Consider the following 71,923-nt stretch of genomic DNA (forward strand, 5'->3'; position numbering starts at 1 on the left):
TCTGGTTGCCAAATTAAAGGCGTACTACAACCCGGAACCCAATGTAACCGCAGAACGCCACCGATTCAGTAGACGCCACCAGCAGGCTGGCGAGTCTGTCGCTGATTACGTCGCAGCGCTACGACATCTAACTCGATTCTGCCTGTTTGGAGCTCAGATAGATGATTATCTACGCGATCAATTCATGGCGGGAATCCGGGAGCAGGCCGTTTTGAAGAAGTTGTTATCAGTCAAGACCTTGACTTTTGCTGGAGCCATATCCATAGCGCAGTCCATGGAGCTCGCTTGCAAGGATGCTGATGAACTCAAGTCAGGCGGGAGTCCTGTTCCTGTGCAACCGGTGAGGACGAAAGGAGTTGTCCGTCTTGACGAGCGTTCCACTACAACTCGAGATCCATGTTTCCGTTGTGGTCGACAGAATCACCGTGCGGACGATTGCTTCGCTAAAAATTAGGAGTGCAGTAATTGCGGCAAGAGTGGACACTATGCAAGTGTGTGCCGATCTTCTACCTCTTCACAAGGGTCTAAGCAACCACGATCCAAGCGTGGTCAAAAATCCAAATCAGTCACGACGGTGGAGACAACTGATGACAACGGGATACCGATGTTTCGTTTCGGACATGACACCGATCCGCCTATCCTGTTGCGTATCAAGACCAACAACGTTGAAATGGAGATGGAGTTGGATACCGGAGCAGGAGTCATCAAAAGATATCCACTGGCACTTCAAATAACAGTTGCAGCCAACCAGTGTGACCTTACATCCTTACAAATCTAAGGTCAACATACGTCCACTGGGAACATTCACCACTCGACTAACGTATTTATCGGTTTCCCGCGATTATGAATTTTTCGTGGTCAAGGAAGACGAGCGATCACTGTTGGGACGTACGCCAGTTTAATATCAAATTCGAAGACGTACTTACCTTGACCCAAGTGGTCGGTTCCGATAAACTTACGTTACAGCAAGTACTAGACAAGCATGCAGCGCTATTCACGGACGAATTGGGATGCGTCAAAGGCAAGATCGCTAAATTAACCCTACGTCTGGAGGCAAAACCGGTTTTCAAGAAACCGCGACCAATGGCTTTTGCGCTGATGGGTCCAGTTGAACGAGAACTTAAGAGGCTACAGAAAGAAGGTACTTTGGTTCCAGTCACAATATCCTACTGGGCCACACCCATTGTTCCAGTCCTGAAGCCGGATGGTGAAGTCCGGATCTGTGCGGATGCAGCGTTGGGTATTGTTCCTGACTGGGTATCAATATACCATCGCATTTGTCAAATCGACGGATAATGTCATTGCGGATATGTTGTCTCGTCTGCCTTGCAGCGACAATAAGCAAACTTCCAATAATGTCGATTTCCACCAGGTAAAGATCTTTAATACCCTGCCAGTAACATCCGAAACCATTGCTCAAAGTACCAGAAGCTGCCTTGGCTAGGGCGGAAGACTACGCTACCACAAAAACGTCGAAAAACGCGCAAATGTGCAGTTTCTATTATTCCTTGGACCCAATTGTTTCCTGTCACTAAGCATTGGTTTCTAATCTTTTTAGATCAAAACGTAGTCATCCAAAACGGTAAGTCGCTAGTCCAAGTCACAGCTTGAAGAGAGTATCAGTGCCGAAAAAAGGTTCGGTTAGAAAATTAGCATAAAAGCAATAGGAAGTGTCATACTTATTGTTATTCTGTTACTTATGGTTTTAACAATAACAAGGTGACTACACATATTAAACAAGACGTACGACGGTCAGAATACAGACAGTCCTTCTAATGTGTTAAGTTTGTTTGAGCTATTCACAGCAACCTGCAACGCCGGTATCACAACCAAAATATATCCACGGTCACACATATATACAAATTTACACTTATTTGTTACTTCTAGTCATACTTTGAAAGCATCGAAGATTCCTTCGATCAGTGTCACTCTTATTTTTAACTTCTGATAGCACTTATTTGTTACTACTAGTCAGCCGTTCAGGGTCACAATTATTTCTTCTGCTTATACGACAAAGACTAGTTCGATCAGTTTCATACTTATTTGTTACTTCTGGTCACACTTATTTGTTACTTCTGATCACACTTATTTGTTACTTCTGATCACACTTATTTGTTACTTCGGATCACACTTATTTGTTACTTCGGATCACACTTATTTGTTACTTCGGATCACACTTATTTGTTACTTATGAACACACTTATTTGTTACATCTGATCACACTTATTTGTTACTTCTGAACACACTTATTTGTTACTTCCGATCACACTTATTTGTTACTTCTGATCACACTTATTTGTTACTTCTGAACACACTTATTTGTTACTTCTGAACACACTTATTTGTTACTTCTGATCACACTTATTTGTTACTTCTGATCACACTTATTTGTTACTTCCGATCACACTTATTTGTTACTTCTGAACACACTTATTTGTTACTTCTGATCACACTTATTTGTTACTTCTGATCACACTTATTTGTTACTTCTGATCACACTTATTTGTTACTTCTGATCACACTTATTTGTTACTTCTGATCACACTTATTTGTTACTTCTGATCACACTTATTTGTTACTTCTGATCACACTTATTTGTTACTTCCGATCACACTTATTTGTTACTTCCGATCACACTTATTTGTTACTTCTGATCACTTATTTGTTACTTCTGATCACTTATTTGTTACTTCTGAACACACTTATTTGTTACTTCTGATCACACTTATTTGTTACTTCTGATCACACTTATTTGTTACTTCGGATCACACTTATTTGTTACGTTGAGTGTCACACTTATTCGTTACGTTGTGAGTCACACTTATTACTTCTGGTCATACGCCGAAGACTAGGTAGATCAGTGTCATACTTAATTGTTAGTTCTGTTCATACGTTGAAAGCGCGACCCACTCTGAACGGCCTTGAAAAACGCCAGAGGGAAACGGGCGCGTAGACCTCTATAAGTATAAACACGCGGATTTACAATGTTGGAAATTGCGGGGGTCCGTATACGCCGCTCGGTATACGCTGCCCAAAAAACCTTACTTAGAAATAAATTTAAGGAACGTTTTTGCAATTCTAGGTTATATGTAAACCACAGCTATTCAAAAATATAACTTTCATGAAAATCGGACTTAAAATAACGAACTGTATGTAGATTTTTAGGCGAAAATATAAAAACATGAAAATTGGGGTCCCGTAAATTACCCTGAAAACTATACTTAAATTTAATATTTACTGATATAACCGAAGTTGTAGGTCCGCTGAATCCTAACCTATCCAATAAATTTTTTTTAACGTTATCGGACTTAATTTTAATGAAAATATCTACCACATAAAGCAAAATCACCGAAAATAGTAAATTGGGCAAATACCCAAATTCTTGGGCTCCGATTTGAACGTATGAGCAGAAGTAACAATTAAGTATGACACTGATCGGCCTAGTCTTCGGCGTATGACCAGAAGTAACAATTAAGTATGACACTGATCGGCCTAGTCTTCGGCGTATGACCAGAAGTAACAAATAAGTGTGATCAGAAGTATTTAATAAGTGTGATCAGAAGTAACTAATAATTATCCTAGAAGAAATAAGTGTGACACTCAACGGCTGACTAGTAGTAACAAATAAGTGTGATCAGAAGTAAAAAATAAAAGTGACACTGATCGAAGGAATCTTCGATGCTTTCAAAGTATGACTAGAAGTAACAAATAAGTGTAAATATGTATATATGTGTGACCGTGGATATATTTTGGTTGCGATACCGGCGTTGCAGGTTGCTGTGAATAGCTCAAACAAACTTAACACATTAACATTAAAAGGATTGTGTGTATTCTGACCGCCGTACGTCTTGTTTTATTCTTCATAAATTTAACACCTTGTGAGGCGTTTTGGAACGTATCTGATCTACGTGTTTTTTTTCCCGAATGCTAGTACACTAACAATGTAGTTAGCTTGTGTAATTAGGGGTCTCATTTAATTGATAGGCCTCAATAATTAAATTCACATTTCGTATTTTAAACCTGCTATGCTATGGCGTATTTGCAGAATGTTCCGATATGCATCTTATCAAAAGGAGCATAAGTCTTATGCTCCTTTTGATCTTATGTATGGACTCGCTCAGGGAAATTGTGATGGAAGCACTTTCCCCAAAGACAGATTAAAAATCGACAAACGTTCACGGCATTTGACAGATGCTTAAGAGAAACAGGAAAAATACAACCCACGGGACCTGCTACTACAAAAGGAGACGTTCTAGAAGACGGGGAGGAACAATTAAGTACTTACTATCTTCGAAGATAATCCTACGACAAGTACGAGGCAAGTTGGACGTCAATTGCGAGTCACCCATGTACTTGTCTGGCTTATCCTTCAAGGACACCAGTACCACCCATTCCATTTACAAAAGTTTCAATCTTTAAATGAGGCCGATTATCCAAGACGAGTCCAATTTGGTCAGTGGTTTCAGGAGCAGACTAACGACGTCAATTGGTCAATGAAGGGCAGGAAGAAAATCCGCACGCGACTACCGTTAGGTCTAATCAAGTGCAGCTTAGTATCAACGTCTGGTGCGGAATTGTTAGCGACCATTTAATTGGACCTTATTTTCTACCACCAAGACTCACTGGTGAATCGTACTTAACCTTTCTACAAGACACTTTACCAGGGGTACTTGAAGACGTACTGCTAGCAGTAAGACAACGAATGTGGTTTATGCACGATGCAGCACCCCCCTCATTTTAGCCTTCGGGTTAGAGGCGGAACTGTTGCATGGCTAGTCAGATCTCCTGATTTGAACCCATGTGATTTTTATCTTTGGGGCCATATCAAGACTGAAGTTCGAGACGTCAAAGACCTACGTCAACGCATAATTGGCACCTGCGACACAATCCAAAACACGCCAGAAATCTTTCGTCGGGTTCGATAATCTTTCCGAAGACGCATCCAAGCTTGCCTACACGCCAATGGGAGCCATTTCGAACAACTTTGGTAAATACAATGATCAATGTAATGTTGTTAGGTAACAGTACATGTAACCTCTGAGAAACCATAAAACAATTAAAGAAATGATTTTTTACTGTGTCTCTTGGTAATTTAAATTACCTTGTCAAGTTGTCATTATTTTAAATCGTAATGATATCATACTTCTAGATGCGAACGCTTAATAAGCTTTTGCTAGTAGAATTTTTTTTCACTTATCTCATAAGACGTTTTTACTGCGAATTTCTACCCATACCCAACTTTTAGTTCTGAGGACATCTTGAAAAATTGGTACAAAAGACTGAAGTCTGCAACATTGGCGACCTACGACAACGCATTATTGATCGCTGTGAAACTATTCGCGACTGAAACGTGTCTAGAAGACGCAACGGTGCCGAACCGTATAAGGGGTCTAATTACATCAAGCGTCTGCTTAAGTTTCTAACTTGCTAGCTTCCACAGTGCATTAAATTTGACCTCCGACGAGTAGTTCCGACTGCATCCGTTATGGCATTGTAACCCGGCCACCTGTTTAAGGCATTAAAAAGTCGCTAGATGACTTGGGCCACGGCCCACTGCGCATGCGCTCGCGTTCTCTCGCCGCGAGCGCATGCGCAGTGGGCCGTGCTTGGGCCTAAGGTGGTGCTTTGGGTATTAGCCTAGCTGATTATTACGGTAATAATTTTCGGTCACGAATTCGTAACACGCCTCGAATCTTCGAACGGGTTCAAGAATGATTTGCGTGTGCCTCAGGTGATAATTTTGTAAATTTTTTGTAATTCAGTTAAATTTGTATTTATGGCATTTGAAGAAAAAAAAACGAAATTCAATAAGTAACTTTCTTTCAATTGACGTGGTCACTATGAAACACCTTGTTATTGTTAATTTCTACACGTAGAATACTTCGTTCAATTTCTAACGAACTTTTGATACTAGTGATCGTTTTTGTATCTTTTTCGATAAATAACCAAATGCTTAGTCACGGCCAACTTCGAACAAAGCATTTTAGAACCCATGATCATAAGGCATTTTTGACTCAGTAGGACCAGAAGTTTATAATAAACCCCTTCGGGGGAAGTATTCAACTTCACTTTATTTGTGATACATCATTCCGCGGCACTTCAGGGGTTTTGCTTAAACGTGGCGGAATACAAACAGAGCCTACTCGCGGTTGGTTATAATCCTACGCCACGAGCGTTTGCCGCCGTTATCCATTCCGTCGTCCGCTTTAATAAACTACACTTATGTAAGGAACGTTTACAGTACAGTGAGGGTTGGCGGGGTTTTTTTGGTTGCAGTAAACTTTTTAAGGAATGTTATAGCGATTTTGTAGAATTATTTTAATACTAAATAAGATATTTTTTTTTATTCAAGATTATGGAGGAACTAAAAAATATAGAGAACTTTATGGAATGTTTAGATGATATATTATTTAGCTGTAAAAGCCAAACGTTTATGTTTAATATTGATGTTCAAGGAACTACTATTCTGGAATTGCATAAAAAAGTTATTGATACTCTGGGTTTCAAAGCTCTTTTACAAGCTTTAAAGCGCCCGGTGCAGAGACGTTTTGCGACGCCTGTTAATTTTAACAGGATCGCAATTTAGCGATTCAGATTTAGCGAGCTGTTTATTTTGCAATCCTCGCAATCGAAATCACAGTGCATAGACGTTTTAGCGATTCCTGTTAATCGGCGACGCTGTTATTTTTACAAATTTTTATACCCAAGTCACGGACCAATAGAAGAGCTCGAGTTTTGACGCAAAAAGCAATCACGTAGTTATGGTTGGCTTGCATTTTGATAATGGAAGATTGGCTCTTCTATTTAATAATTTTCTTACTCTAATTTTATTATTAGTTATAATTTTTATAGTTAAATCCGTTATTTTATTAAAATATATTTATATAATATAGCCACGAAGGGGAAGCAAATCAGTTTCTGAAGAATGAGAGGTTATCCAAAATCTTTTTTAAAGCCATAAAATAGTGCATGAAAATGTTTTTTCTGATTATATAATTTTCTTACTCTTATTATTGCATTTATTACACAGTTTAATGGTTTTGTTATTTTAAAAATATATTTTTATAATATGGTTTGGGCACCAATAAAATAACGAATGAAAATAAGATTAATTACTATTATAAGTCAACATTTTCCGAAAAGAATTCTCTGTTAGAAAATGAGCCATATCATATGGTTTTTGGGAAAATATTTATTTAAAAACTTAGCTGATAGCAATTAAAGTAAATCTAGTTATAAAATAAATAAATAAATAAAAAAACAGCAATTTCACGAGTGTACAAAAATTGGTAATTGTCTAAAACAATTTATAGCTAAATATATTGATCACACGTAAAACATTAAAAACAATGGTCCTGCTTTTTGATATAAGTTGTTGTTCTACCTAATTATCTGGCATTTACATAGCCTAGTCAAGGTATAAATTGTAACAAATGATATAAGCGTGGAAAATTAACTGACAAACACTTTTACGGCACTACATCAAATTGGCTCGGTAAGCTCTTGATGCATGCCAAATAAACTTGACTATTTCTATACATATTTTATCGCAACTCCTAGTCTACCTGAGGAAAGGTTTCTTCTTAGTAGATGAATTGGTATAAACGCTGGTTGATAGTTAAAACCAAGTGCATACACTACCAGCAAATAAGGATCTATAAATAAACCAAGCATTAGAATTACACCCTAAGAAGTAATGCATAAGATTCCCTATTATAATTTATTCTTACCTGTAAAGTTACTGCTAAGAGTGGCTGGCTTATTTTAGTGTTTCGTAAATCGTGATTGTGGTTAGGCCTTGGCTCTGACAATAATTAATAATTTTTGGTTGATGTATAGGTTCTTCTATATTTTTAGTTCGCTTGCCACTAACTGATTTCTTTATTGTTGATTCACGAGTCTGAAGTGACTTATTTAAATTATCTTTTATATAAAAATTACATTGTGTTTCCTTGTTAACACCACTGCCAACTCGGTAGATTCCCGCCATTTTATTTTTAATAAAAAAAATCCTCCGATGTCGACCTCTGGTACTACCATGGAGGAAGCACGTGACTGATACTGCGTTCAGAACGCAGTATCAGTCACGTGCTTCCTCCATGGTACTACTTTTATTTTAAAAAACGTCATGATTTTAAGAACGAATGAATAGCGACCGTAGTGACGCGCGGTTTTTGAACTGTCGCGGAATGATGTATCATTAAAATAACATGGGCGCAATGGGAAGTTGAATACTTCCCCCGAAGGGGTTTATTATAAACTTCTGGTAGGACCCATAGAACACCTCCAAAAATTCATGATAAACTTATCCTTTAGTTCGTAGCATCCTGTATATCCGAAATATGTATTTGTCTACCCTGCTTTCTATATAGTAGTTTAATAAGCTGATCTACCCTAGGTTGGTAAAAATATACCAAAGATTTTTATTTCTAATTTTTAGGCGTTTGGTATAATTGTCTACAATTAGATCTTTATAGTTTACTTCAGCTGAAAATAATGTCTACAAGTAAATGGCAAATCTATTGTTTTTTTCGTTTGCTTTAATTGTTATTTTCAACAGAAGCGTTTTATGAGGGTGTTCTTGAAGACACGTATTGCGATATGCTCCTAAACAATCATAAAATAATAAACGTGGTTATCTTGGCATAACCCTGTACTCGTTACACTGATTTTTTTTTTGGATATGCCTCAATTGTAATACTAAAAATAAATTATTACAACCGTTCTTAAATATTAAAATATCTAATTAGTTATCACTTCGAAATATAACGCAATAAAAGATATTTTTCAAAATTATATAACTTAGAAATTCAACCGTATACAGGCCAAATTCTAAATTTCCACCGCCGATTTACCGGAAATTCGTGCTAGTATCTTTCCGCCAAATGTACTAGATATTTTGTGTGTAATACTGATTTATGCCCACTCGAAAGTTTTACATATTTTCCGGAATGGGAAAAACGAAATCTTGTAACTTTTCAATCAAAAACTTGATTACAGAACAGGTCCCCTATCAACACTGCCCAACCCCTTTAAACCTAAAAAGAAAAATCAAAACATTAAATAATTTTCATATTTTATTGTTCCCGTGACTAAAGGGGACACCACACTGAATTAAATAAGACCCCAACAAGTGGGAGGTGCACAAACGATCCTTTTTTTTGTCTACTTTACAGTATAATCAAAATGAAAACGGTGACACCTTAATGTCACACCTCCATACAACAGCAATTACACAATTACTGAATGTGACATTGAAATGGCAATGATCAAAGCAGTTATGATGGATCAGCACCATGATTACGTTCTTTTTATGTTCACGATAAAAGCTTTTTTTTTCATAATTTTAAATTAACTACTGTACAAATGGCACACGGAAGCTGCTAGGGAGTCAGGATTTCACCTTTAATATTATTTGACACAATTTAAACACCCCTAAATGCGGAAAACACCAAAAAAATTGCAATAAATTAAAAACTATGGTATAATTCCTGATTCCCTTTTCAAATACTTCCCAGAGTTTTAAGCTTTTTTATGGCTGATTCCTATCACGTTAGGATAAAATTCCTTTTTTCATGGTTTATCACCAATTACAAAAATCAATTAACTAGTAGGAGTATCTTTAATATTATTCTTTCCAGCTCTCTGGCAGCGCTGGTGGAATTATGATTGAATTAATAGTACAACGTCATTACAATTTCCTATATAAATTAACATAATTTATTCTTTGCAATTTTTTTTGCAAAGATTTACCCTAAAATATTAATACTTTTGTAGAAACTATGGAACAGCGCTTATATTCCATGTTTTCTAAAACATAAAAAATAAATAAAAATGAGTAAAAAGCGCGATTAAACTCGTTATAATTTGTCCCGGAAAAAATATTGTAACTAAGCAAAAAAAGATTCATTTCTTGTTAACCCGATTGAAAAAATATAAAAATTTAGTTCAAAATTAAAAATTGTAAAACGTTAGCATTTTTCTTCACTCGTAAGGAAAGTGAGACTTCAAATTTTTTACCAAGAATGAAGGGCACTGGGAAGACGGGTTATTTTTAAATAAATGTTAAAAGAAAAAACTGATTAAGAAACAAGTGTACACAGATTAAATGCTCAAATCTTGCTCGATACAAATGAAAGCGAATGAAAAGGATGTAGTTGAGAAAAATCTTAAATAGAAGCATAAACATTGCAATTAACTACAAAGGTGGGTTTGGGGGGGCTCGTGGCTCATTTACAAAAGATATTAAGGTTCTAGCACACGCTCTTCACACTCCTAGAGCTATATCATCATTGCATTTTTTTCAACTTATGGGCTTTTAAAAAATTGAGAGCTAAGAAACAAAATTGGGGAGGGTAGAATGGACGCTACCTCAAAAAAGGAAATTACACCTTCAAATTCATGTATTATCAGAAGAGAGATTTGTAGTAGAGAGAGAGAGCAAAGACTACAAAGGTTCGTTTAACAATGAAGAAAGACAAACAGAATGACTAGATGCTACACATGGTGCAGTTGTTGGTATGGCGGACCATCTTTTTTGTTAAACCTGTTATATAATTTTTAATATATAACCTGGGGTCTATTCAACCCTTTTTTGTTACTATGTCGCTGGACCATCCCAGTCACTAGTGAACCTGGCAGGATTAAAGTCTTCATTTACAAAGGAGAACCCTCTGAATTCTTCCTGATTTATATTGCGCACTATTTCCAAATTGACGGGGGTCAATATTGGCTCTTCTTTCGTGAAATCTTGATCAAAATTATTGACATCTCTTTTGGTTTTCTAAAAATGGTAAATTCAATTTTTTCCCATTAGAAATGTTCATTTCACACAAAAGAAGCTCCACCTAACAATGTTGGCCAATATTTAGGCATGTGCGAGTACTCAATTTCATTCGAGCTCTCGATCAAGCTTCAAGCCGAGTACAGCCTTAGTTGAAAAGCTCCAAAATGATTTAAGCCTCAAATCGCGGTCTAGGCTTAACTTTCGCGTACTCGAAACTATTGTTCTTAGCAAGGTACTACTCGCTAGCTTTTTTTAAAATTGGCGGGAAAAGCTACTAAAAAAATTCCCTTTGGTCCGCCTTAAGATATCTTATTTAGTGAGGTTAGTTGTTTCTGATTGGTCACTGATTTTAAATGTAGAAAATGAAACCAAAACCAAAAGTTAATTAACATAGGGTGTCCTAGCTGTTTACTGTCAGTTGTTTGGCGGTTCATCAGTCTACTATTATCTTGTTGTAATCCCTTGTATGACCAGTCATTAATTTAGACTTCAAAAATATGGCTTCAAATAAACATAAAAGCTCTGGCAATAAATATTCTTCTAATGAAGAAATAGTAGAACCTAGTGATGAAAGTGAAGATTCTAGTTTAAATGATTCCTCATCTGATGAAATACAGTTAAGCCTAATTATTCGAGTACTGGAAACCCTCTTTTTAAGCTAAGTCTAAAAGCTCAAAAGCTCAAAAAATTTTTAACACTCGGCTCGTTACTCGAAAAGTTAAATTGTTCATACTCAAAGCTCGGCTCGCACATGCCTAGCAATATTAAAATTTAACTCATTTCAATAACACATTTGGATGATCAATTTCTAAACCCATTTTAAACATATTATTATCCTATAGTCTCTCCCTCCCCCCCTGGTTTGAGACCATAGGACATTAAAATTTGGTAAAAATCAGTCGTGGAGATTTTACCATACTATCATCATATTGGCAACTGATAGGTGATTTTATATCAGCTTGTATCCTTCACTACTTACAATTTTAGGTCTAAATGGAGGTTTGACTTTCCTGGCTTCTAAAGCTTCCCAGTCCATTTCTTTGAAAAATGAGTGATTGAGAATCGCTTGCTCTCCTCCTTGAGAGACAACACAACCTAGACGTTTTGCCGGATTCTTGGTCATGAACTGAAAAATATGAAAATAGTAGAAAAAAAACCTTTAAAATCACTGAATTTTTTTTTTACCCCTTTAAGTATAGATACAGCTTCTTTACTAAGCCAGACTGGGTAAAGTACATCATCGTGTAGAATTGACTCGAAGAGATCATCTTCATTATCAGCTTCGAATGGAGGCTGTCCAGCCATCATTTCATACATAAGAACCCCAAGAGCCCACCAATCTACTGATGGGCCATATTCCAATTCTTGTAAGATCTAAGAAAATCAAAGAAATTAGAGAAGAAGATACGAAAAATAATAAATAAAGTAATAAATTTTACTTCTGGAGCAATGTAATCCGGAGTTCCACAGAAAGTCGTAGTAAGCTTCCCATTTTGAATACCTTCTTTGCACATACCAAAATCGGCAATTTTACAATGCCCTTCGCAATCCAATAGAATATTGTCCAATTTAAGATCCCTTAAGACGTAATTTACAGGTTTTAGAAATTGTAGAAGCGAAAAAAAACAATATAGGAAGAAAAAGAAAACACCTGTATATAACTCCGTTACGATGTAGGAACATTAGAGCTAAAGTGACTTCAGCGGCGTAAAACCTGGCTCTAGGTTCATCAAACTTTCTTGCTTTTTGTATTTGAAACATCAAGTCACCTCCATTAATGTATTCCATGACAAAAAATAATCGGTCCTGTGAAAAGGATAAATTTAAAGCTTAGGTGATAATCATAAATAAAATAAGATAAAAAAACTACTTCAGTTTGAAAACACGAATGCAATGCGGTTAAGAATGGGTGATTGGCCGACAGAGTAAGAATACGCTTCTCTGTCATTGTGCAGTCTACATCATCATCTTGCAGAATAACATCCTTCTTCAGGACTTTCACAGCGTACACTTCATCCGATCCTTTCTTCTCAGCTAGCATGACCTGTTAAATGTTCTTGTGAGCTTAGTTTGTGCAACTTTAATTGAAGCTAAATTTAATGATTTAATTCTTTACAAATGGTAAAATAGTTTTTATATTATTAACTATTGTGTCAAGAAAAGATGTTATTACCAAATCAATTTGAACTGCGATTTTCAGTCAGGCATAGTTATTATTTCTCTTAAGTGGGCTTACTAATTAACTCTTTGAAGGTCAAAGTATGACTTTCAGTAGAAAACACTCAAGAGTCTACTAATTTCGTTATTATTAGATCAATTTTTGTGATTTAGCTAAAATTTCACAAAAGTATGATCCCTTTTGGAAATGTTTAATACCTTTCCGAAACTCCCTTTTCCCAAAACTTTAATGAAGTTGAAGTCATCAACACCAATCCTTTTGGGTCTCTTCTCTCGTTCAGTGACACTGAGGTTTCTGTGTAGTTCTCCGGTTCCGTCACTTCCCAGTCCAGAATCAGGACCTTCTGAGGGCACACAGAGAGAGAGTTGGCTGAGTTCATCAGCAGTGGTTTCAATTTGCAATTGACCTGGTATTTAAAATTTAGCTCCAGATGAAAGAAATTAAAAACAGGCAGCAGCAAAAAAAAACACATGCCCAAAAAAATTATAATCATCCCAAAACTTAATTTATTAATAAAAACCGGTCTCTAAATGTAAGAAATTAAAAAAATAACATTCAGAATAAACATAATACATGCCTAAAATATACAAATATCAATTATTTTTTAATAAATTTTTTATTTCAAGTCTTCAAAAGACAAAAAATTTTAAATGTCATTCTTAATAGCTAACTTAAAAATGAACTCAAATTATAGTTTATTTTTTGGAAGATAAAGACTGGAGTGTCCATTATTCACAAATCATTAACAACGTTCTTAAAATATAAAAACTTATGTAATCTCTTTTTTAAAATGAAACAAAGTAAATAACCCAAATAACAAGTCAAGATAATCAATATCCTTCAATTATAAAAAACTGAATAAAACTACAGTTATATGGAAAAAAAGACAGCCAATTTCTAATTTACTACATTAGCAGCGTAAACTTCCAAAATTTTAAATATTTTTGCATTTCAATGAAATCTTACCATACATCCTACTATACCTGGTTTTAGTATTTTATTATGGGAGAAGAACGCTTACGGAGAAAATGTTAGTACCCTTCCCCTATTAGTAAAACTAGCGTTGAACCCCCCAAGAACAACCATTTTCCCATACAACGATAAATGCAAAAAACTTGCCTGTATCATCATTATCCTTATCACCCAATGGAAGTGGAGAAGTACGTGACCGGTCAGACGCTGGCTGACCAAGTTTGTTGGGAGATTCGCTAATCGAAGTCTGAAAATTTAAACCAGTGAAGAAAAAAGAAAAGAGAAACAGTGGTCAAGCCAGCATGCACTACCGAGCAACTACTTTGTATCATTTCAAAGAGAAATTACCACCTTCTTCTTTCTTCTAGAAAGTTTATCGCCGGAAATACCCATATCACTGAGAATTTCCGCCATTTGCTTAGAATTAATGCCGCAGTTATTTGCCACGTTCTTTTGGCATCTCTTATGCACATTCATATTGCACGCTGAATAAAATACAAATGCAGTTTAACGAGAAAAAAGGAGGAAGAGATACTGAAGGACAGATCATTGACCTTCAAAAAATGTGGTCAAATTTAATAGCGAAAACTATTTTTTAGGTGTACCGAAAATTATTTATGTTCACCGCACCAAAAACTTTTTTTTTAGCCACACCGAAAACTTTTTTTTTAGCCACACCGAAAACTATTTTATTAGCCACACCGAAAACTATTTTATTAGCCACACCGAAAACTATTTTATTAGCCACACCGAAAACTATTTTATTAGCCACACCGAAAACTATTTTTTCAGCCACACCGAAAACTATTTTTTTCAGCCGCACCTGAAACTATTTCAGCAGCAGTTAAATTGATTAAATTCTGATTAAAATGATTTAATCACAATTTTCAATCCTATAAACACTATTTTAATTAAATGTTTAGTGATCTGCCCCCCAGGAGTAAGAGACAAAACATATAAAGCAGCGGACCTTCACATTGGAGACCTTGACGGAAGAGACCATAGAGCATAGAACCACAATGGTCGCAGAATGTGGGCCTTTTGTAGTTGTGAACCGTAAACCGATGGGGAATATTTATGTTGAACCTGCCAGCTGTGAGCTGCAAAACAGCACAATTACCCGGTACCTGCCAAGATTTAACACTATTAAAATAATGCTTGTTGATTTTGTTAAGATCATAAATATACCTCCTCCGCAGTACCATCCTTCATGCCAGGACATTTTGTAACGACTAACTCATGGCACCTTTTGTGGACCACACATGTGCAGACTAATAATAAAATGAAGATGGATTAAACCAAAATTGATGCAAGCGGAAACTTTTAACTCTAGGCAATACCTTGGCACTGGTAGCCTTGTTTTCCAAGACCCCTAAAATCCAGAAAACGAGTTTTAAAATTAATTTTCTCAAAAAACAAGAGTTTATCTCACCATATGAAATCCCTACAATGGGAGCAAAAAGTTGGCTGCCGTAGGATAGTTGCCATAAACTTGTGGCCGTTGATTTGGTGTACTCTTCGGCGCATGGCACCACGCCGTCTATTAAGACCTTGCCTTTCTTTGAACTCTCTCTTCTTCTTTGGGGCTGCATTTTCTGCACAAATAGACAAGCTTTCAGTCTCAAGCTCCTTGCGTGCAAAATGAACACGGGTATAAAGAAGAAAAACGGCACTCTACCTTGTGCACGAAGTTCAATGACCACATGAATCTTTCCACTAGGTTCCAAGTCGATCTATAGAGTAAATAAAAATGAAAATTTTCAAAATAAGCCAAGAGTATAAGGTGGAAAAAAATTGATTCCCTAGCTAGCAATTAAGTAATAAATCCACACTAATTAATTTTTATCCATATATAGTTTTTAAAAGGAAAATTTCTACATAATCTAAATTAATAAATAATAACTATAAGAATCGACACTAATAAAGTAATAATTTTCAAAATTTATATTACATTTTTCAAATGGAAAATTCCTACATAACTTGCCTTAAGTATAATCTTAGCTGAATATTTTTATTATTATTATTCACTAAATCTAACCTATAAATGAATAAATGAGAAGGAAAATATGAACAAAATATATATATAAACAAAATAAAAAGTAATAACATCTTAAAATTTGGTCCATTATTAAATTAAATAGGAGCATACAATATATCTCTTACGAGAGAAGTATCGTTTTATTCTATAAAAATTTAAATGTGTCCATTCGAGGCTAGAGGCAGTTTTCAACTAGCATTTTTCAGCCTACAAAAGGTACCTCTTTCATGCAAATAACATTAGCAATACATTATATATTAATACTTTTGGTAAAGAAATTCACCAAAATATTGCAAAACAAATGTTCATTTAGTGGGGATAATTAAATATTTTCCAACTTGCGAAACAAATTCCAGGAAATGTTACATAATCTAATCCAGTCAAATATATTCAAACATTTCCAAAACAGCATTCCTCTAAATTTACATATATTTGCTAACACCTATTGAAGTGTTTTGAATTTCCTATAAATATTTATGTGTTAAACTTAATTTTTAATCACCAATAGTAATGAAAGGTCATTCTGCTGATTATGTGAATAAGGGTTTTTTTTTCAGTAAAGGTTCAGATTTCTGCTATCCTATTAGAAAAAGCTTTAATTCTATTAAATCCAACAAATAATTTCTTTCAAAACATTATTAACATGTTCTTTAATAACAAATTTTAAGCCAAGGGGTCAGATAGGCTAATATATAAGGCAGCTAGCGACATTTATTGCCTTTAAATCAGGTGGACGGGTTACAGTGCGTAGGATGGTGGTGGCAAGCCCTTCATGCCACGTGAACAAACACCTCTCTACACTATTACCCCATTTTACAATGAAAAAAGATTTTAGAAATATTGAGACCAACAAATCCCAAAATCTGAGCAAAAATGATTCCTTGAACCTCAAAATCAAAAAGCATACTTTAAAATCTCAATATCAGTTTAGATTTTATATCTCGTACAAAAAGCATTTGCAAGTGTCATTTGCTCTGTTTTAAAGCCAAGCTTATATCTCGAAAAATTAAAATAGATTCATATGTTAGTTTTCTTCCATAATAAGTTAATCTAATTTCCACCATTTATAACTACATGCATGAGTGCATCTTTCAAAGGAAATATTTTGAAAGCATAAATAGAATTATAAAAGGTATAGCCACTCAAAAAATCTTACAATTACAATATTATATCTGTCATATATATACCACTTAACAGAAGGCAAACATTTATTTCCTTGAGAAACCAATAAAGTTTATGATATAATTGCTGTAATCAGAGTTTTCTCTAAAAAATGTGCACTTGAGAAGATTTGTAAAGGAGGGTTAGGGGCATGATATTGGGAAGGGCAAGTAGATCATGGACAGGAAGATAAGTTTATCTTGACCCAATAGTAGACTGGCTTGTTTTGGTAGTTTCCTGGGAGTTCAGACAGTACTCTTGTCGGCAGATTTGGAAAAGGAGGGACATTTTAAATAAAGAATCTTGACATATTTCAAAGTATCTCAGTATACACAAAGGCCTAAAGATACTAGCTCATCCGCGACTCTGTTTTAAGCCTAACATGTCTCCTCTTCCCAAAGATAGCCCTCTCAGGCTAGGCCGGGTGCCTACCCTACAGTGTTAGCCTATTTAAAAAAAGGGGCCACCCTAGACATTTTCGATGGAAAAAGCGTAAAATCTTTCAATAAACACTGCAGAATATCTCTCACCCAAACGTCGTTTTCCGTGACGCCGGATTCTTTGGCTGAATTTGCAAGTTCATCAAAGGACACTGTGCAATTGGCAATGAAATCGTCCGGCGGTATAGCCGCGTCGTGAAATAAAGTGAGACCTAAATTTTGCGCATTGGTAACTTCGGTAGTGAAATGTTCGTTCCACACGGGCTTGATCGTTTTTTGTTTCGTTGACGTACGATCAATGTGAATTTCATCCACGTCAATTGAAACGTAAGGGTCTATGAGCCTTTGCTGTTGCTTACCGACAACATTCGCGTGCCTCGTCGCGTAATCGGTAGGCCGAAGATTAATGGCTTCGCAAATTTTAACTTTCACCGTTCCTGTAAACGTCGGCATCGCGTATTTCCACCTTTGTAACGACTACAAACGATAAATAAATAACAATAATTCACCCTCAATAATTAGCGATCATCTCGCGAATTTTAAAAACGCCATTCTTCCGAAGACTCAGTCCCCTGCAATGCATTCGTCCCAGACTCCACACTCTTTCTCTCTCCGCGTTTTAGAAGAGCGAGGAAGAACTTTCGTCCCCCCTCCTTTACCACCTACTACGCCAAAAACCCTCTACGGCCAATTTCCCTAGCGCTCTCAAAGTTATAGCGCATCTCGCGAAAGTCGGCGAATATCTTTCCTCCTTTCAGAGGCGCATTGAAAAGAGACTATTTTATGAAGTATAGGCCTCAACCTCAACCCAGTTAAAAGGATAGGCAACTCGAAACAAGGAAGATATAGGCAGCTAACAAACAGTAGAGGTTCAATGTATCTCCTATTCTCCCGGACGTTTGATTCAACGTTTTGTTACCAAAAACGTTTTCACTCAGTGCCGGATTAAGAATTAGGCACACTAAGCACGTGCCTAGGGGCCCCCGAGGGTCAGCGGGCCCCGAAAGATCCCACGTCAATACGCTAGTTCAAAGAATAAGTTATTTGAAAAAAAACATTAAGCTTATTTAAATTTAATAACAGTTTTACGGCATGTTTTTTCAAAATTAAAACAATCAATAACTTTGAAACTATATTGATTCTTTTTTTAATATTTATAATATAAATGAAATATGAAATACTATTCCGAAAAACACTAAAAAACGAATTCGAGTAAGTCGAGATAAGGTACCGCGTAGCAGTGGCCGACTGGCCATAGACTGGGCCTAACCGATGGCAGGTGGGCCCCATGATAAATTTGGTCAGTGGGACACCTTAAACCTTCAACAATATGTCAACATTATAGTAGCTTCAAAATATAATAGAAGTTCCAAAACTTTCAATATTAAATTATATTTTTACTGAATAAATTAATATTTTATTTATAAAAAAAGTTCCAATGACATCGTCGGGGTGCCGAGGCGCTGGCGGTTCAGCGTGGATTCATTTTCAAAACAATTTTAACCATTTTTAACACATTTTTAAAAGTTTGGCTAAGCCCAAGTACCCGACGAAAGAAACTACGTAGTTGAACAGTACTAAGTTACGTCTTATATTTGGCAGGGTCCCGCTGATTTAAGAGTAAATGTGTTTAACCTAATAATGGACCGCATTGTCCAGTCACTAGATTCACGTTTTTTACAACACAAAAAGTTGTATAAAGATTTATCTTGCTTGGACACAGCAAATTTTAAAAATATTACAGAGAAGGGCCTAGAAGATGACGCCTTGGATGGTGTTAAGCTTTCTCCACGAATCAGTAAAGATGAAGTTATGTTGGAATTGCTTTCTTTTGCTTCGAACTTCGACGTATTAAAATTATTGCTTAATTGAAAAGGAATTGTTAGATGAATTGGATGTAGAAGCAATTATTGACAGATTCGCACAGTCATCTAGTGTATTCCAACGATTACTCAAATCTGTAATTATTAAAAACATTATATAGCTAAAACATTTCTTTTATAAATGGCGACGAACCAGCGACCTATGAGTTTCCGTTTCAAAGAGCATTCCAATTGAAAGGAACTGTTACAACTAGGTGATATATAAAATGCTATGGCTTAATAAAAAATCGGGATATATTTTACGCGAGACAAGGGAACACCTATATTGTGGGCTTAGTAGTCCAAAAGGAAGAGGCGTTGGGACCGCAACCCACAGGTCGCTGGTTTGATTCCAGCCTGAGGCATGCCCAGTGGTATTCCTTTATTTAATTAAAAATATTATAGCATTTATCCTTCTAGTTTTCGGCAGTAGCGTAGTTCGCACACAATTGAGTAAAAATAATTAAAGCGAATGTTCCTTTTTCGGAGGGTGTCTCCCCCTGTCTACGCCTCTGGTTTTGGGTGGGCCCCCTTTGACCCCTGGCAGTCCACATTTTTAGACCCAGTCCGCCACTGCCGCGTAGCCTCTATTTCGTTTTACGGTGATCTATAGAGGTAGAACCGTACCAAAACGACTACCTTGTAACCTTGCATAACCAATCTCTTGTCCACTCTGTGACTCCGTGTCAGGCCGCTCAGCATAGAGGGGGTTGCCCCACCCTTGTTCATTTTGTTTGGCCCCAGCATAGTTTTTTATATAAACATCGTTAGGATTTGAATTGACAACATTTTCCCAGCATTAAACAAATATGAATAGTCTAACTATAATTTGGATAATCATGGTCCAGTTATTACTTCCTTTAAGTGGGTGCTATGACATTTTTATTTATTTTTTGGTTTAAGTTACGTTGTGAAGTGTCACTTATGGAATTCAGGAACGTATGTAATTAAGTGCTTCGTCTTAGAGGGGTAGGGCGAAAAGTTAGGGTTTTGCCTAGTCAAATAGAAAAAGGTTGGTTTTTGGGTTCAAACAAAGTTCAAATAGAGAGGAGCATGCAGTGGCATAGCCAGATGGGTGGACCAAGGGGCAAGTCCACCCCCTACGCTACTGAGAGCATGGACGCCGGCAGAAATTATTTCAAGTCATATAGCGAACTCGCCCGATGAAATATACAACCTTTACACATACAACGATCCGATAAATGAACGAGCTATAGCTAAAGCTTAGAAGGAATAGGGATATAAGTTTCCCGAAATTGATGTAACACACATTTCAAGTAACTGGATCACTCTTCTTCGTCACTGCACTCCCCAAAAAGTTCGACAGAAAAAAGAGGTATGGCTAAAGAAAGGGGTGGTGGAGCAATTTCCCCGTTTGCCCACCTCTGCGGGCGCCCATGGAAAAAAACCATTTCCCATTTTCAAAATGGTCATTGTGTCAACTCTAGAAAAAGTTGGTTTGCTTAGCTACCCTCTTACTCCATCCTTGAGTCCTCTACTTGTATTAAAGGGACCCCCGATAGCCTAGTGCCTAGAGGCCCCCAAGGGTCTTAATCCGGCACTGTTTTCACTTTTTAAAAGGAGTAGAAACTTTGTTGCCGAAATGTGAAATTTATTAATATACCAGGGCTACGTTCAGTGAAGCTCAACGGTCTCAACGTTGACAACTTTTTTCACTGAACGGTTTTTGTAATTTCCGGTTTTGACGTCACGTTGGCAACGTTACTCAACGATTGAAAGAGCAGGGCCGCCTATTTTGTTGATAAACGCAATCGTGACGTTGCAGCATGGCGACTTCTTATCTGCCTAGTAGTTTTAAACAAATTGATTTGTCCGATAATGAAGGAAATATTTATAGCATAGCAGCGCCTTCGGACGATTATGACAGAATACGAATTGGTAAGTGTTGTTTCATTAATTTTTCAGCTATTAAGTTACCAAATTTATTCAAAATACTTAAATTAGCATAAGCCTCGGAGCTTTTAAGATACAGAAAAAAATAGCAGACGACTTGGCTACGTTCAGTCACGGGCTGCGTTCAACAACTCTAAAAAAGCGCTTTTTTACTGAACGGGTTTTTTGACTTCCGGTTTTGACGACATGTTGATCATCGGAGACTCAGCGGAAACATCGGCTGAGCGAGATGGTTTTTCCGTTGCTCATCGGTGTCGTGACGTCATTCGACAAAGTTAAAGGAGGGGTAGCAGACGATATTTTGTTCGTTAAGTCAGCGAACTATAAGTCGTACAACAACTTTTAGATTTTTGTGACGTAGCGTTGATTAAAAGAACTCAACGATAACTCAACGGTTTCTCTCCATTGATAGTTGTTGAACGCAGCCACGGCCTACTTTGATGTCTCGCGCATCTCTCGCGCTACAGCGGCCATAGAAATCTCATAGGTAACTAGAATGCTGCCGTGTAACTGGCAAATGGGCCAAACGCCGTGGCAGACGATAGCCAGATCTCAGCCAATCAGAGCTCAAAGAGTGGTTCTGCCAAGAATTTAATGTCACCAGAGAGAATGACGTCACCTATCTACCGCTATAGTAGCGGATCCAAGGAGGATTATAATCCTCCTTGGCGGAACCACTCTACGGCCTCTCATTGGCTGAAGGTTCAAGGCGAACTGGCGTCAAGCTCGGCCGTAGGCGGCAGCATTCTAGTTACCTATGAGATTTCTATGACAGCGGCCATCTCATTCGTTGACGTTTCTGTGTTAACCTATGAGCAAAAGATGTGTATGACGTCAGCGCCCCTAGCGGATTATTATTTTTAGTATAGTTTTTACATTGAAGACAATATAACAACCGAGCGTGGCGCTGACCTCCTACACATTATAGTACAGTTTATAGGGGGAAAATCCTTGCTCGCGGAATTTGACGAATGTGTTGGCTGCTGTAGCGCGAACAGCACGTGATCAAAGTTGGCCGTGGTTCAGTGAAGCTTAACGGTCTTATACCGTTTTACGTTTGCGTTGATTCCGTTGAGACTTTATCCTTTCTTGTTGAACGCTTTTATACGATTGTTGTAATTTTTATAAATTATCGTCTGCTGTGTCGTCCGCAGCTAGCCTACCCGCGTGCTGTGACGTCACGATTCCGTTTAACAACGAAGAAACCGGCTGGAAGAGCAGGTTCAAATGTTTCAGCAACGCTACGTCACACCGGAAATGGAAAAAAGCGTACAGTAGAAAACCGGTTCCGAAATACTGCAACGTTTAATTTGTTGCAAGCTACTGAACGTAGCCAACGTAAAATTCAGTCAATTTGCCTGGAGCCGTTCAGTAGTATACTACGTCACGTTAGCAATCGCAACTCAACGGTTGATAAACTGTTTACTCTCCGATTACGGTTACTGAACGCGGCCCAGGTTTCTTCGTTATTAAACGGAATCCTGACGTCACAGCACACGGGAAGGCTAGCTGCGGACGACTCAGCAGACGATATTTAAAAAAAATTACAACAATCGTAAAAAAGCGTTCAGCTAAAGTCTCAATGGAATTTACGCAAACGTAAGACCTTTAAGCTTCACTGAACGTAGCCCATACTCCCTTTAACGTCTGGCGAAGTGAAATACGGCGCCATCTGTGTTTCTTTTATTATGTAAGGAAATCGTAATGATGAGTTAAAATCTTTAAATTAAATTAGTTTACAAATTTTCATGAATGTATTCATTTCAACGATGAATATCGAACTATATCTTCCTTGATATCATTATCCTTTCTACCATCTGGGCTAAGATGGGTGGTGCCTTTCTGCGTTTTACGTAATCATTTAAGCCAATCGGGAGACAGGCGTTTGTCGTTGACTCTATCCACAAAACGTTTCCGAGATTTCGCGCTTTAACCGGCGAAGAAAATGACTTGTGATCAGTAGCGGATACAAAAGAGGGCTTAAGCTTAGCATGTGACTTGATGATTTGTTATTACACCCATAGCTCAAGATGTCTTTTAGCGCCCCCCCCCCAGAGTTTTTTCTGTATACGCCACTGCTTGTGATTTACAACTTTACTTAATAACCATAAATAAACGAATTTATAATTAATATTCTTACTTATTTTTGTTCAATCAAAAAGATGTGTATTAAAGTTATAGAAAGTAAATTTCGTACTAAGCCTTGCCACTGAAAGCTAGTCAAGTTTCAAAACGTTGCCCTTGTGTTCCTTTATGCTTAAATCGTTTTGAGTGGAAGCGCGTGACCAACGTCATAATAACTTAAGCCTTCCCATCCTAGCGATTGAGGCTTTACTACCAAATGCAGTTCGATATTCATGGTTGAAATGAATACATTAATGTTTCAATCTAGTCGGTTTCATTCGTCGTCTGCTTTTCCAAATGCCTTAATCCCTATTTCCCGAAATATTTGAAATCCAGTGCGTTTACGCATTTTCCTGAACTGCTGGAACTGTCTAATCTCAAACCACTTTTAACTAACGAGGACTAGACTTAATGTTATTATATGTTGCCATCTCGTAGCAACAAACACAGCTCCTAGCTTCCATCTAGGAGCAACAAACACAAGGAGAACGCAAGTAGCTTTTAAACACGCTGACGAAGGGTTGTGTTGTGTACAAATTTCATTGTACGAGCCTTTACACTGAACGTTTTATGGAAAGGGCGGAAGACAATTTCCGAATTTTCCCTTCCGACTGCAGCAGGTGCTAAAGCGTCTAACCAATGAAAATTGTACACGAGAAAATCCACGACTTTTGAAGGGTTGCGTTCTCCTTGTGTGGGGTGCGGTGTTTGTTGCTCCTAGCTGCCATAGACAAATTCTAAATGTATAGACCTCGGCTGTTGTTTTAAAAAAGTCGAGTGTTGGGACATTTCTATTGAATTAGAAGTTACTAAAAATATTAAGTAGTTTAATTAAGGAATTATTTTTAATAAAATTTCGAAGGTCTTCATTAAATTAATATTTTACGAATTATTATGATTAATTATATTTAAAAGCACCTCATTAGTTAATATTAAGGAACAATTGATGACGTCATGCGCTGTCACAAGGAAGTTGACGAATATTTTTAGTGTGACGTTACCGAGTCCTGTGGCATATAATGGTCTAAGGTCTAATAAAGACTGCCCTGTTAAACATGAAAGTTTATATTCCCTGGATGGTGGATCAAGGAATCTCACATTTCGGCCACCAGGTTTAACAGAAGCTTGAACTAGTCGTAGCGCGTTTTAGCAGACGATTTTTCGATTTAGTTCATACTCCCTTTAAGATAGCAGACGATAGCTTAGACCATTTAAACAATCAAAAAATGAATACTTTTAATAACATAATAATTAATATAAATGTTTAAAAGTGTTAATTGAAATTTTCTATTCATTTAAAAATTATATTATAATACATTACTAATTGTATGTGCGGACTATCTTGTACAGGTATTACTAAATTAAAACCATGGAAACCACTGTTGTACAATAAAAAATTATTTTATTAAAAATAAATAAAAGCTACGCTACGGCCGTTTCGACGCAGAGTCTCGACGAAATTTAATAATACATTATGTTCCAATCCGGCGCTGGCACTCAAACATGCGACATTTTAATTTCGCACTGGTAGAAATTCAAATTTAATTCCTAGCACCAGCGTTCGCAAGATGGCGCTAACATAACAGCCAGAAATTGCGGTCTGCCGATTTGTTTTTAGAGTTGCCTATCCTTAAGAATGGATTTAGCTTCCTCAAAAGAGCCAAGGCGCAAGGCTAGCGAATCTTCAAATCCTTTGGAAGACTCAATTCTAAACAACACTTTATTTCACCTCGCAAAAACCGAAACAACAAGGCAATTTTCGAGGATGATATTTGAAAAATTACACGCTTATAAGAATAAGAAAAAAATATTTTCACACACAAACGACATGGCAAAAGATACAAATGTATTGGCACAAAACATTACATACGTATTTACAAAAATCATTCCTCCCATTGACAGATAATATATAACCACTACTAAACTTCGATGCCGTCGTCGGAAGGAACAGGAAGCTTTTTTTCTTGACTTAATTTCGTTTGTTCCGCTCGTGTGTGCCACACCAACACCTGTTACATAAATCAACTTTATTATCCGATCTAACAATCGTAACACTGACAAGCGCGGCTAAACGGCGGGAACAAAGATCTATCTATTATTATTACTTTATTTCACAATTAAAGGGTGTATAAAGTAGGGCGTTTTATGGTTGATTAACGCATTTCGCGTTTTTGACACAAGGAGCGCTGTCAATTGAGTTATTGGTAAAAGATATGTAGGATCCTATATTTACGCGTGATTTCCTAAAATAAAACACAGTGTCTGCTTATCAGGCGAAAAGCCAACACTGTAGGACCTTCTCTCAATAGACGCTACGTGGCTTTACGTTATCTGAAAAGGCTAATTGCAACCCGAAATATATTAAAAACACTTTTAATTCCCTTTAACGCGCGGGTAAACCGAAACTTACTTTGGTGCAATTTTTCGCTTTTGGTTCCAGTTCATTGAGAGTAACCAAATGTTTGAGAATGTAGCTTTCCTGGAAACCTCTGGGAACTTTGTAGGTGAAGTGGGCATTGGGGTTGCTCAATAAGAGAGAAAGGTTGATGGCAAAACCAGCCATGTCAATTGGGAATGGACGCTCAGGTTTGAACACTGTGTTGAAGCTAACAACTCTTCCAAACTCAATAATAGGGCGTTCCACCATCAGTCCCCCGACTAAACCTACTGGCCATACTGACACTTTCTTTGTAAATCTCATCTATAAAAAAACAAATACATAGCATTAATAACAAACGGCCGACTTTGATCACGCGCTGTTCGCGCTACAGCGGCCAACACATTCGTTGAAGTTTCTATGTTACCCTATGAGCAAAAGATATGTGTATGGTTTGAGCGCCCCTAGCGGAATATTATTTTTAGAACAGTTTTTGCATAAAAACGAGCGTGGCGCTGAACTCCTACAGTTTCTAGTACAGTTTATAGGGGGAAAATCCTTGCTCACGGAATTTCGACGAATGGGTTGGCCGCTGTAGCGCGAGAGATCAAAGTTGGCCGTGAATAACATAATCGTCGGCTTCAACTTCTATCGTAATTTATCTGGTTTAGCAGGCGAAACTCATGGTTATTAGCAGGAAACTATAGAGTGTTGTCGTCTGATACGATTTTGAAAACTTGTAACGTCACAGCTTTAGTGTTAATAGTGGCCGCCATTTTTTATCAATAGGCAAATTACAATGGTAACGTCGCAGGGTTTCAGACGACAACACTATAGAGGTATACACTTGGAATGTCAAAGGTTCCATTGGGACGGTGATACGAAAGCACGTCGAGAAAAAGGCGGGGCTTAACTGCGTCAAGTGTAAGACGTAACACGACATTTCAAATTCATTGGCTCCAGGTTTGACGCGAAAAGAATGCATCGTCATGGTAATAAATAGGTGATCTTCCCGCGCAAAAAAAGCCTATAAAACCATGGATTTAAAAACCTCAATTTGTTATCGAACTTAATATTTTGAAGTAATTATAATGTTCTTCGCGAAAGAAGTGTAGTGATACCTAATTTCAGGTATTTGTATGGTTATAAAAGAGATAACCAGGTAAGCTAATAATATAATAACCATGACTAGGGTTAATGACGACTTTTCGAGAGTTTTTCTCGTGAGTTTTCCCGCGGCGCTTTAAGACACGCCCGTTTCTACGAGCTACATCACGGCCGTAAAAATCTTCCTTAGACATTCCAAGTGTATACCTATATAGTTTCCTGTTATTAGTTATAGCAAAATCGTTATTATTTTCCTTTTTTTGATCAGTAAAAAATGGTTATCGGTTTTCCAAATAACCAGTAATTTAGTATTATCGATAATAATAGTCAATTTACACGAAAATCGATTAGTCAATAATAATTGGAAATTACACGCGAGACGGGAACCGATTAATCGATAAAATGCAATTTAGTCACGAACCGATAAATCCAAAAAAGGCAATTGAAACACGAACCGATTAATCAAAAAAAGGCAATTTACACGAGAATCGATTAGTCGATAATAATCGGCAATTACACGCGAGATGCGAACCGATTAGTCGATAATAATCGGAAATTACACGCGAACTGATTGATCGATAAAATGTAATATTATCGCGAACCGATTAGTCGAAAAAAGGCAATTGCAACACGAACCGATTAATAAAAAAAAAGGCCATTTAAACGCAATCAGAATAAGCGATAAAATAATAATAATCAGCTGGCTAATAACTCAAGCTAGTATCGATTAATCAGTAAAATGGTAAAAATTCCGAATTAGTTTTGCACCCATCACTTGAAACAAACAAAAACGTTTCACTAACTTCTTCAAACAAATCAAGATCGTACGTATTGTCATCATCAGCAAAATACACAACTCCTTGCATTGATCCTGGTCTATAATTTTCTCTCAGCCAAGTGATACCCAGATTTCGCTGTAGAACTCCCTTTGGCTTCAACCAGCTTAGGTTAATACATGAATTACATTGTTTAACATGTGAAAAATTAGAATGAGGCGTGCCACATTTTCCTTTACCTTGGATCGTGCATTCTCAATTTGTATTGAGATGGAGTTGAAACGTGTAAATGGGTGAAAGTCAAACGAGATTTTAACAAAACATTTTCTACTAAATCGCTTTTCTCCTCAGCATCTTCCACAACTATCCAATGGATGTTAGGAACTAGCTTGAGTGTATGGCTCAGTCTGACTAATTCAGCTTTTTGAACTGGTCTTGAATAAGTGGGGGTAATTAAAAAGACCGTCGGTATATCTAGAGATACTCCAATAACAGATGCTGATTCTCTTGATGGTTTGGAACACCACTGAGTTTGTTTTATTTGATCTCTCATAGCATCCAGCGCAGAATGCTATATGGTATCAAAGACGACTGTATGTTTGACTTAATGTTATTTTCCAAAATCTTACAATTTTTTGTCTGCATATCAATCCGATACCCATTGATTTGGGTTCATCCCATATTTTGATATTGTATAGTAAAGCTGGAATTTAAGAATGTAACAGGTTGTTTGTTTATGATTTTGTACATGCAATTTTGCATCCGGTAAAAGGGAAAATAATTCAAAATATAATTACTTATATGCATAATGAACCAGACAAGGCTTCCAGCAACAAGGAACCATCCAAATTTTCGTTTCCATTTTCGAAAAAAAATAATTTTGAAATATTTACCAAACATTTCAGGTTATTCATGCTGCATTTATAAAGAGCGCGTTTCCGAAATTTTTTGTTTTTGACATTTAGGCTTAAGCAGAAAACGTGGCAGACTACAGCCTTGGAAATAACGGTGGTCAGGTGGTCAAAGACCAGTTAATTAATTGTTCAGACCAGTTTATTTATTCAAAATTTGGGGGGTCACTGGTCACCGTGTCCAGTTTATTAATTCGAAATAATATCAAAAAAACAGAAGGTGACCAGTTTAATAATTCCAAATAATATTAGATTAATTAAAGGTTTATATCAATTTGGATTTCCCGACTCCTCTTACTACCGCCGGGGCCGCACGTCGAGGTTTTATGTAGAGTCCCTTCGCTCGCATCCCTTGAACGAGTCGAACTGTCTAACCCCCCTCTGGCCTCAAACCCTCAATCCTCTAGTCTCGCTTTCCCCCGAGTACGGTAGGCTACCTGGCTACGCGGTAACGGACCGGAGACTCTGGAGTTACGGGGCCTAGAGAAAGAGAGGTAATACGGTAAATTACGAGGGTCTTCTAGGCTCTGGTAGTAGTCTTAAGTGAGATAGTACTATATTGTACTATTCTGGTGGTACTCGTAAAATAAAGTTAACTATTTTGAATTCGTGCAAAGTTAATGTTACCAACATAATCTAACTTCTAAACATGTAGTATATGTTTTTTAAGGCATATAAATGACATTGGCACATTTTATATAAGACCAGTTTAATAATTCATAAGCTAGGGGTCACTGGTCATAAGGACCAGTTTAAAAAAAAACCTTATTTCCAAGGCTGGCAGACTAGCATGGAGCGACCTTTTTTTTTTTTTTTATTCAAGGAAGAAAGGGCTGATTGAGTCTGAGAAGACCGCGAGCCCGGCGAAACACCATCTGATTAATCAGGGCGAGATATGTGTAACGGCCACGCCAACGGGGGGATACGTGGGGACAGGGGTGGGGACACCCGTGGCGGAAGTATTTCGACCACCCGTTGGGGAATTGGTAGTCGTCCTCACACGACCAACCACAAACTCTGCCTCCCGGACGCCTGGGATTACAGGAGTGAGCCACTACTCCCGGCCATGGAACGACTTATTTATCATACTTTCACGCAACTATAGTCGCGCCATCTAGCAAAGAATTTCAAACTGTATGCGTAGTATGTCCGATAGATGACGATATTGCTCAACTCAATTAAAGATGAGAGAAACGTGTGTTAGGTTTTCCCTCTTAACATTTATTATTGGAAAAATTTTCCTAATTGAAAGGTAAATTTTGCTATTGACTTTTTTAAAATGTCTAAAACTACTAAGAAGAAGCACGTAGTAAAAGAAGTCCTAGATAATTACGTGCTTCCTACAAAAGATCAAGAAATTGCTCTTGTAAGTATAGCCTTTGTAACTTTCATGCTCACCACCTGGGCATGTCATTGACTTTTTTTTAATTTATTTTAAGGTTCTATCTGGTAAAGGAAATAATCTCCACGAAGTACAATCACAAAAAGGAGAAGTATTCCTGGCAAGCATGCCTACCAAATTTCGAAAGAATGTCTGGATTAAAAGAGGTATGTGGACAAAACTAGTCACATGCCTTTTTTTGGTTTGAGCGTATTGAGGTTCTAAGAAAGTGCTCTTTTTTAAGGTGATTTTGTTATTTTGGACCCAATTGAAGAAGGAGACAAAGTCAAGGGGGAAATAGCCGTTATTCTGTACAAGGACCAAATTAAATATATTAAAAGTGAAGGAAAATGGCCGGAAAAGTTTGAAGACACAAAAGCAGAAGCAAAGAATGAAGCTAATCTTTTTCCAACCTCCGATGACGAAGAGGATTTGTGTTGTAATATAAATAGGAATTTAGTTTTGGAAGAAAGTTACTCAACATCTGATACTGATGAATCAGAGTCTGAATAATAATTATATTGTATAATTTTTTTACCAAATAAAGATTTAATTAATTATATTTACAAAAGAATTATAATGAAATACTATATTATACACTATGCTGGGCTTGGATTTGAAACAAACCTGTAAAGAATAATTTTGGCTTTATTATATTATAAGTCAATATTAAACTAATACTTACAAACTGGTAATTTTTCAGTTTGGCCTGTAACCACGCACATAATACCCAAGTTAGCCAAGGCTCCTCGTATTAACCCACAAGTGAAAGCCATGTGCTTAAAATAGTCATGAAATTAGACACAAACCTATACTTTTGAACACGCTTATTCTTACTTTGGATGCTACATCCAAATATTGAGTGCCATTGGAAATTGCGCTCAAAAACCTAAATGAGTTATCTTGCAATACGTACACACCCTAAATGAAAAGGAAATTTACTCTTAATAAAAGTGAGAAACATATTTAATCACAATAAAACTAACTTGGTGATTTGTTCGAAGATTATCAATTTGCTTTTTAAAAACTGCAGACCAAAACTCTTTACACAAGAATTTAACTGTGTCAAGTTCGTCTTTAAATCTGGGCCAATCCTTAGTTAGTCTGAAAAACCAATTTTATATTTACCAGGCCAATTTTACTGAAGACCAGCAAGTAGAGCGCTTTTTAATTAATAAATCTCTTACAAGATAAATCTATCTATCCATTTATGGATTAAAAATGAAACATGTACCTTCTCAGACTTGTGCCATTTTTCAATGAGACCCAATTTCCAGCCTAATTGTGGATTGCCTGTTTTAATTCGACTAACAATGTAAACTGTAAAATATTTCCCTTTTGTAAAAACCATATTTTAGCCCATGAAAAAGTTAGTAAATTTGTATTCAGGGGTGCAAGCGAAGGAACATGTTTCAACTTAAGAAAATAACACTAGAAGGATAGAGAGATGGATAGATACTTCTCCCATAATTTAATAATACTAACCTTTCAACAAATCTGTAACCTGTACAAAATCCCATGTGTTCCAGTTTGGAAACAGTTACTTCCTAAAGAAATTTGATACTTTAACTTAATTTTACTTTTATATGAAAATGATGTTAAGCAAAATTTAACATACTTTATCTTTGTTAGATGAGAAAATAGTCGTCAATTCAATGTGAAGAAGATCGAAAAGCACATCTTCGGCCATTATTATTCGGAATTGTAAAATTTGTAACCACCTATCCTATACATTGACAGAACTCTGATTTTAGTTCACGTCGCTAGATGGCGAGTTTTCCAAAGAATTGCGTTGGGCCACTACCAAAGATAATTTAAACTCGTACCCTAGATTCGAAATCACTCTCTCGAGCGTTGCCGATAGCGTTTACCCACTTCCCGCCGGAACTCAGAAAAAATTCGCTCCATGGTTTTGCACCGTACCGCAACCACAGCCAACTTCGATCACGCGCTGCAGCACGGCAGCACGTGATCGAAGTTGGCCGTGCCGCAACCGATGGAGCCTGATTTTTCTGAGGTCACGTGCCGGAAAAGGGTAAACGCTTCGTAACAAAACCGTCAATGTGAAAGCTCTCAGTATTCGAATCTAGGGTACGAGTTTAAATTATCTTTGCCACTACGCAATTGCCTTCTATTAATAAGTTTTTGAAATTTCAGCGGGAAGAGGACCTTTTTAGTTCCACATCGATATATACAGGGTGTTAACTAAAAAATGGACCAGGGCGAATATCTCTAAATGTGTTTTAGCTACGATTTTGAAATTTTAGGTTGTTATAGAGCGCTCAGGGGGTCAACCAACTATGAAAATTTCAAGTACCTTGAACCATGTCTTCAAGGTAGTTCAAAAATTAACTTGAGAACCATAGGAGTTACGATGTTGGTTCCAATTAGAAAAGTGTTCCCCGTCTCATTTTATGGCTAACTAGCTTTGACTCGATCTGATTTGCGAAATAGGAAGTTGAGCAATGTGAGGCCAAAATCCAGAAGGTCGTTAAGTTGATAACGTGTGGAAGACGAGTTTTGGGAGCTGAAATTTTCAAACTAAAGACCCTCAACCACGATGAGGTTGTCTAACAAATTTCAGTAATCTAACAAGAGTACTTTTAAAGGTGTCAGTTGAACATCGTCTTTGCTCAACTTCCTATTTCGCAAATCAGATCGAGTCAAACCTAGTTAGCCATAAAATGTGGCGGGGAGCACCTTTCTAATTGGAACCAACTTCGTAGCTGTTACGGTTCTGAAGTTAATTTTCGAACGACCTTGAAGACATGGTTCAAGGTCATTGACATTTCCATAGTTGGTTGACCCCCTGAGCGCTCTATAACATCCTAAAATTTCAAAATCGTAGCTAAAACACATTGTGAGATATTCGCCCTGGTCCATTTTTTAGTTAACACCCTGTATATATCGAGTGGGACTATTGCTATGGACGGAATGTCGTTAAGTGTTGTAGTTTGTTTGTTTGTTTGTTGTGGAAAGCGACGACATGGTAGATGGAGCTGCGAAAAGTAATTTATATAATAATTTATAATATTGGCGGCGCCAGGATTCGAACCCAGATAGCTGCTGGCCGCGTAATCTCCAAAACCGACGCCTTGAATTTCATGCTTGAACTTTTAGCCTTGAACACTCTTATAGTTTGTATTTGTCTAGTTAAGTTGTCGCAATTGTCGTTCCTTTTTCCGGGTTATTTTACGTATATTTACGGCGTTTAAGGTCAAGTGAACCTCAAACTTCGCCTCCCTCCCCCCCACCCAGTGGATTTTCACGAAGGGTGACACGGGCGTGGCGGGAAGTTTGAATAGACGCCTCAATAAAACATCTTCAAGGAAATCGCCAAGAAGTAATATATCAAAAAGCCAGGAGCTGCAAGGTACAGTTTATATACTGCTTGTTGAGTTTGTAACAATTTACTGAAAGGTGGCGCTAATAGTCGAGGATAACGTTGAGATAAAGATGCTTTTACCAAAACAGTTTAAAGGCAGATTCAGGGCCGTAGCCAGGTCTTCGAGGTAGAGCGGGTAAGCCGTTTTTTAGGAGGGGTGAACAGTAAAAACACTCGCCCTTTGTTTAGAAACAAATGTTTGTGTCGTTTACCTGACCGGTTATATTATATTTACAAATTGGTGTATTGATTATAAATTAGGTGCTGGCTTGCTTTAGCTCAGGGATTGTAGGTGTAGCTTCTCCTTTTCCAGGGTACCGGTTCGTTCTCGAACGGCCCCATAGCGATCAAGAGCAATCGCGATCGAACTCATTCGCTTCGATAAAAGGGCTGCGTTCAGTAACCTGCAGCAAATTCCAGATTTTAATATCTATCCAGCGGTTCCTTACAGAAAGATTTTCCCAATTTCCGGTATGACCATAGCAAATTATGTCACTTTTGCCATAGACATAATAAATAGGATAGACCCCCGATTTTACGGGGGGCTCGCACGCTGGCAGAACTAGCAGACACGGGGGAAAGCGCCTGGAAAACACCAGCTATCGGAAACTAGTAAAACTATAACAGGGGCGTAGGAACGTTCTAGAAGTTGGAGGGGGCAAAGAGAAACCAAAAGGGGTATGGGGAATGGTTTGGAATTTTTAAAGGAGTGTAGCTTCTCCGAATGCATGTGTACTTGTTACTACTATGTAAATTGGCGGGAAAAGACTGAAATTTAAATACAGTTGAGGTTCTATAAACTGTATATGCTTTTAAAATGAGAATTTGAGCCTTTTGAAGATTTCAACTGACCAAAAAGTTGGAGGGGGCAATAACATTAGTTGCCCCTCCCAGAAAAATTCTAGGGAGGGGCATTGCCCCCCTTGCCCCCCCTGGTTCCTACGCCCCTGAACTATAAAATGTAACGTGGCTTAACGAAGTTAACAAAGGCGTGCCAGGCAGGGTTAAGAATCATATGTTCTTTCGTAAAGAGTTTATAACACTCAAATTTTAATTTCAAGTCATGAATAAGTAGATTGATTTAATGGAAACTTATACGAACCAAATTTTCAAGTAGGCCCAGGCCTACCCCGGCCTGTTGCGGGCGCTGCTACCAGAGATACTGGCAACATAGAGGAATAGCCCTGGAGTGGTATTGATAGTTCTGATTGGGCTAAGCACTGACATTCCTCTTCAGAAATCGTGTAAAGGGGGATGTAGAAACGGGGGGGTATGTCGAGGTAGGCTTTTATCTATTCATACATTCCAACAAAGGCAACGCGATCATGGCGCCATCTACCGGTTAGGGTTTGAATCCTTTTAAAAAGTCCACCTCGACTTTCCCGCCTTCCTCCCCCCCGCCTCGAACTGGCACTACGCTGTCGGATTTAGCGCCTTCTTTCCTTTCCCCTCCTCTACTATTCCTCCATGCTGGCAATAAAAACTCCGCCTGAAAAGCGACCCCCGGAATTTTAAAAAATCCTGAGCGGCGCGACGCCTAACGGCCGGAAGAAAGCGCATTTTTCAAAATCCCAAACAACGGATTTCAGACGCAAAAATATATATCTCAGAAATTATTATCTAGAGTGTTTGTAGCAATAAAGAAATAAGCCTGGAAGCATGCTGGAAGTAATTGTTCTGCAAAATTATGTAATAGTTCTAAAGAATAGCCAAGGATCTCCTTGTTTAAGTTTCCAAAAGAGGAAGAACGGTGGGAAAATTTCATGAATAGCTTTTGTTAATCTTTAATATGTGGTTTTTCAATAAACTTACCTCTGAGAAATGGCTGATAAATGTCGGAACACGGCTAACTTTGATTTCTCGCGCATCTCTCGCGCTACAGCGGCAATCTCATTCGTTGACGTTTCTGTGTTAACCTATGAGCAAAAGATGTGTATGACGTCAGCGCCCCTAGCGGATTATTATTTTTAGTATAGTTTTTACATTGGGGACAATATAACCACCGAGCGTGGCGCTGAACTCCTACACATTATAGTACAGTTTATAGGGGGAAAATCCTTGCTCGCGGAATTTCGACGAATGTGTTGGCCGTAGTAGCGCGAACAGCGCGTGATCAAAGTTGGCCGTGGCCGGAAGAAGCGATCTTTATTTGAAAGATGCAGATGCTATACAAAATACAATTACATCATAACTAGGACGTTGCAAAAACCGAAAACGGAATTTTCAACAAATACTTGAGCGGAGCGAGATGCAAATCCGGTGGTTAATTAGGCTTAGATTAATTAAACTCTTGTAGAGAAAGGAAAGCGAGATAAATCATTTAGTTTTTAAAGATTACTCTTTATTTCAATTCGTTTGCCTTCACGAGTGGAGAAACAGTTATAAGATGCGGGGAACGACTTGCCGGTGTGGAATCTGAGGTCGACGTCGACGTGGCCCATTGTTTAAATGTTCTTTTACGTAAAATTCCAAAATAAATTTTTAAACGTGTTGTTTTTTTTAAATAAAAATATAAATTTCAAAACTCATTTAAACGTTTTGTTTTTTTCGGTCAATAAAAATATAAATTTAAAAATTCATTTAAACGTTTTATGTTTTTCGGTCAATAAAAATATAAATTTCAAAACTCATTTAAACGTTTTGTGTTTTTCGGTCATTGTCAGCTGTTGAGTCTTTTTAGTTTTACACGAGCCTAGTATAGGATAGAGTAAAACTCCCGTAGCCGCTACGGTCCCCGCCGCCGCCGTTCGCAAACACGCCGTTTTCGAACGCCACGGTAGGATTCCCACCGTCCGCAATAACGTCGTTCTCTTACGCCACGGTAGAATCCTCCTACGCTCGCGCTTTAAACCAGAGAGGGAAAGGCCGTAGAAAGCTAGCCATATGCTGCTATAGTTGTACCAGCTTTTCATCCCTAAAATTCAGGCGGTTTAGACAACCAACAACCTTGCAAGTCAGGCAATCGGGATTCGGCGATCTTCTGGCGTTTCCGTCTCTGGCGTTTTGGCGTTTTCGTTCGCACACGGTTTCCGCAACAGCGCTTGCCTCTCGCTTCCATTCGGGTGGGGGAGGGTAAGATATGGCGACTCTCCCACCGAGCGCTCCTATCTATTGTTGGCGACTCTACGGAGCCCAGCCATTCTGTGGAATTTGGGAACTATGCTATCACCTTCCCTGAGCCCTTAGGTGTGAAGGGAGGGGAGGGGGCGGCATGGGTTTTCGTAAGTGCATCTCTAAACGTGGTGAAATCGCTTCTGTTGGTTTTTTAACCCTTTAGCCCAACCAATCTGGGTAATTTTTGAAATTGTCACCCCTATATTTCCCACAAACATATTTCGAGCGGTTCCCATATTACCCACAAAAATATTTCGAGCGGTTTTTCTCGACCGTTTATTTTATTTGTTCATGTTTCCGTTACCGGTTATACTACTATTCGTGTGTTCGTAAAGCTTGGCTCGTGTGAAACTATTATTTGGGACTGCCGGGCCCACTTGTTTCCCCTCTCGTGGCTCCGTCAGACAGCAATTTTCTGGCGCCGGCTCTTCTGGAGTCGTTTATCCCCCCAACACGCCGATTAACCACTCTTTCCCTTTCGACTCGTTTTCCGAAACCCCACTTTTTTCCCCCCAATTCATCGCAGTGAGAGAATACCATTTTTTTTTAAAGCGCGGAACAATCACCCGTTTTTCCCTCTCGAGTCGTTTTCCGAAACGCCCCTTTTCGTTTCATCGAATAGCTTCTCTAGGACCGGACAGCCACTTTTTCTGCCAGTTTCCACAGTGAGAGCTTCGCTCGCTCGCTTCGCTCACTCGCTCCGCTCAATAAAATATGGACCCTACATTTTGAGGATTCTTGTTTTATGAATAGTAAAACAAAAACCAGATTGACACCAAACGCTATTCCAACAATATTTTCAAATGAATTTAGACCAACAAGTAAAAATTGAGTTTTAAGTATTGTTTATTTATAAGTTAATTTAAATGAAACATATTTCCAAGGGAATGATAATTTAGCTAGCAAGTATGACAAAGCCCAGAAACGTCTAGATCGCAAATATAGTTATGTTGCTTGTATGTTACTATGCAGTCTTCCAGAGTCTTACGATCACCTTGTCACCGCACTCGAGGTCCGCCCAGAAGCGGACCTAACATTGGATTACGTCCGATCAAAACTGATAGAGGAGTTCAATAGGCGGAAGGAAAATTCCGATCTCACAGACAGTGATCAGACTGTGTCTGCTCTTCATACGTGGAATGGCCAAACAAAGAACCTGGACATTTCCAAAAGGATTGCCGTAAACGAAAGCGGGACAATGCCAAAAAACAGCATCGGAAACAAGAAAGTAAGAGCGCCTTGCAGTCCTCAAAAGAGCAAAGCCATTCTCAGCCTTCGAAGAGCTCCACCAGTCAACGTTGCCAGTATCCCGCCTTCAAGGCATCGAAGGGTAGTACGGCTTCCACATGGTACGTCGACTCCGGAGCTGCCAGCCATATGAGTAGTAACCGTTCGTTCTTCACAACCCTCACATCCAAGTCAGAGAAAATCTACTTGGCAGATGACTCGATTATTGACGCTGAAGGGTGTAGCCTTTGCACACATCGGTTGTACGTATCGGGTCTCGGGAAGCTCCTTTAAGGAGGAAGGAGCCAAATCTTGTAAGGACTACATCAATAAATTATGGCCCGGGTGCTCGCTGAACTTTCACTATTGGGATTGGCGAGTTAACATAAAGAAATTACAATATATGGTCAGTTTGATGACTAGGGGATTTCATTTAAATTAAATTAGCTTAATAGATACTAGTGAAGACTCGGATTGAGGTTTGCCATGACAATGTTTAATAAAAAATTAATCATAGATAAAGTAAAACAGTTAATAATCGATTAAATTAAATTGAACACTTTTAGAAACACATAGCCACACAATTGGGGGGGGGGGGGGGCGAGCAGTAGCTGCGCTGCTTTATAGGGAACTTAATAATATTAACATCATTAGTCTTATTTACATGTTTACATACATGAAAGCTAGATTACGTTAGTCCAGGTGGCGCTCATCAGGATGGCGTTGAGTTCCATCAGAGATTGGTGTCGTGACGGTGGCGCGAGAAATGGACACGCGGCCACGTTGGCTACGGATCCGAAGCCGTTTCTTTTCTCGGGATAACTTCTCGGAAAAACACGCACTCCGCGTCGTCGAGACTAGAACCCTAGTCCGACAAATTGCGCGCGAACCGCGGTGTCTTAACACCCGTCTTCAATTTTATGAAATGAAGGAAGGCTCGGTGGAAATGGAGGAGATCTGGCCAGTTACAACCCCCATTCCCTTTTCTGGTTATCAAGCACCATCTTGGTGTGCTTGTAAAACCAGAGCCATAAAAGAGGGGTTAAAAGCTCGGGCGTCCAGCGCACGAGCGATCCCTAGCTAAAAGCTCTTTGGGAGAGAGCGTAGGAACAAATAGGTCATAAAATAGCAAAAGTATTTTCTCATTATCAAAATTATCTTGAGATTTAAAATAATCGAAAATTTAACGTTACAAGGGGTAGGTCAAGGAGTCATACAATGTATAAGACCGAATGGAGATGTTCAACATATCACAGTAAAGGAAGTTCTCTATGTTCCCAAGCTCGGAGGAAGTCTTCTGTCCGTCCATAGACTAACCAGCCTTGGTCATAAAGTCATCTTTCAAGGGTTGATGACTTGATGCGGTTGCAGAAATGGTTGAATGGCTGTACAGGCTGAAGTGCAAAGAAAGTGTGAACGCCGTAAAAACAGACGAGATGAAGCATGACGACTGCCTTCATTTATGGCACAGACGATTCGGCCACCGAGATCAGAAGGCCATCAAGAAACTGCGGTTGGAATACAATTGCGTCAATGTAGTCAGAGGGTTTTCTGTGAGTGCTGTATAAAGAGGAAAATGCCGTCAAAACCATTGCCAAAGGTGTCTGAAACTACAAGTTCTCAACCACTGGATTTAATCCATACCGATGTCTGTGGCCCGATGCAACAAGCTACTTTCAGTGGTTGCCGATATTTACTGACCTGTATCCTCGACTATTCACGTTTCACTCATACGTATCTCATCAAAAGGAAAACTGAAGTCTTGTCCAAACTCAAGGAGTACGTGGCCCTGCATGGTGTCCAACAAGTTTCAAAGAAAACCAGTCAAAATTCGTTCCGACGATGGTGGCGAGTATAGTGGGAACGAGGTCAAGGAGTACCTCCGAAAGGAAGGCATCGAGCACCTGTTAACTATTCCGTACACCCCGGAACAAAATGGCGTAGGCTCCAGTAGCGGCGCTAAGGTTTTTTCACAGGTGGGCTAAGACTTTTGTGGCCCTTACAACTTTAGTGAGCCCTTATAATTTTGGGGCTTGCCCTCCCAAATGTCTCTTATAACGTATACATATTTAAAAATTTAACTTGAAGTATAAATTGCACTCTTCTCTTTTTTACTAAACTCGTCAAGAACCAACAAAGGATTGTCTCTCAGCCTATTAGATAAATCTCTATTTATAGAGAGCAAGGCTAAATTTGTTAATCGATTTTCAGACATAGTTGTTCTTAAAATGATTCGAGTCTATTAAGTGTACTAAAACGATATAAGTTATATAGTCTTTGGCGGGAACCTTGGATTGACCATATTTCGCAAAAGTGGTGAAATCGAAAAAACCCAAAATTTTCCAGGAAGCGAGAAGAGCAAGGTCGTTTTATTGTTGCGGCTCTCATCGCGTTTACTGGACCCCCTACTGACCTTGTATCCGTCCTAGAGGGAACACGTGCATGCCAGGGGTATTTCCCTAAATTTCCTTCAGCCCCTTTCTTTTCTTTCTATTGTCCATTTAACTTTCTCTCAATTTCTGCTCCCTTCCTCTATCTGTTTATGGTCTACTAATACTATCTTCTTGAGTAAACGAATTGATTTTGAAATATTTAACCCCAGAAAACGTTTCCAAACAAATTTCTAGAGATAAAGAAAATTCATTAATGGAAATATGTGGCCTCTTAATCATAAATATGTGGCCCTTTTAATATAAATATGTGGCCCCTCTCAGAAATGCAGGGGTGCTAAAGCCCACTTCAGCCCACCCTTAGCGCCGCTACTGGGCGTAGCAGAACGTAAGAACCGGTCCCTTAACGAGATGGCTAAGTGCATGCTCCTTGACGCCCAATTGAGGGACATTTACTGGGGAGAAGCAGTAAATACGGCTACATACCTGCAGAATAGGTTGCCGAGTCGTCCACTGGATGGTTCAACGTCGAGAAGGGGTGTTGGAGATAAGCGACGCCGCCCCTCTAGTTGTATAGAAAACTAATCACGCCTAAATGGTTTTTTATATTGAGTATTTATACTCACGTTATATTCTATACTTTAACCACCAATAAATGTTTCGTTAAATTGGCTCTTCGTTTTCAAACTACTTTACGATAATCCTATATTTATCCAACAGTAGTTAATGAGAGTTTGTTGCAAAGTAAACAAGTTCGCCAAGAAGGCGATAATATTATTTCATTGCCCGGCTCTCAATCGAACCGTTATATATCAAGCAGAGATCGGCATTCTAATATACAAAAGAGAGCCCCAGCCTAACCTAGGGCATTGGCGATCTTTGAAGCCCAGAGCCCCCCGACCTATGATATCAAGTCTAACAGTGTTAAAGTGGTTTCTTTAAAATTTAATTTAACAACACTCTAGTACAAACGTTTTTACTATAGAGTGTTTTTAAATTAAAGCCATTGACCTTCTGAATGCCAGAAGCCCACGCTGTGTAATCCCAACGCCCAAGCCGCGAAGAAAAATTTCGTATGCTTTTGGCAAGTTCTACACGATGATTTTATTAAATTAAAAGTTGGTTTTAATCAAGAAAATAATGTAAATATAATTTTTGTACTTAATTTCCATCTACATTTCGATAGAGAGTAGGTTATTTAACAACAGGGATGAGTAACCGTCACAACTTTCTAACACTTACGGTCTCGCGTTTGTTTTTTGGATAACATGGAAGACATGGTTCAAGGTAATTGGAATTTTTAAACTAAAGACCCTCAATCCTGATGAGGATGTGTAGCAGATTTCAGTACTCTAACACGAGTATCTTTAGAATTATCAGCTCCTGAACCTCGCTTTCGACACGTTATCAACTTAACGATCTTCTTGTTTTTCATTTAGCATTTCTCGGCTTCCTATTGGTCAAATCCGATCAACTCAAAGCTATTTGTACATAAAAAGTCACGTGGAACACGTTTTTAATTGGAACCAACTTTGTAACACTTACGGTTCTCGAGTTAGTTTTTGGATGACCTTTAAGACATCGTTCAAGGTCATCGAAATTTTCGCAGTAGGGTTTCCCCTGCACCTTCTATGCGACATACAAATTTCAAATTCGTACCTAAAACAGATTTTGAGATATTCGCTATGGTTAATTATTTAGTGGACACCCTGTATATATTTCTATTTAATTTAACCTATGTATATGTAAAGATTTTTGTATTTAATTTAACCTACGTATATATTTTTCTATTTAACACTATTTAATTTAACCTATGTACGGATTTTTTATTTATTAAATAAACTAGAGCTTCAATGTTAAAGCATTTTATCATTAGAAATGTGGCTTATCATTAGAAATTTGGCAAATATACCTAAAAAGATCATTATTTTGGTTCCACTAATTATAAAACAAGGTGATTAAGGAATCTGTAAAAACAAAAGTCAGGCTGGCCACGGGTTAAAGTTTTCTAATTTTGGTTCCACAAATTATAAAAAACAAGGTGATTAAGGAATCTGTAAAAATATTTGTTACTTCAGGTCATACGTTGTAAGCATCGCGTATTACTCCAGAAAGTGTCACACTTATTTGTTACTTCAGGTCATACGTTGTAAGCATCGCGTATTACTCCGATAAGTGTCACACTTATTTGTTACTTCGATAAGTGTCACTCTTATTTGTTACTTCAGGTCATACGTTGTAAATTTTTTACGTTACCGGACTTAATTTTTAACAAAATATCTACCACACAAAGCCAAACTACCGAAAACGGTAAATTGGGCAAATGCCCAACTTCTTGGGTTTCGATTTAAAAAATTTATGAAAGGCTATCAATGGCGAGATATGTACACTCGATATTTAAATTTTCGTGGTCAAGATGGTATTTCGCGCCACCTATCAATTAGGTCTTCCAATCTATAACCATTTTACACTAGAAGTTTTTTTAAATAATGCAGCATATTATATGGTATTTAAATTTCGCGGTCAGGATGGTATTTCGAAAGACTAAAAATATTACATGGTATTTCGCGCCACCTATCAATTAGGTCTTCCAATCTATAACAATTATAGACTAGAAGTTTTAACGCACGTTTTACGAGCTAGAGGATGGCGTAGATCGTGAAGGCGTGAGTTTTTTAAAGCTGCTAACCTGAGGGCCGTGAGTTCGAATAACGGTGAAGACGGATTTTTAAAAAATAGACACTTCTGTTTGAATCCGGTAGGGGATCCTTCCTTGTGCTTCCCCTTTTTCTTTCCTGCCCCCGAATCGGTCCTACAGCTAGTAGCGGCGGCGGCGTGACCCTCTCCAATATTTCTTTGCCACATATGTGAGGCAATGAAATAAAAATAGAAACGAAGAGGGGGTCGGAAAATACGTCATCAAAATCGAGTTACTCCAGCGCCGCCGAGTGAGGCGTTTTAGAGCGTATGTCTAGGGTGGGGTTCATTTCCCCAACTTCTCATATCTCCAACCGTCCATTTCACCAATTTTTCATTTCCCCAACTACTCATTTCCCCAGCTAAGCATTTTCCCAACCGAGCATTTCGCCAACCAATTTTTTTACGGAGTTGGCGTAATGAGCAGTTGGGGAAATGAGTCGCCCATTTCCCCAACTCGCAAACCTTAAGCATTTCCCCAACCGAGCATTTCGCCAACTATTTTTTTTACGAAGTTGGCGAAATGAACAGTTCGGGAAGTTACAAATTACCGGGGCCCGTACAGTCTTAGGGGGCCCGGGTTTAAACTTTTTGACTGTGCTTCTTCCGTGAAACATCGATATTTTAAGAAATACGCTCTCTTTTGGGGCTCGGAGGTAAGATGTTACCGCGGCCCGGAACGGCTCTCGACGGCCCTGAGGGGGTCTAATGTCCGAATAAAGATGTTATTGGCTAGAACCGAGTGACGTCACTGCAACTTTGGAAAAGCTAGCTTTTATGGAACCGACTGACGTCACATACTAGAGTAGAAGGCTGGGAACAGACCCAGAATCAACGACGCGTAAACCAAAACTACCCAAACGAGACAACCTGTCCGCAGTCCTGTTTCTAATATTTTTTACTAACCTTGCCCCCGCAGACCCCACGGTGCCGGGGGGGGGGGGGGTGAGAAATAGGGGGCCCCAAAAGGTTATGAATAATGAAAATGAAACGGCCATTTATATTTACAGCACCAAACATTTTTAAAAGTATTACGATTTATTTTTCGTCACGATAACAAAGTTATAAAGTTATGTCTTATCACGACAACATTTCGTGCAGAACTCTCTTAGACGAGGAAGGTTGTCTTGGTTTTCTTGTACTGGTGGCTCTGCGAGAATGCAGTTGAACACCGGTAAAATGAGAATCTCTGGTAGAAACGCCAAAGTTTTATGCAACCGATCCATTCGCCAGTTATTCCTTTGTCTTTCCACAAATCTCGTAAGCCAAGTGATTCAAGTGTACGATTTAAGTAAAATGGTGAAGTTTGACAAGCATTTCTATGATAGTCTATATAAGACTATCATAAAAAAAACTATCCAAAATAAACAAATCTAAAAGATATTAGAAAGTGGTTTTTTAATAATATTTATAAAAACTGGCTGCGCTAATGAACCCTGCTGCGGTTATGAACACCAATCTGTTTGTGTATCTCTCTATTATATTTAACCATTGCAACTGAAGAGCGAAGCTTTTTAAAATTAAAGTTAATCAAAACAATCCTTATGTGTGAGAGTCGTTTAAGTTCTTTAGAAATATTAAGTATTGAAAATGAACGAACGTGGAATATTGACTTGTACGCAATAGTGTAATTATTTATGTTGAAAATTATTTTGAATTCATCAATGTATTTTAAATAATATCTGGTCATCGGCCAAATTCTTCCTTAGTTAAAATAATAATTTTTTCCCCCTCTGTGTAGTTCTATAAAAATTGGTCTAAATCCGGACCTACTGTGTTTTACATGTACCGCCCCTTACATATAAATATTCGTATAGTTCTGTGCATCATTCAAGGGCGTAGCGATTGTTTGTGGCGCCCTTTTTACTTAAATACCTAAAATGCAACTTAATTTGTTCGTTGACAAAAAGGTCGTCCCTAATTAGTGGCGCCCGAGGGGTGATCCCCCTTTTCCGACCTTGCTACGCCACTGGCATCATTGTATGTTGTATGCCTTTTAAAATAGTACGGGTAAAAGAGGGTAACTCAACGGCAAAATTGGTCCCACCTTTCAATGTGGCCTAAAAATTCAATTTTTGGTGTCTACTGTCTACTTTGAGGATCCGATGAGTCCGCAGCGATGCGGGGTGAAAAAAATAGTTTTGGGGGGGGGGGGGGAGAGAGGCCCCGAAATTAGCGTGTGGTGTTGCACCGGATGGTAGTTTTCACGCTGGGTCTAATGCACCAATTATGTTCCTCACATATATAGTTTAACTGGAAGCGATTAATAATATGAACTTGCGGTTGGTCTCATTCGACTCAACGTAAAAACGTCCATCGGGTGCAACACCACACACGGCCCATTTCGTTGAACGCAACAGCTCCCTCTAGCAAACTCAAGACACCTTTAAAACCTGACGGCAGGCGCCACAATGCCGCAGGCCAAATTTCGGGCGTATCGGACAACTATCTTAGACCTCTTGTTGAGCAATAAAAGAACTAAAGAACGTGCATGAAGAACAACAAACCAATATACAAACATCAGATTTTATAGATTTGTTAAATTATATCGGTTTTATCAATATATATCCGATTTTAGGCAATTAATCAAGTTCGAATAAATTTTAGTAATTTTGATTAAATTAATTCCTTTTTATCAATTTTGATAAAACTAATTTATTAAAATCAATTTGGTTACATTTTTTTAAACGTTATCTTTCGCCTTTCTAAATTTTATCGATTCTGATCAATTTTTAATAATATTGATCAAATTGATCAAATGTTATCAAAAATTTGATAAACTATATAGGTTTTATCAAGTTATACCAGATTTTAGGCAATTAATCATGTTTAATTAATTTTTACCAATTTTGATTAAAATTATTAATTTTGATTAAAATTATTAATTTTGATTAAAATTATTAATTTTGATCAAATTCAAACAACTAAATTCCATTTTATTAATTTTGATCAAATTCAAACAACTAAATTCCATTTTATTAATTTTGATCAAATTCAAACAACTAAATTCCATTTTATTAATTTTGATCAAATTCAAACAACTAAATTCCATTTTATTAATTTTGATCAAATTCAATTATTTTCGTTGATTTGGTGATTAGTGGGCAAATACAACTTTTGTTTTACCAAAATTCACCAATTTTCAAACTTATTTTTTCACGTAGAAATCGATAGAGATCAAGTTATTTACCGAGTTAAGTATCCCTTTACAGTCGGAGAACTCACGAGATAAAATCTCGTGCTTCGCTATCCTAATTCGACGAAAACTTATCATTAAGCCTATATTTTGTAATTAGTGTGCCTGACGAAGACCGCGAGGACGGTCGAAAGCTTGCCACGGCTTTTTGGTTTTAATAAAAAGTTTTTTACCCATGAGACCTTTTCGTAACTGTTTTCATTTTTAATAATTACCATGGACGTACTAGGTTTTCAAGTTAATTAAGCCTAGTCCCGATTATTATATGTTATCTTACCTGTTTTTCTATTTTTGAACCATATAAATACCTGAAATTAGGTATAACAACAAATTGGGGTTTTGAAATTCACTTTATGATAAGCCTTTTTTTGCGCGGGAAGATCACCTATTTGTTACCATGGTCACGCATTCTTTTCAAAGCAAATCTCGAGCCAATAAATTTAAAATGTGTTATGTCTTACACTCGACGTCATTTAAACGCCGCCTTTTTCTCGACACGCTTTCGTAACACCATGCCAATGGTACCTTAGACATTCCAAGTATATACCTATATAGTTTCCTGATCATACCCATACAAATTCTACACTGTATATTATGTACTCTCAGTTTGCAAATCCTAATGGACTTTAAACGCTTAAAACAGTGATTGGTCGACAAAATCATTTTCACTATTTTTCATTTTCGTGTAATTATTCTCGATGATTCTACTTTATAAGATTTCTATGGAATTAACCCTGTAGTGGATCGTTTTATACATACTGTGTTGTCAAAACCATTTTCGGTTGCCATGGCAAAACTAATGCCCATTGCAACTTTTCCCTTTTGAAATTTCATGTTACCATAAGGTCTACGTACCCACCTAGTTTCCACAAAATCGGTGATAATCACCTCGGGTACTCTCCTCGTTAGTAGGAATATCCAAGAAAGCTCATTTATTATTATTATTATTACTATAAGATGTTTTCGAAAACACCGTGCGAAAATGATACGTTATCGATTAACCCTGTAGCCGTTTTACCTCTGCCACTTCCTACTAGAATTGAGAACTGGGGAGTTGGGGAAATGGGTCGCCCATTTCCCCAACTGTTCATTTCGCCAACTTCGTAAAAAAATTAGTTGGCGAAATGCTCGGTTGGGGAAATGCATAGGGTTTGCAAGTTGGGGGAATGGGCAACTCATTTCCCCAACTGTTCATTTCGCCAAATTCGTAAAAAAATTAGTTGGCGAAATGCTCGGTTGGGGAAATGCATAGGGTTTGCAAGTTGGAGGAATGGGCAACTCATTTCCCCAACTGTTCATTACGCAAACTTCTTAAAAAAATTGGTTGGCGAAATGCTCGGTTGGGGAAATGCATAGGGTATGCGAGTTGGGGAAATGGGCGACTCATTTCCCCAACTGTTCATTTCGCCAACTTTGTAAAAAAATTAGTTGGCGAAATGCACGGTTGGGGAAATGCATAGGGTTTGCAAGTTGGGGGAATGGGCAACTCATTTCCCCAACTGTTCATTACGCAATATTCTTAAAAAAAATTGGTTGGCGAAATGCTCGGTTGGGGAAATGCATAGGGTTTGCGAGTTGGGGAAATGGGTGACTCATTTCCCCAACTGTTCATTTCGCCCACTTTGTAAAAAAATTAGTTGGCGAAATGCTCGGTTGGGGAAATGCATAGGGTTTGCGAGTTGGGGAAGTGAGTGACTAATTTCCCCAACTGTTCATTACGCCAACTTCATAAAAAAATTGGTTGGCGAAATGCTCGGTTGGGGAAATGCATAGGGTTTGCGAGTTGGGGAAGTGGGCGACCCATTTCCCCAACTGTTCATTACGCCAGTTTCGTAAAAAAATTATTTGGTGAAATGCTCGGTTCGGGAAATGACCGGTTGGGAAAATGCTTAGTTCAGGAAATGAACTGTTGGAGTTATGGCCATTTTTGGTTGGGGAAATGAGTAGTTGGGGAAATGCTCATTTCCCAAGTTACTTTGCCGTTGGAAATTTGCAAAAATCTTCCTTCTTAGGCAGATCAAGCTAGTTATAAAACTGAAAAAGTTTAGATAATTATAAAGTGTGACTAACATGACAGAGCTGCCAGGCTTAATCATATCAATAATTATTCAAGTTAATTAAATTCTTAATCAATTGCTAGTGTCGATTTTCCTTCAAAACTCTGTTTGACTGAACCAATTTACCGAAATTTGGTATTTCAACACGGCAATCTGCTAGATAAATGGAGTTTGGAAACTGGAAAAATTCTTCATTCTTAAGAATTAATTCAAAATTTAAATCGATTTTCTAAGTGTGTCTAACATTTACGTGTTGCCAGTTTAATTAAATCTTAAATCACTAAGGCTAATATTTTCGTTAATGTCGTTCAAATTTTTCAGCCGTTATTGCCCGACGCGTTAACTAGAAATGTATATTTCCTCTATGGATTCCGTAACTTACTTTACCGTTTTATATTTTAAAAAATTTTCCTTCTTAGGCAGATCAAGCAGAAAAAGTTGAGATAATTATAAAGTGTGACTAACATGACAGAGCTGCCAGGCTTAATCATATCAATAATAATTCAAGTTTATTATATTCTTAATCAATTGCTAGGGTCGATTTTCCTTCAAAACTCTGTTTGACTGAAGCAATTTACCGAAATTTGGTATTTCAACACGGCAATCTGCCAGATAAATGGAGTTTGGAAACTGGAAAAATTCTTCATTCTTAAGAATTAAATTAAAATTTAAATCGATTTTCTAAGTGTGTCTAACATTTAAGTGTTGCCAGTTTAATTAAATCTTAAATCACTAAGGTTAATTTTTTCGTTAATGTCTTTAAAATTTTTAAGCCGTTATTGCCCGAGGCGACTAACTAGAAATGTATATTTCTTCTAGGAATTCCGTAAGTTACTTTGCCGTTGGAAATTTGCAAAAATCTTCCTTCTTAGGCAGATCAAGCTAGTTATTAAACTGAAAAAGTTAATATAATTATGGAGTGTGACTAACATGACATAGCTGCCAGGCTTAATCATATCAATAATTATTCAAGTTTATTAAATTCTTAATCAATTGCTAGTGTCGATTTTCCTTCAAAACTCTGTTTGACTGAAGCAATTTACCGAAATTTGGTATTTCAACACGGCAATCTGTCAGATAAATGGAGTTTGGAAACTGGAAAAATTCTTCATTCTTAAGAATTAATTCTCAATTTAAATCGATTTTCTAAGTGTGTCTAGAATTTAGGTGTTGCCAGTTTTATTAAATCTTAAATCACTAAGGTTAATTTATTCGTTAATGTCGTTAAAATTTTTAAGCCGTTATTGCCCGACGCATTAACTAGAAATGTATATTTCCTCTATGGATTCCGTAACTTACTTTGCCGTTTTAAATTTGAAAAAAATTTCCTTCTTAGGCAGATCAAGCAGAAAAAGTTGAGATAATTATAAATTGTGACTTACAAGACAGAGCTGCCAGGCTTAATCATATAAATAATTATTCAAGTTTATTATATTCTTAATCAATTGCTTGTATCGATTTTCCTTCAAAACTCTGTTTGACTGAAGCAATTTACCGAAATTTGGTATTTCAACACGGCAATCTGCCAGATAAATGGAGTTTGGAAACTGGAAAAATTCTTCATTCTTAAGAATTAATTCTCAATTTAAATCGATTTTCTAAGTGTGTCTTACATTAAAGTGTTGCCAGTTTAATTAAATCTTAAATCACTAAGGTTAATTTTTTCGTTAATGTCGTTCAAATTTTTCAGCCGTTATTGCCCAACGTGACTAATTAGAAATGTATATTTCTTCTATGAATTCCGTAAGTTACTTTGCCGTTGGAAATTTGCAAAAATCTTCCTTCTTAGGCAGATCAAGCTAGTTATAAAACTGAAAAAGTTAAGATAATTATGGAGTGTGACTAACATGACATAGCTGCCAGGCTTAATCATATCAATAATTATTCAAGTTTATTAAATTCTTAATCAATTGCTAGTGTCGATTTTCCTTCAAAACTCTGTTTGACTGAAGCAATTTACCTAAATTTGGTATTTCAACTAGGCAATCTGCCAGATAAATGGAGTTTGGAAACTGGAAAAATTCTTCATTCTTAAGAATTAATTCTAAATTTAAATAGATTTTCTAATTGTGTCTAAAATTTAAGTGTTGCCAGTTTAATTAAATCTTAAATCACTAAGGTTAATATTTTCGTTAATGTCGTTCAAAATTTTCAATCGTTATTGCCCGACGCGTTAACTAGAAATGTAAATTTCGTCTATGGATTCCGTAACTTATTTTGCCGTTTAAAATTTGAAAAAATTTTCCTTCTTAGGCAGATCAAGCAGAGAAAGTGGAGATAATTATAAAGTGTGACTAACATGACAGAGCTGCCAGGCTTAATCATATCAATAATTATTCAAGTTTATTATATTCTTAATCAATTGCTAGTGTCGATTTTCCTTCAAAACTCTGTTTGACTGAAGCAATTTACCGAAATTTGTTATTTCAACACGGAAATCTGCCAGATAAATGGAGTTTGGAAACTGGAAAAATTCTTCATTCTTAAGAATTAAATTAAAATTTAAATCGATTTTCTAAGTGTGTCTAACATTTAAGTGTTGCCAGTTTAATTAAATCTTAAATCAATAAGGTTAATTTTTTCGTTAATGTCGTTAAAATTTTTAAGCCGTTATTGCCCGAGGCGACTAACTAGAAATGTATATTTCTTCTATGAATTCCGTAAGTTACTTTGCCGTTGGAAATTTGCAAAAATCTTCCTTCTTAGGCAGATCAAGCTAGTTATTAAACTGAAAAAGTTAAGATAATTATGAAGTGTGACTAACATGACAGAGCTGCCAGGCTTAATCATATCAATAATTATTCAAGTTTATTAAATTCTTAATCAATTGCTAGTGTCGATTTTCCTTCAAAACTCTGTTTGACTGAAGCAATTTACCGAAATTTGGTATTTCAACATGGCAATCTGCCAGATAAATGGAGTTTGGAAACTGGAAAAATTCTTCATTCTTAAGAATTAATTCTCAATTTAAATCGATTTTCTAAGTGTGTCTTACATTTAAGTGTTGCCAGTTTAATTAAATCTTAAATCACTAAGGTTAATTTTTTCGTTAATGTCGTTCAAATTTTTAAGCCGTTATTGCCCAATGTGACTAACTAGAAATGTATATTTCTTCTATGAATTCCGTAAGTTACTTTGCCGTTGGAAATTTGCAAAAATCTTCCTTCTTAGGCAGATCAAGCAGAGAAAGTGGAGATAATTATAAAGTGTGACTAACATGACAGAGCTGCCAGGCTTAATCATATCAATAATTATTCAAGTTTATTATATTCTTAATCAATTGCTAGTGTCGATTTTCCTTCAAAACTCTGTTTGACTGAAGCAATTTACCGAAATTTGTTATTTCAACACGGAAATCTGCCAGACAAATGAAGTTTGGAAACTGGAAAAATTCTTCATTCTTAAGAATTAAATTAAAATTTAAATCGATTTTCTAAGTGTGTCTAACATTTAAGTGTTGCCAGTTTAATTAAATCTTAAATCAATAAGGTTAATTTTTTCGTTAATGTCGTTAAAATTTTTAAGCCGTTATTGCCCGAGGCGACTAACTAGAAATGTATATTTCTTCTATGAATTCCGTAAGTTACTTTGCCGTTGGAAATTTGCAAAAATCTTCCTTCTTAGGCAGATCAAGCTAGTTATTAAACTGAAAAAGTTAAGATAATTATGGAGTGTGACTAACATGACATAGCTGCCAGGCTTAATCATATCAATAATTATTCAAGTTTATTAAATTCTTAATCAATTGCTAGTGTCGATTTTCCTTCAAAACTCTGTTTGACTGAAGCAATTTACCGAAATTTGGTATTTCAACACGGCAATCTGCCAGATAAATGGAGTTTGTTAACTGGAAAAATTCTTCATTCTTAAGAATTAATTCTCAATTTAAATCGTTTTTCTAAGTGTGTCTAACATTTAAGTGTTGCCAGTTTAATTAAATCTTAAATCACTAAGGTTAATTTTTTCGGTAATGTCGTTCAAATTTTTCAGCCGTTATTGCCCAACGTGACTAATTAGAAATGTATATTTCTTCTATGAATTCCGTAAGTTACTTTGCCGTTGGAAATTTGCAAAAATCTTCCTTCTTAGGCAGATCAAGCTAGTTATAAAACTGAAAAAGTTAAGATAATTATGGAGTGCGACTAACATAACAGAGCTGCCAGGCTTAATCATATCAATAATTATTCAAGTTTATTAAATTCTTAATCAATTGCTAGTGTCGATTTTCCTTCAAAACTCTGTTTGACTGAAGCAATTTACCTAAATTTGGTATTTCAACTAGGCAATCTGCCAGATAAATGGAGTTTGGAAACTGGAAAAATTCTTCATTCTTAAGAATTAATTCTAAATTTAAATAGATTTTCTAATTGTGTCTAAAATTTAAGTGTTGCCAGTTTAATTAAATCTTAAATCACTAAGGTTAATATTTTCGTTAATGTCGTTCAAAATTTTCAGCCGTTATTGCCCGACGCGTTAACTAGAAATGTAAATTTCGTCTATGGATTCCGTAACTTACTTTGCCGTTTAAAATTTGAAAAAATTTTCCTTCTTAGGCAGATCAAGCAGAGAAAGTGGAGATAATTATAAAGTGTGACTTACATGACAGAGCTGCCAGGCTTAATCATATCAATAATTATTCAAGTTTATTATATTCTTAATCAATTGCTAGTGTGGATTTTCCTTCAAAACTCTGTTTGACTGAAGCAATTTACCGAAATTTGGTATTTCAACATGGCAATCTGCCAGATAAATGGAGTTTGGAAACTGGAAAAATTCTTCATTCTTAAGAATTAATTCTCAATTTAAATCGATTTTCTAAGTGTGTCTTACATTTAAGTGTTGCCAGTTTAATTAAATCTTAAATCACTAAGGTTAATTTTTTCGTTAATGTCGTTCAAATTTTTAAGCCGTTATTGCCCAATGTGACTAACTAGAAATGTATATTTCTTCTATGAATTCCGTAAGTTACTTTGCCGTTGGAAATTTGCAAAAATCTTCCTTCTTAGGCAGATCAAGCTAGTTATAAAACTGAAAAAGTTAAGATAATTATGGAGTGCGACTAACATGACAGAGCTGCCAGGCTTAATCATATCAATAATTATTCAAGTTTATTAAATTCTTAATCAATTGCTAGTGTCGATTTTCCTTCAAAACTCTGTTTGACTGAAGCAATTTACCTAAATTTGGTATTTCAACTAGGCAATCTGCCAGATAAATGGAGTTTGGAAACTGGAAAAATTCTTCATTCTTAAGAATTAATTCTAAATTTAAATAGATTTTCTAATTGTGTCTAAAATTTAAGTGTTGCCAGTTTAATTAAATCTTAAATCACTAAGGTTAATATTTTCGTTAATGTCGTTCAAAATTTTCAGCCGTTATAGCCCGACGCGTTAACTAGAAATGTAAATTTCGTCTATGGATTCCGTAACTTACTTTGCCGTTTAAAATTTGAAAAAATTTTCCTTCTTAGGCAGATCAAGCAGAGAAAGTGGAGATAATTATAAAGTGTGACTAACATGACAGAGTTGCCAGGCTTAATCATATCAATAATTATTCAAGTTTATTATATTCTTAATCAATTGCTAGTGTCGATTTTCCTTCAAAACTCTGTTTGACTGAAGCAATTTACCGAAATTTGTTATTTCAACACGGAAATCTGCCAGACAAATGAAGTTTGGAAACTGGAAAAATTCTTCATTCTTAAGAATTAAATTAAAATTTAAATCGATTTTCTAAGTGTGTCTAACATTTAAGTGTTGCCAGTTTAATTAAATCTTAAATCACTAAGGTTAATTTTTTCGTTAATGTCGTTAAAATTTTTAAGCCGTTATTGCCCGAGGCGACTAACTAGAAATGTATATTTCTTCTATAAATTCCGTAAGTTACTTTGCCGTTGGAAATTTGCAAAAATCTTCCTTCTTAGGCAGATCAAGCTAGTTATTAAACTGAAAAAGTTAAGATAATTATGGAGTGTGACTAACATGACAGAGCTGCCAGGCTTAATCATATCAATAATTATTCAAGTTTATTAAATTCTTAAACAATTGCTAGTGTCGATTTTCCTTCATAACTCTGTTTGACTGAAGCAATTTACCGAAATTTGGTATTTCAACACGGCAATCTGCCAGATAAATGGAGTTTGGAAACTGAAAAAATTCTTCATTCTTAAGAATTAATTATCAATTTAATCGATTTTTTAAGTATGTCTAACATTTAAGTGTTGCCAGTTTAATTAAATCTTAAATCACTAAGGTTAATTTTTTCGTTAATGTCGTTAAAATTTTTAAGCCGTTATTGCCCGAGGCGACTAACTAGAAATGTATATTTCTTCTATAAATTCCGTAAGTTACTTTGCCGTTGGAAATTTGCAAAAATCTTCCTTCTTAGGCAGATCAAGCTAGTTATTAAACTGAAAAAGTTAAGATAATTATGGAGTGTGACTAACATGACAGAGCTGCCAGGCTTAATCATATCAATAATTATTCAAGTTTATTAAATTCTTAAACAATTGCTAGTGTCGATTTTCCTTCATAACTCTGTTTGACTGAAGCAATTTACCGAAATTTGGTATTTCAACATGGCAATCTGCCAGATAAATGGAGTTTGGAAACTGGAAAAATTCTTCATTCTTAAGAATTAATTCTCAATTTAAATCGATTTTCTAAGTGTGTCTTACATTTAAGTGTTGCCAGTTTAATTAAATCTTAAATCACTAAGGTTAATTTTTTCGTTAATGTCGTTCAAATTTTTAAGCCGTTATTGCCCAATGTGACTAACTAGAAATGTATATTTCTTCTATGAATTCCGTAAGTTACTTTGCCGTTGGAAATTTGCAAAAATCTTCCTTCTTAGGCAGATCAAGCAGAGAAAGTGGAGATAATTATAAAGTGTGACTAACATGACAGAGCTGCCAGGCTTAATCATATCAATAATTATTCAAGTTTATTATATTCTTAATCAATTGCTAGTGTCGATTTTCCTTCAAAACTCTGTTTGACTGAAGCAATTTACCGAAATTTGTTATTTCAACACGGAAATCTGCCAGACAAATGAAGTTTGGAAACTGGAAAAATTCTTCATTCTTAAGAATTAAATTAAAATTTAAATCGATTTTCTAAGTGTGTCTAACATTTAAGTGTTGCCAGTTTAATTAAATCTTAAATCAATAAGGTTAATTTTTTCGTTAATGTCGTTAAAATTTTTAAGCCGTTATTGCCCGAGGCGACTAACTAGAAATGTATATTTCTTCTATGAATTCCGTAAGTTACTTTGCCGTTGGAAATTTGCAAAAATCTTCCTTCTTAGGCAGATCAAGCTAGTTATTAAACTGAAAAAGTTAAGATAATTATGGAGTGTGACTAACATGACATAGCTGCCAGGCTTAATCATATCAATAATTATTCAAGTTTATTAAATTCTTAATCAATTGCTAGTGTCGATTTTCCTTCAAAACTCTGTTTGACTGAAGCAATTTACCGAAATTTGGTATTTCAACACGGCAATCTGCCAGATAAATGGAGTTTGTTAACTGGAAAAATTCTTCATTCTTAAGAATTAATTCTCAATAGAGAGGGGGATGTCTATCCGGTGATTGAGAATTTCATTCTCAATCACCGGATAGACACAAAGAGCTTGGCTCCAGCCGTTCACCCGCGCCTATCCCGTTCCTCCCCCACCCGCGCCCCCATCTCAATCACCAGAATTTCCAATCACCAGAATTTCTAATCACCAGAATTTCTAATCACCAGAATTTCCAATCACCAGAATTTCTAATCACCAGATTCCCCCGTTCACCGGTTGCTTTCCCCCAAACCCCATTCACTGGATACTTTATCTCTCGTTCACCAGCTCCTTTCCCCCATTGCTTTCACCCCTTCTAATCACCAGTTGCTTTCCCCCATCTCTAGGCAATAAAAACAACCATAATTGTTATCTCTCATACTATCGAACCCAATCGCTAGAAATTGGCTTTTTCCCCATTCGCTATAAATCGCAGCAGTTTGCCAGAATTAGTTTTATCTCTCCGAAATAATTAATGTACCCAAAATTGGACCGCCAGTTTATTATTCTTTTTAGGGGAATCTCTATGGGAGTTTAACATTACAATAAAGCTAAAAGGTCCAGTTTGGGGTACATTTGGTCCGAAATGGGGTACATAGGGCCGAAAATGGTGACTTTGGTCGTTTTTGGGGTACATTTGGTCCATTTTGGTCCATTTTTGGGTACATCCCTGCTTTCCCCCATCCCCATTCTCCAAAATTAGTTTTCCTCGCGCAGATATCTGGAGATTAGATTTTTACCCGTTTGCTTATCGCTTCAGAACTCCTTAATTTTCTAATCTCTAGGCAATAAAAACAAATTATTTACATTTAATTTTTTATTTTAGAACTTTGTTTTACATGTTGGTAGGTACTATCAGATATTCCATTAGATGGTTATCTTGTACATTACACAATTAAAACAAATTAAAGTAGTTAAGTTTACAGGCATTTAAATGGGGTGAAACGATCTCCTGCAACTTAATTTAATTAAAAGTTCTAACTCACGTATTTGTAGTGTTTAGCAGCAGTATCGTCTTCTTCTTCTTCTTCAGGTACAGGTGAGATGTATTTGTCAGCGACCGTAGTTGCTTTTGGCGTCGGTGGAATGTCCCATTCTAGCGAGATGTACTTTTTTTCCGATGGTGAATTATCCCTCGACGGACAGTGTGGAAAGAATCTGGCATGTTCCCATTCTGGTACGTCTCCTGATTCCCATCCTTCTAATACGCCGTGGCACTTGTAACATCGTACTTCATCGCCCCGCTGAATATAGTAGAATCCAGCCTTCGCTAGTTGCTCCTTAGTAACGTGGGGATTTTTCCAGTGACGAAAAGTTTCAAGTCGATACACTTCGATGTCCATAGCTGATCTAGACCAAATACGTTCTATAGTTTCAAATGATACATTCTCTAAGCCTACATTTACCCCTAAGTCTACTAAACCTAATTTTATCAATATGGTTTAATTTCTACGCTAAAATTCTCAATATAAACGCTTTTTTCAATATGCAAATTGTTTTAAATATGTCTAAAAATATAGTCTATTACAAAGAAAAAAATAGTTACTTACTTACTTTACGGGTAGAAATCCATTGTCGAGCTGTAGAAAAGACTGAGCGATCCGTCAGCAGGTCTTTACTCGTCAATGCGCCGTAGAGAAATGACGCATGGAAAATTAATGTATTCCTATCTTGTTGAGAATAATTCATCACGTGATCTAAACTTCAAATAACCCTCAAATTCTATTGGCTGTCTCTCTCTGACAGTTTAAACTGCCTCTAATGATTGACGACACATATTAACCCACTTGAGTATTTGGAAAAAACCCTTTGCTACTCGAAGGAGAGTTTTGGAAATACCACGTTGACGATATCAAAATCGAGCTCTCACTTGAAAATGTTTACGGAAAACAATCCTCTTGGAAAATTGAGTTACGTAGAAGATTGCTAAAAAATGGCTAAGTGTTATGTTTTTTTCAATAACGAGTCTTATTTTTACATTTTAAAGTATTTATTAAGAGTGAAAAATCCCATGACTACACTGACGGCATATCTTAAGTGCCGGTGGAAAAAAATCCATTGCTCAAAGTTCAGTTATCTTATTAAACGTGCGCGTGCACAGAAAAATGAACGAGTCACGTGATAGTAACTTAATTTCTACGCTAATCTTACCCCTACTAGGCCTAATTTCTGTCTAATACATTTCCAATATATATATATATAAAAGAATGCCTAAAAATTTCATTTTAAATATAATAAAATAGCCTAGCTGATTATTATTATTATTATTATAACTTACTTTTCAGCGTGACCTTCAATGACTATTCCCAATGCTAAGACTCTTTATTGAGATAACGAAAACTTTTAGTATACTATTAATACCATTTTGCGAACTACAGTGAAAAAAGTTACAATTTTACGGTAGAAACGTTTTCAAAATACCATTCTCATTTTAAACGCTTTTTCAATAACTTAATTGTCTAAAATATATACTCTACAACAAAAACAAAATAGTAAATTACTTTCTACGCTAATCTTGGCCTAAAAAAAAAGCAAAATACTAAATTTAATTTTTAACTCTAATTCAGATTCCTACCTGGTAAGCCTAAATTTGATATACTAAGTATAATATGCCTTAAAGTTCAAATACTGTCTAATACAATAAATATTCATGAAAAATTCTTACTTTGTATGTACAATGAACGCTCCAAAAGGCTGAAAATGTAACATGGGACAAGACAGAATTTCTACACAAACCTTTCCGATTGTATCGTCAAATAAAACTAATTTTTTGCGCCACCTGTTGCCAATTCTTGGATGTACGAGTCTTTTCCGTACTTTGCCAACTCATTGGTCATGTCTCCTGGGACAAAGAGAGCAGCCAGTTCGTCATTGCGAAGTAACTGGTGGATGTTGTGTATTTCCAAAAATTAAAAAAAATAATAGTATGCGTGTTTTTCTAGTATGTTTTCACCTATATTTACGTATTGTAATCTATTTTAACGTATTGAACGTAGAGTCAGAGGTTTTTGCAGCATTTTACTACCTATATTTATTATAAAATAAATTAGTTTCATTTCGTAATAACAATCGTACAATCTCTGGATACTATCGAAGCTATGTATGTTTAATTCCCGATTTTTTTTAGGTATATGTTCATATTATAGCCGTCCTCAGGTTATCTATATAAAAACAAATGGTTGTATAAAAAAAAATGATAAGAAAGAATAATAAAATTGTTGATTTAAAACAGAATGTTTGAGTTTTCTTAAATTTATAACATATACATTTCTACATGGTTTTATTTCATTGTAATAAAGTCTCTAACACTTATGAATAGATAATTGTATAATTGATTTACACATTATTAGAGTTAGAAATTTAGTCTTAGCAATTTACACTTTGCCTGTTTCTTAGGCCCGAGGTTTGCTTTTAAAACATCAATGCAATTAAGTTAAAAATATAAACACAATACAACTAATTTAATTATTTTTAACTGAATTGAAAACCTTGATATATATTTTTTTTTTAAAACTGTGTTTTATGTTATACAATTTCAAATGCAGGTATTGTGTACAGTACAGTACAAATGCATAATTTAATGAAGCAATTCTAATTTTAATACTTATATTTAATGAAATAGGAAAAATCTATTTCTAAAACCCTATTTTGTAACTCAAAAGGAACTTAAAGAAACTGGAAGAGTTTCACATGGAATTGGGATTAGTGAGCAGCCATTATCACGTTACAATATGGTTTTTGTTATGGAACCAATGACAATAAGCTTTAAACTTGGCTTACTTTGATAAAAAACGTCTCTTATTCCCCCAAGAACATGTATATTTATCGAGAATGTACTAGCTCTATTGGACATTTTGGAGGAAGGGCTAACTAAAATCTATGCTTGTTTTACGAAATTAATTAGCGTATTTTTAAAAAAAAAAAAACCATGTATTCTTAACAAATGCATTCATGTTAGGATATGATTTATGGAAAATGTACTTTCATGGGTTAAGGTTAGAAATTTAGTCTTAACTATTTACACTTTACAGGTTTTTTAGGTCTAGCTTTAATTTTTTACGTATTGGAAAATGTATTTCAGCGTATTCTTATAAAAAAAAACAGTAAGCATCGAATATATTTCCGAATTAATTAATATTTTCATACAATAAACTATAAATTGGCTTATCTTTGATAAAAAAAAACCGTCTCTTATTCCCAAGAACTGGTTTATTTTTCGAGAATGTGCTAGTGCGATTAGATCTAATGGTAGTAAGACGCCCTAACATTTATGCATAGGGGCTCGTGACGTACCGATTCTCACGTGACTTGTTCATTTTTCCGAGCGAGCGCGCGCGTACCATTGATAAGATAGCTGAACTTAGTTTTATTTGACGATACAATCGGAAAGGTTTGTGTAGAAATTCTGTCTTGTCCCATGTTACATTTTCAGCCTTTTGGAGCGTTCATTGTACATACAAAGTAAGAATTTTTCATGAATATTTATTGTATTAGACAGTATTTGAACTTTAAGGCATATTATACTTAGTATATCAAATTTAGGCTTACCAGGTAGGAATCTGAATTAGAGTTAAAAATTAAATTTAGTATTTTGCTTTTTTTTTAGGCCAAGATTAGCGTAGAAAGTAATTTACTATTTTGTTTTTGTTGTAGAGTATATATTTTAGACAATTAAGTTATTGAAAAAGCGTTTAAAATGAGAATGGTATTTTGAAAACGTTTCTACCGTAAAATTGTAACTTTTTTCACTGTAGTTCGCAAAATGGTATTAATAGTATACTAAAAGTTTTCGTTATCTCAATAAAGAGTCTTAGCATTGGGAATAGTCATTGAAGGTCACGCTGAAAAGTAAGTTATAATAATAATAATAATAATCAGCTAGGCTATTTTATTATATTTAAAATGAAATTTTTAGGCATTCTTTTATATATATATATATTGGAAATGTATTAGACAGAAATTAGGCCTAGTAGGGGTAAGATTAGCGTAGAAATTAAGTTACTATCACGTGACTCGTTCATTTTTCTGTGCACGCGCACGTTTAATAAGATAACTGAACTTTGAGCAATGGATTTTTTTCCACCGGCACTTAAGATATGCCGTCAGTGTAGTCATGGGATTTTTCACTCTTAATAAATACTTTAAAATGTAAAAATAAGACTCGTTATTGAAAAAAACATAACACTTAGCCATTTTTTAGCAATCTTCTACGTAACTCAATTTTCCAAGAGGATTGTTTTCCGTAAACATTTTCAAGTGAGAGCTCGATTTTGATATCGTCAACGTGGTATTTCCAAAACTCTCCTTCGAGTAGCAAAGGGTTTTTTCCAAATACTCAAGTGGGTTAATATGTGTCGTCAATCATTAGAGGCAGTTTAAACTGTCAGAGAGAGACAGCCAATAGAATTTGAGGGTTATTTGAAGTTTAGATCACGTGATGAATTATTCTCAACAAGATAGGAATACATTAATTTTCCATGCGTCATTTCTCTACGGCGCATTGACGAGTAAAGACCTGCTGACGGATCGCTCAGTCTTTTCTACAGCTCGACAATGGATTTCTACCCGTAAAGTAAGTAAGTAACTATTTTTTTCTTTGTAATAGACTATATTTTTAGACATATTTAAAACAATTTGCATATTGAAAAAAGCGTTTATATTGAGAATTTTAGCGTAGAAATTAAACCATATTGATAAAATTAGGTTTAGTAGACTTAGGGGTAAATGTAGGCTTAGAGAATGTATCATTTGAAACTATAGAACGTATTTGGTCTAGATCAGCTATGGACATCGAAGTGTATCGACTTGAAACTTTTCGTCACTGGAAAAATCCCCACGTTACTAAGGAGCAACTAGCGAAGGCTGGATTCTACTATATTCAGCGGGGCGATGAAGTACGATGTTACAAGTGCCACGGCGTATTAGAAGGATGGGAATCAGGAGACGTACCAGAATGGGAACATGCCAGATTCTTTCCACACTGTCCGTCGAGGGATAATTCACCATCGGAAAAAAAGTACATCTCGCTAGAATGGGACATTCCACCGACGCCAAAAGCAACTACGGTCGCTGACAAATACATCTCACCTGTACCTGAAGAAGAAGAAGAAGACGATACTGCTGCTAAACACTACAAATACGTGAGTTAGAACTTTTAATTAAATTAAGTTGCAGGAGATCGTTTCACCCCATTTAAATGCCTGTAAACTTAACTACTTTAATTTGTTTTAATTGTGTAATGTACAAGATAACCATCTAATGGAATATCTGATAGTACCTACCAACATGTAAAACAAAGTTCTAAAATAAAAAATTAAATGTAAATAATTTGTTTTTATTGCCTAGAGATTAGAAAATTAAGGAGTTCTGAAGCGATAAGCAAACGGGTAAAAATCTAATCTCCAGATATCTGCGCGAGGAAAACTAATTTTGGAGAATGGGGATGGGGGAAAGCAGGGATGTACCCAAAAATGGACCAAAATGGACCAAATGTACCCCAAAAACGACCAAAGTCACCATTTTCGGCCCTATGTACCCCATTTCGGACCAAATGTACCCCAAACTGGACCTTTTAGCTTTATTGTAATGTTAAACTCCCATAGAGATTCCCCTAAAAAGAATAATAAACTGGCGGTCCAATTTTGGGTACATTAATTATTTCGGAGAGATAAAACTAATTCTGGCAAACTGCTGCGATTTATAGCGAATGGGGAAAAAGCCAATTTCTAGCGATTGGGTTCGATAGTATGAGAGATAACAATTATGGTTGTTTTTATTGCCTAGAGATGGGGGAAAGCAACTGGTGATTAGAAGGGGTGAAAGCAATGGGGGAAAGGAGCTGGTGAACGAGAGATAAAGTATCCAGTGAATGGGGTTTGGGGGAAAGCAACCGGTGAACGGGGGAATCTGGTGATTAGAAATTCTGGTGATTGGAAATTCTGGTGATTAGAAATTCTGGTGATTAGAAATTCTGGTGATTGGAAATTCTGGTGATTGAGATGGGGGCGCGGGTGGGGGAGGAACGGGATAGGCGCGGGTGAACGGCTGGAGCCAAGCTCTTTGTGTCTATCCGGTGATTGAGAATGAAATTCTCAATCACCGGATAGACATCCCCCTCTCTCTCAATTTAAATCGTTTTTCTAAGTGTGTCTAACATTTAAGTGTTGCCAGTTTAATTAAATCTTAAATCACTAAGGTTAATTTTTTCGGTAATGTCGTTCAAATTTTTCAGCCGTTATTGCCCAACGTGACTAATTAGAAATGTATATTTCTTCTATGAATTCCGTAAGTTACTTTGCCGTTGGAAATTTGCAAAAATCTTCCTTCTTAGGCAGATCAAGCTAGTTATAAAACTGAAAAAGTTAAGATAATTATGGAGTGCGACTAACATAACAGAGCTGCCAGGCTTAATCATATCAATAATTATTCAAGTTTATTAAATTCTTAATCAATTGCTAGTGTCGATTTTCCTTCAAAACTCTGTTTGACTGAAGCAATTTACCTAAATTTGGTATTTCAACTAGGCAATCTGCCAGATAAATGGAGTTTGGAAACTGGAAAAATTCTTCATTCTTAAGAATTAATTCTAAATTTAAATAGATTTTCTAATTGTGTCTAAAATTTAAGTGTTGCCAGTTTAATTAAATCTTAAATCACTAAGGTTAATATTTTCGTTAATGTCGTTCAAAATTTTCAGCCGTTATTGCCCGACGCGTTAACTAGAAATGTAAATTTCGTCTATGGATTCCGTAACTTACTTTGCCGTTTAAAATTTGAAAAAATTTTCCTTCTTAGGCAGATCAAGCAGAGAAAGTGGAGATAATTATAAAGTGTGACTTACATGACAGAGCTGCCAGGCTTAATCATATCAATAATTATTCAAGTTTATTATATTCTTAATCAATTGCTAGTGTGGATTTTCCTTCAAAACTCTGTTTGACTGAAGCAATTTACCGAAATTTGTTATTTCAACACGGAAATCTGCCAGATAAATGGAGTTTGGAAACTGGAAAAATTCTTCATTCTTAAGAATTAAATTAAAATTTAAATCGATTTTCTAAGTGTGTCTAACATTTAAGTGTTGGCAGTTTAATTAAATCTTAAATCAATAAGGTTAATTTTTTCGTTAATGTCGTTAAAATTTTTAAGCCGTTATTGCCCGAGGCGACTAACTAGAAATGTATATTTCTTCTATGAATTCCGTAAGTTACTTTGCCGTTGGAAATTTGCAAAAATCTTCCTTCTTAGGCAGATCAAGCTAGTTATTAAACTGAAAAAGTTAAGATAATTATGGAGTGTGACTAACATGACATAGCTGCCAGGCTTAATCATATCAATAATTATTCAAGTTTATTAAATTCTTAATCAATTGCTAGTGTCGATTTTCCTTCAAAACTCTGTTTGACTGAAGCAATTTACCGAAATTTGGTATTTCAACACGGCAATCTGTCAGATAAATGGAGTTTGGAAACTGGAAAAATTCTTCATTTTTAAGAATTAATTCTCAATTTAAATCGATTTTCTAAGTGTGTCTAGAATTTAGGTGTTGCCAGTTTTATTAAATCTTAAATCACTAAGGTTAATTTATTCGTTAATGTCGTTAAAATTTTTAAGCCGTTATTGCCCGACGCATTAACTAGAAATGTATATTTCCTCTATGGATTCCGTAACTTACTTTGCCGTTTTAAATTTGAAAAAAATTTCCTTCTTAGGCAGATCAAGCAGAAAAAGTTGAGATAATTATAAATTGTGACTTACAAGACAGAGCTGCCAGGCTTAATCATATAAATAATTATTCAAGTTTATTATATTCTTAATCAATTGCTTGTATCGATTTTCCTTCAAAACTCTGTTTGACTGAAGCAATTTACCGAAATTTGGTATTTCAACACGGCAATCTGCCAGATAAATGGAGTTTGGAAACTGGAAAAATTCTTCATTCTTAAGAATTAATTCTCAATTTAAATCGATTTTCTAAGTGTGTCTTACATTTAAGTGTTGCCAGTTTAATTAAATCTTAAATCACTAAGGTTAATTTTTTCGTTAATGTCGTTCAAATTTTTCAGCCGTTATTGCCCAACGTGACTAATTAGAAATGTATATTTCTTCTATGAATTCCGTAAGTTACTTTGCCGTTGGAAATTTGCAAAAATCTTCCTTCTTAGGCAGATCAAGCTAGTTATAAAACTGAAAAAGTTAAGATAATTATGGAGTGTGACTAACATGACATAGCTGCCAGGCTTAATCATATCAATAATTATTCAAGTTTATTAAATTCTTAATCAATTGCTAGTGTCGATTTTACTTCAAAACTCTGTTTGACTGAAGCAATTTACCGAAATTTGGTATTTCAACACGGCAATCTGCCAGATAAATGGAGTTTGTTAACTGGAAAAATTCTTCATTCTTAAGAATTAATTCTCAATTTAAATCGATTTTCTAAGTGTGTCTAACATTTAAGTGTTGCCAGTTTAATTAAATCTTAAATCACTAAGGTTAATTTTTTCGGTAATGTCGTTCAAATTTTTCAGCCGTTATTGCCCAACGTGACTAATTAGAAATGTATATTTCTTCTATGAATTCCGTAAGTTACTTTGCCGTTGGAAATTTGCAAAAATCTTCCTTCTTAGGCAGATCAAGCTAGTTATAAAACTGAAAAAGTTAAGATCATTATGGAGTGCGACTTACATAACAGAGCTGCCAGGCTTAATCATATCAATAATTATTCAAGTTTATTAAATTCTTAATCAATTGCTAGTGTCGATTTTCCTTCAAAACTCTGTTTGACTGAAGCAATTTACCTAAATTTGGTATTTCAACTAGGCAATCTGCCAGATAAATGGAGTTTGGAAACTGGAAAAATTCTTCATTCTTAAGAATTAATTCTAAATTTAAATAGATTTTCTAATTGTGTCTAAAATTTAAGTGTTGCCAGTTTAATTAAATCTTAAATCACTAAGGTTAATATTTTCGTTAATGTCGTTCAAAATTTTCAGCCGTTATTGCCCGACGCGTTAACTAGAAATGTAAATTTCGTCTATGGATTCCGTAACTTACTTTGCCGTTTAAAATTTGAAAAAATTTTCCTTCTTAGGCAGATCAAGCAGAGAAAGTGGAGATAATTATAAAGTGTGACTAACATGACAGAGCTGCCAGGCTTAATCATATCAATAATTATTCAAGTTTATTATATTCTTAATCAATTGCTAGTGTCGATTTTCCTTCAAAACTCTGTTTGACTGAAGCAATTTACCGAAATTTGTTATTTCAACACGGAAATCTGCCAGATAAATGGAGTTTGGAAACTGGAAAAATTCTTCATTCTTAAGAATTAAATTAAAATTTAAATCGATTTTCTAAGTGTGTCTAACATTTAAGTGTTGCCAGTTTAATTAAATCTTAAATCAATAAGGTTAATTTTTTCGTTAATGTCGTTAAAATTTTTAAGCCGTTATTGCCCGAGGCGACTAACTAGAAATGTATATTTCTTCTATGAATTCCGTAAGTTACTTTGCCGTTGGAAATTTGCAAAAATCTTCCTTCTTAGGCAGATCAAGCTAGTTATTAAACTGAAAAAGTTAAGATAATTATGAAGTGTGACTAACATGACAGAGCTGCCAGGCTTAATCATATCAATAATTATTCAAGTTTATTAAATTCTTAATCAATTGCTAGTGTCGATTTTCCTTCAAAACTCTGTTTGACTGAAGCAATTTACCGAAATTTGGTATTTCAACATGGCAATCTGCCAGATAAATGGAGTTTGGAAACTGGAAAAATTCTTCATTCTTAAGAATTAATTCTCAATTTAAATCGATTTTCTAAGTGTGTCTTACATTTAAGTGTTGCCAGTTTAATTAAATCTTAAATCACTAAGGTTAATTTTTTCGTTAATGTCGTTCAAATTTTTAAGCCGTTATTGCCCAATGTGACTAACTAGAAATGTATATTTCTTCTATGAATTCCGTAAGTTACTTTGCCGTTGGAAATTTGCAAAAATCTTCCTTCTTAGGCAGATCAAGCTAGTTATAAAACTGAAAAAGTTAAGATAATTATGGAGTGCGACTAACATGACAGAGCTGCCAGGCTTAATCATATCAATAATTATTCAAGTTTATTAAATTCTTAATCAATTGCTAGTGTCGATTTTCCTTCAAAACTCTGTTTGACTGAAGCAATTTACCTAAATTTGGTATTTCAACTAGGCAATCTGCCAGATAAATGGAGTTTGGAAACTGGAAAAATTCTTCATTCTTAAGAATTAATTCTAAATTTAAATAGATTTTCTAATTGTGTCTAAAATTTAAGTGTTGCCAGTTTAATTAAATCTTAAATCACTAAGGTTAATATTTTCGTTAATGTCGTTCAAAATTTTCAGCCGTTATAGCCCGACGCGTTAACTAGAAATGTAAATTTCGTCTATGGATTCCGTAACTTACTTTGCCGTTTAAAATTTGAAAAAATTTTCCTTCTTAGGCAGATCAAGCAGAGAAAGTGGAGATAATTATAAAGTGTGACTAACATGACAGAGTTGCCAGGCTTAATCATATCAATAATTATTCAAGTTTATTATATTCTTAATCAATTGCTAGTGTCGATTTTCCTTCAAAACTCTGTTTGACTGAAGCAATTTACCGAAATTTGTTATTTCAACACGGAAATCTGCCAGACAAATGAAGTTTGGAAACTGGAAAAATTCTTCATTCTTAAGAATTAAATTAAAATTTAAATCGATTTTCTAAGTGTGTCTAACATTTAAGTGTTGCCAGTTTAATTAAATCTTAAATCACTAAGGTTAATTTTTTCGTTAATGTCGTTAAAATTTTTAAGCCGTTATTGCCCGAGGCGACTAACTAGAAATGTATATTTCTTCTATAAATTCCGTAAGTTACTTTGCCGTTGGAAATTTGCAAAAATCTTCCTTCTTAGGCAGATCAAGCTAGTTATTAAACTGAAAAAGTTAAGATAATTATGGAGTGTGACTAACATGACAGAGCTGCCAGGCTTAATCATATCAATAATTATTCAAGTTTATTAAATTCTTAAACAATTGCTAGTGTCGATTTTCCTTCATAACTCTGTTTGACTGAAGCAATTTACCGAAATTTGGTATTTCAACACGGCAATCTGCCAGATAAATGGAGTTTGGAAACTGAAAAAATTCTTCATTCTTAAGAATTAATTATCAATTTAATCGATTTTTTAAGTATGTCTAACATTTAAGTGTTGCCAGTTTAATTAAATCTTAAATCACTAAGGTTAATTTTTTCGTTAATGTCGTTAAAATTTTTAAGCCGTTATTGCCCGAGGCGACTAACTAGAAATGTATATTTCTTCTATAAATTCCGTAAGTTACTTTGCCGTTGGAAATTTGCAAAAATCTTCCTTCTTAGGCAGATCAAGCTAGTTATTAAACTGAAAAAGTTAAGATAATTATGGAGTGTGACTAACATGACAGAGCTGCCAGGCTTAATCATATCAATAATTATTCAAGTTTATTAAATTCTTAAACAATTGCTAGTGTCGATTTTCCTTCATAACTCTGTTTGACTGAAGCAATTTACCGAAATTTGGTATTTCAACACGGCAATCTGCCAGATAAATGGAGTTTGGAAACTGAAAAAATTCTTCATTCTTAAGAATTAATTCTCAATTTAATCGATTTTCTAAGTATGTCTAACATTTAAGTGTTGCCAGTTTAATTAAATCTTAAATCACTAAGGTTAATTTTTTCGTTAATGTCGTTAAAATTTTTAAGCCGTTATTGCCCGAGGCGACTAACTAGAAATGTATATTTCTTCTATAAATTCCGTAAGTTACTTTGCCGTTGGAAATTTGCAAAAATCTTCCTTCTTAGGCAGATCAAGCAGAGAAAGTGGAGATAATTATAAAGTGTGACTAACATGACAGAGCTGCCAGGCTTAATCTTATCAATAATTATTCAAGTTTATTAAATGTTTAATCAATTACTAGTGTCGATTTTCCTTCAAAACTCTGTTTGACTGAAGCAAATTACCGAAATTTGGTATTTCAACACGGCAATCTGCCAGATAAATGGAGTTTGGAAACTGAAAAAATTCTTCATTCTTAAGAATTAATTCTCAATTTAATCGATTTTCTAAGTATGTCTAACATTTAAGTGTTGCCAGTTTAATTAAATCTTAAATCACTAAGGTTAATTTTTTCGTTAATGTCGTTAAAATTTTTAAGCCGTTATTGCCCGAGGCGACTAACTAGAAATGTATATTTCTTCTATAAATTCCGTAAGTTACTTTGCCGTTGGAAATTTGCAAAAATCTTCCTTCTTAGGCAGATCAAGCAGAGAAAGTGGAGATAATTATAAAGTGTGACTAACATGACAGAGCTGCCAGGCTTAATCTTATCAATAATTATTCAAGTTTATTAAATGTTTAATCAATTGCTAGTGTCGATTTTCCTTCAAAACTCTGTTTGACTGAAGCAATTTACCGAAATTTGTTATTTCAACACGGCAATCTGCCAGATAAATGGAGTTTGGAAACTGGAAAAATTCTTCATTCTTAAGAATTAAATTAAAATTTAAATCGATTTTCTAAGTGTGTCTTACATTTAAGTGTTGCCAGTTTAATTAAATCTTTAATCAATAAGGTTAATTTTTTCGTTAATGTCGTTAAAATTTTTAAGCCGTTATTGCCCGAGGCGACTAACTAGAAATGTATATTTCTTCTATGAATTCCGTAAGTTACTTTGCCGTTGGAAATTTGCAAAAATCTTCCTTCTTAGGCAGATCAAGCTAGTTATTAAACTGAAAAAGTTAAGATAATTATGGAGTGTGACTAACATGACAGAGCTGCCAGGCTTAATCATATCAATAATTATTCAAGTTTATTAAATTCTTAAACAATTGCTAGTGTCGATTTTCCTTCAAAACTCTGTTTGACTGAAGCAATTTACCGAAATTTGGTATTTCAACATGGCAATCTGCCAGATAAATGGAGTTTGGAAACTGGAAAAATTCTTCATTCTTAAGAATTAATTCTCAATTTAAATCGATTTTCTAAGTGTGTCTAACATTTAAGTGTTGCCAGTTTAATTAAATCTTAAATCACTTATGTTAATTTTTTCGTTAATGTCGTTAAAATTTTTAAGCCGTTATAGCCCAAGGCGACTTACTAGAAATGTATATTTCTTCTATGAATTCCGTAAGTTACTTTGCCGTTGGAAATTTGCAAAAATCTTCCTTCTTAGACAGATCAAGCTAGTTATTAAACTGAAAAAGTTAAGATAATTATGGAGTGTGACTAACATGACAGAGCTCCCAGGCTTAATCATATCAATAATTACTCAAGTTTATTAAATTCTTAATCAATTGCTAGTGTCGATTTTCCTTCAAAACTCTGTTTGACTGAAGCAAATTACCGAAATTTGGTATTTCAACACTGCAATTTGCCAGATAAATGGAGTTTGGAAACTGAAAAAATTCTTCATTCTTAAGAATTAATTCAAAATTTAAATCGATTTTCTAAGTGTGTCTAACATTGAAGTGTTGCCAGTTTAATTAAATCTTAAATGAGAAAGGTTAATTTTTTCGTTTATGTCGTTCAAATTTTTAAGCCGTTATTGCCCGAGGCGACTAACTAGAAATGTATATTTCTTCTATGAATTCCGTAAGTTACTTTGCCGTTGGAAATTTGCAAAAATCTTCCTTCTTAGGCAGATCAAGCTAGTTATAAAACTGAAAAAGTTAAGATAATTATGGAGTGTGAATAACATGACAGAGCTGCCAGGCTTAATCATATCAATAATTATTCAAGTTTATTAAATTCTTAATCAATTGCTAGTGTCGATTTTCCTTCAAAACTCTGTTTGACTGAAGCAATTTACCGAAATTTGGTATTTCAACACGGCAATCTGCCAGATAAATGGAGTTTTGAAACTGGAAAAATTCTTCATTCTTAAGAAGTAATTAAAAATTTAAATCGATTTTCTAAGTGTGTCTAACATTTAAGTGTTGCCAGTTTAATTAAATCTTTAATCAATAAGGTTAATTTTTTCGTTAATGTCGTTAAAATTTTTAAGCCGTTATTGCCCGAGGCGACTAACTAGAAATGTATATTTCTTCTATGAATTCCGTAAGTTACTTTGCCGTTGTAAATTTGCAAAAATCTTCCTTCTTAGGCAGATCAAGCTAGTTATTAAACTGAAAAAGTTAAGATAATTATGGAGTGTGACTAACATGACAGAGCTGCCAGGCTTAATCATATCAATAATTATTCAAGTTTATTAAATTCTTAAACAATTGCTAGTGTCGATTTTCCTTCAAAACTCGGTTTGACTGAAGCAATTTACCGAAATTTGGTATTTCAACATGGCAATCTGCCAGATAAATGGAGTTTGGAAACTGGAAAAATTCTTCATTCTTAAGAATTAATTCTCAATTTAAATCGATTTTCTAAGTGTGTCTAACATTTAAGTGTTGCCAGTTTAATTAAATCTTAAATCACTTATGTTAATTTTTTCGTTAATGTCGTTAAAATTTTTAAGCCGTTATAGCCCGAGGCGACTTACTAGAAATGTATATTTCTTCTATGAATTCCGTAACTTACTTTGCCGTTTTAAATTTGAAAAAAATTTCCTTCTTAGGCAGATCAAGCAGAGAAAGTGGAGATAATTATAAAGTGTGACTAACATGACAGAGCTGCCAGGCTTAATCATATCAATAATTATCAAGTTTATTATATTCTTAATCAATTGCTAGTGTCGATTTTCCTTCAAAACTCTGTTTGACTGAAGCAATTTACCGAAATTTGTTATTTCAACACGGCAATCTGCCAGATAAATGGAGTTTGGAAACTGGACAAATTCTTCATTCTTAAGAATTAAATTAAAATTTAAATCGATTTTCTAAGTGTGTCTAACATTTAAGTGTTGCCAGTTTAATTAAATCTTTAATCAATAAGGTTAATTTTTTCGTTAATGTCGTTAAAATTTTTAAGCCGTTATTGCCCGAGGCGACTAACTAGAAATGTATATTTCTTCTATGAATTCCGTAAGTTACTTTGCCGTTGGAAATTTGCAAAAATCTTCCTTCTTAGGCAGATCAAGCTAGTTATTAAACTGAAAAAGTAAAGATAATTATGGAGTGTGACTAACATGACAGAGCTGCCAGGCTTAATCTTATCAATAATTATTCAAGTTTATTAAATGTTTAATCAATTGCTAGTGTCGATTTTCCTTCAAAACTCTGTTTGACTGAAGCAAATTACCGAAATTTGGTATTTCAACACGGCA

The 71,923-nt window shown here is 35.9% G+C and overlaps 4 protein-coding genes across 6 annotated transcripts; 1 reads left to right on the forward strand and 3 right to left on the reverse strand.

Moving 5' to 3' along the window:
• Positions 1-9,059: 9,059 nt before the first annotated feature.
• Pkc98E (Protein kinase C) lies at positions 9,060-18,201 on the reverse strand. Of its 3 annotated transcripts, none has more exons than XM_090176906.1 (15): positions 17,667-18,201; positions 15,616-15,670; positions 15,370-15,532; positions 15,278-15,309; positions 15,126-15,208; positions 14,908-15,064; positions 14,289-14,422; positions 14,085-14,184; positions 13,163-13,371; positions 12,657-12,830; positions 12,438-12,592; positions 12,226-12,364; positions 11,972-12,160; positions 11,766-11,912; positions 9,060-10,783 (listed from the first exon to the last, which is right to left on the reverse strand). In XM_090176906.1, exons 1-15 carry the CDS (start codon positions 18,027-18,029, stop codon positions 10,601-10,603), a joined length of 2,283 nt encoding a protein of 760 aa, XP_090033032.1. In that variant the 5' UTR covers positions 18,030-18,201; the 3' UTR covers positions 9,060-10,600. The 3 variants fall into 3 exon arrangements, with proteins under 3 accessions (XP_090033032.1, XP_090033033.1, XP_090033031.1); XM_090176907.1 differs by having other exon boundaries at positions 13,163-13,308; positions 14,286-14,422; XM_090176905.1 differs by having other exon boundaries at positions 14,286-14,422.
• A 7,100-nt stretch (positions 18,202-25,301) lies between these two features.
• On the reverse strand, positions 25,302-28,721 carry GlcAT-I (Glucuronyltransferase I). Its single transcript, XM_090178282.1, has 6 exons — positions 28,534-28,721; positions 28,366-28,439; positions 27,976-28,307; positions 27,764-27,902; positions 25,887-26,177; positions 25,302-25,485 (listed from the first exon to the last, which is right to left on the reverse strand). The coding sequence occupies exons 1-6, from the start codon at positions 28,634-28,636 to the stop codon at positions 25,396-25,398; spliced, it is 1,029 nt and encodes a 342-aa protein (XP_090034408.1). The 5' UTR covers positions 28,637-28,721; the 3' UTR covers positions 25,302-25,395.
• Positions 28,722-29,797: 1,076 nt separating this feature from the next.
• On the forward strand, positions 29,798-30,578 carry LOC149940600 (putative RNA-binding protein EIF1AD). Its single transcript, XM_090178285.1, has 3 exons — positions 29,798-30,013; positions 30,087-30,195; positions 30,273-30,578. The coding sequence occupies exons 1-3, from the start codon at positions 29,927-29,929 to the stop codon at positions 30,539-30,541; spliced, it is 465 nt and encodes a 154-aa protein (XP_090034411.1). The 5' UTR covers positions 29,798-29,926; the 3' UTR covers positions 30,542-30,578.
• Trs33 (trafficking protein particle complex subunit Trs33) lies at positions 30,558-31,755 on the reverse strand. The gene is made up of 6 exons (XM_090178283.1): positions 31,647-31,755; positions 31,514-31,575; positions 31,015-31,132; positions 30,866-30,949; positions 30,714-30,807; positions 30,558-30,655 (listed from the first exon to the last, which is right to left on the reverse strand). Exons 1-6 carry the CDS (start codon positions 31,716-31,718, stop codon positions 30,621-30,623), a joined length of 465 nt encoding a protein of 154 aa, XP_090034409.1. The 5' UTR covers positions 31,719-31,755; the 3' UTR covers positions 30,558-30,620.
• Positions 31,756-71,923: the final 40,168 nt, after the last annotated feature.

The sequence above is a fragment of the Leiobunum rupestre genome, chromosome 6 (assembly GCF_980474605.1).
Source record: "Leiobunum rupestre chromosome 6, qqLeiRupe1.1.hap1, whole genome shotgun sequence".
Classification (NCBI taxonomy): Eukaryota; Metazoa; Arthropoda; class Arachnida; order Opiliones; family Sclerosomatidae; genus Leiobunum; species Leiobunum rupestre.

Coding starts and splice junctions, on each gene's coding strand:
- Pkc98E (XM_090176905.1), bottom strand. CDS start 18,029: ATGCCGACGTTTACAGGAACGGTGAAAGTTAAAATTTGCGAAGCCATT. Junction 15,065..15,125: donor AGGATGGTACTGCGGAGGAG/GTATATTTATGA, acceptor AAATCTTGGCAG/GTACCGGGTAATTGTGCTGT. Junction 10,784..11,765: donor CTCCATTTAGACCTAAAATT/GTAAGTAGTGAA, acceptor TACCATTTTTAG/AAAACCAAAAGAGATGTCAA.
- GlcAT-I (XM_090178282.1), bottom strand. CDS start 28,636: ATGTTTGGTAAATATTTCAAAATTATTTTTTTTCGAAAATGGAAACGA. Junction 27,903..27,975: donor TTGAGAATGCACGATCCAAG/GTAAAGGAAAAT, acceptor TATTAACCTAAG/CTGGTTGAAGCCAAAGGGAG. Junction 25,486..25,886: donor AAGCGAAAAATTGCACCAAA/GTAAGTTTCGGT, acceptor TTTATGTAACAG/GTGTTGGTGTGGCACACACG.
- LOC149940600 (XM_090178285.1), top strand. CDS start 29,927: ATGTCTAAAACTACTAAGAAGAAGCACGTAGTAAAAGAAGTCCTAGAT. Junction 30,014..30,086: donor AAGATCAAGAAATTGCTCTT/GTAAGTATAGCC, acceptor ATTTATTTTAAG/GTTCTATCTGGTAAAGGAAA. Junction 30,196..30,272: donor GAATGTCTGGATTAAAAGAG/GTATGTGGACAA, acceptor CTCTTTTTTAAG/GTGATTTTGTTATTTTGGAC.
- Trs33 (XM_090178283.1), bottom strand. CDS start 31,718: ATGGCCGAAGATGTGCTTTTCGATCTTCTTCACATTGAATTGACGACT. Junction 31,133..31,513: donor GGTTACAGATTTGTTGAAAG/GTTAGTATTATT, acceptor TTGGTTTTTCAG/ACTAACTAAGGATTGGCCCA. Junction 30,808..30,865: donor ATTTGGATGTAGCATCCAAA/GTAAGAATAAGC, acceptor GACTATTTTAAG/CACATGGCTTTCACTTGTGG.